Below are 61723 nucleotides of genomic sequence, written 5' to 3' on the forward strand. Positions count from 1 at the left end.
TGCCTGGGCTGGAGTGCTGTGGCACCATCGCTAGCTCACTGCAGCCTCAACCTTCCAGGCTCAATGATCTTGCCACCTCAGCCTGCTGAGTAGCTGGGACTACTGGCACGTGCTGACATACGCAGCTAAGTTTTAAATTTTTTCTAGAGAATCTGCTCTCACTATGTTGCCTAGGCAGGTCTCAAACTCCTGGTCCCAAGCAATCCTCCCGCCTCAGCTTCCCAAAGTGCTGGGATTATAGGCAAGAGCCACTACATCCAGTCCACTTCCGCTCTTAGGGAGAGGCGAGAGCATCCCGGAGAGCACTCGGTGCTCCCAAAAGAAGGAGGTGACAGAGCCCACGTCCCCTCAGCCCTTCACACAGCCTCCCCTTGCCTTCCTCTCCTACTCGGCACTGTGGCTGCACTAGGACCCCTCACGAAGACCAGGAGCCTCATTAAGAGGACGAGAAGTTCCTCCAGTACCAGTCAGGCCAACATGTCAAAACTCGCATAACTGGCAGAAACACAGAGGCATCGACCACTCCTCTTGACAACAGGGTTGGTAGAAGAATCAAGGGCCTGATTTTGATGCCCGGCACAAGTTATGGAAGCAGCAGGGTACATGCCGCACAGGGGCTTCCGGAAGCTCCTGGTCCACCCCATCAAGGAGCCGGAGGTGCTGCTGAGGTGCAACACATCTCAGTGGGCTGAGACTGCCCGCAATGTTGCCCCCAAGAACTGCAAAACCATCCTAGAAACAGCAGCCCAACTGCCCATTGGAGTCACCAATCCCAGTGCCAAGCTGTGCAGCAAATAAAACGATTAGACAGCTCGTGTGCACATTTTATTTGTTTTTAAATAAAACCACAAAAAAGAAAGAAGGAGGAGGTGGAGGAAGAGGAAGGAGGGAGGAGGAGGAATTTACATCAGCAGGCTGATTACATACTAGTCCTTGAATTCATGGTTGAGTGTACTGACCATTCTCCCGACGGACACTGGAAGGTTTCCGTCAAACCCTTCATAGCATAAATGTGGACTCTAGACTTGGGCCACAACTGAATGTTATTTTTTTCTCAAACCCAATTCCATAAAGTAAAAGCCTGATGAAATACAGTGAAGGCTGATGCCCTATTAACTGTGTTTCCCAAATCCAGAGCTCTAAAAAGTTTCTGCATACAGTCATTCATTCAATGCTTAATGACTGAGTATTAATTCCATTATCAGCACTGAACTCAGCACTAGGAGTAAGAAGCTGACCTAGAGGCATATCCTCTCTCTAAAGATGCATAGAGCCTCGTCGGAATGATCAGCCGTGTCTCCAGAGACCTACAAGGCAGTTCTAAATGCCCTGAGAGTGATGGGCTTGTGGCATGTGTAAGGGTTAGACAGACCTGAGACCTAGACATGACACCCCTCCTAACGAATTATGTGAGTGTGGGTGTTTCACGACCACAGTGAGACACGATGCCTGCACTTGTAACATGGAAATAGTGATGGCATGCCTACCCCGCCAGATTGCTGTAAGAAGTCAGCAGGAGAGACACGCAACATTCTCAGCACAGTGCTTGCCATGTAGTAAGTGCCTAATCCATGCTAGCGATTACTTTCAATATTCCTAAGATGCAGATAAGGGAACAGCCCGGAGGAGAGGGAGCACTTCCAGAGGGGGGGATGTGGTGAGACTTCCTTCAGTAGGTAGCAGTGGAGCTGGGTGTTAAGGAGTGAGTGAGCTTTGGGCTTATGGATTTAACAGAGGAAACCAAGAAAAGAGGAGGCGGCGTCGTGGGAACAGTGAGCAGTTGATGATTTTTGTTTTGTTCTCTGGTTCGCTTGGGGGTATTTTTGTGGCAAAGACCGCATGAAGGATAGCGAAGAATTAATATTGAAGAGATAGGCCAGGGCAGGTTATGAAGGATTTTGAATACCGGGCTAAGAAATTTGGGCTTAATTTCAAAGACGTTACGGACACTCCTAAAACGTTACGTTTTAGATAAGGGAAAAGAAAAGTGTTCTTCAAGAAGGTTAAATTGGGGCTGGGCACAGTGGCTCATGCATGTCATCCCAGCACTCTGGGAGGCTGAAGTGGGCAGATCACCTGAGGTCAGGAGTTTGAGATCAGCCTGGCCAACATGGTGAAGCCTTGTCTCTACTTAAAAAAAAAATTAAAAATCAGCCAGGCGTGGTGGTGGGTGCCTGTAATCTCAGCTACTTGGGAGACTGAGGCAGGAAAATTGCATGAATCAGGGAGGCAGAGGTTGCAGTGAGCCAAGATTGCACCACTGCACTCCAGCCTGGGTGACAGAGCAAGACTCAGTCAAAACAAACGGCAAAAAAAGATTAAACTGGAAGCAATGGGTAAGAACGGTGGAATGGAGAGACATGTTTGAGTGAGGGAAGCCAGCCGAAAAGCTGTACAGACGTCTAGACAAAATGTGACACAGCATGCCTTCACCTCCCTGCAAAGACCACAGCCCACTGAGCTCCAACGGGGCTTTGGAATCCGTGTCCTGGGCCGCCATCGGTAACTCATCAGTGCTGGCTTGAGAGATAAACTCTATTATCCATCCCTGAACTAAAATCATGACAGAAGTGGCCACGGAGCTTTGCTGCTATCCCCCCAGCAAACACGTCCTCCACTCAAATGGAAACGGGGCCTTCTGACAACAGCACTGGTCACCATAAGCCGCAAACGTTAACAAAGTCAGTTTTCAATGGTTAGGGACGGGGCATTCAGTTCATGATTCATACAAACCACCTGTTCTCTCCCAGTGTTTTATGGGTGGCACAACCCACAAGTCAATAGTGGCTTGGGAACTAGACACTTGAGTAGAGTTGGTTTATTTGATTCATAGTGGATTTTGGTTTTCCACGGGACCCCTGTGCCCTTGTCTAGTAAAATCTGGTGGAAATTACAAACTGCAGAAATTCAACTCAGTGCTACAATAACAGGATGCACCTGTAGATTTCGTAGAACTAGCAGCAGCGTTTTCTCTACACCACTTTGACAGAAATAACCCTGTTTGTGTAGTGCCAACCGGGGCAGAATCTGAAGTGTCTTGCCTGCCTGTCAGCCATGGGAGGCACCGATCTCAGTAACATCTACCCATCCGCCATCCGCTTAACAAGCAAAGATGGAAGACCCTCGTGCTCCAGGCTTATCCTGCAATGGGTCATTTGCTTTTGATGGGATTATCAATTTGACAGATGTGCTTGCAATCAATTGGGGGCTTTCTGCTTCCAATCCAAATTCCCACAGTTAGATCGCTAGCGCTTTGGGAGCAAAAACCCTTCTTTGTTTGTTTTTGCTTCTCCCAGACCCTGGGCAAGAGCTCCCTGTTCCTGGATCCTACATTGATACGCACTGAATTGAACTATACTAAAGGGCACACCCAGGAGTGCATGAGCTGAGTAAAACGTAATTCGTGGGACCTCATGTGGACATTTCAGGTCCATGTCTAACAAGATAAAGGAGAGAAAATCCTGGGGGACGCCACAGGCCTGGGAAAATGACCTCCTACGAAGCCTAACAAGAACATCCAACACATAAACAGCAGGCTCTCTGCAACGGCTTTGGTCCTTCCACTGCCATGCTCCCAGAAAGCAAAGGGTTCTCTCCTGTTCGGATTTTGGCTCTGAGACCACAGCTCAGCACATCACTCCTCTAGAGAAAAGAAAGTCTAAGATGAGAGAGTGAGGCTGCTTTCACGTGGCGCCAGTGAGTAGTGCAGGGCAGGCCTGATCGCTGAACGAATCCCTGCAGATGCGAGCGGTCACCTCCCCTTTTGAGTGCCCATTTCTTTTCTTCTTTGAGGAGACTGTAAGCATCTTCCGTGCAGGGCTATGTTTTCGCTTCTTGGCTCTCCCCACAGGTTCTAGCATAATGCTTTGATTAATGGCAGTCAACGTTTGTTGGTGGATTATGTGACAGAGGTGAAATTATTTGATCTGGGTTTCACCTTTTCCTTTCCCCGCCACCCCTCCCCTCCTTTTTTTTTTTTTTTTTTTTGACGAGCCTCGCTCTGTCACCCAGCCTGGAGTGCAGTGGTGCGATCTTGGCTCACTGCAAGCTCCACCTCCCGGGTTCACGCCATTCTCCTGCCTCAGCCTCCGGAGTAGCTGGGACTACAGGCTCCCACCACCACACCCAGCTAATTATTTTGTATTTTTAGTAGAGACGGGGTTTCACCGTGTTGGCCAGGATGGTCGCGATCTCCTGACCTCATGATCCGCCTGCCTCGGCCTCCCAAAGTGCTGGGATTACAGGCGTGAGCCACCGCGCCCGGCCTTTTTTATTTTTATTTTTTTTAAGAGGCGAGGTCTTGCTCTGTGGCCCTGACTGGAGTGCAGTGGCCCAATCACAGCTCATTGCAGCCTTGACCTCCTGGGCTCAAGCGAACCTCAACGCCTTGGCCTCCTGAGTAGCTGGGTCTATAGGTACGCGCCACCACGCTCAGCTTTGCTTTTTCCTTTCCTCGTGCTCCCCTGGCGGAGATGCTGGTAAACAATGAACCAGTCAAGAGGACAGCAGCCGACGGGAAATGGGAGAAACCCCGTGATTCCAGGACTAAACAGGCCTCCCGCTAGTCATGGCTCATAGAGGAAGTCATGCTCCACGTTTCAACATGTCCTCAAAGCTCCTTCAACTCCAAAATGCGTGAAGACAAAATGGGAATTTTACTCAAGATTTTTGTGGGCTGTTGGGGAGAAGAGTTAACATTGCAAAGCATATTGCAAACCTTTATCTTCAAATGATTTTTAAATTTTCTTCCTAGTTCTTAATTATTTCTCCAGAGCTCCCCTGCTCTTTCCACTCTGAGTCCTTTCTCTGCCAGTCTCCTCAACATGACTTCTCCGTAATCGACCAGTATTTCTTTTATTCTACAGAGCAAGTTTTCTCACCCTGGGAACCTCTAATTTGCATGTTATGCCACCACACCAAGTGAGCGTCGGAGCACCAGTGTTTTAATCCCTGAAAACTGTCCCCAGGGGATTCAGCACAGAGGTCCTCCTGGCAGCCTGTAGTCTCCAGAGTCACACGTCCTCAACAGTCAAAGTGAGCAAGCTATGGTGTCCATCGCCAAGCGGGGCTCACCATTCCCGTCTGTGTTCACTTCTCTCCTACCTACTTCCTTATCCCATCCTTCCTCCTTCCTTTTTATTTCTGCATTCAATTATTCATGGTTATTCATTTCATATGGGCATCTATGCCACTTGGTTCTACAGGCGTTTTTTTTGTTTTTGTTTTTTGTTTTTTGTTTTGAGACAGAATGGCCCTTGTCCCCCAGGCTGGAGTGCAGTGGCATGATCTTGGCTCACTGCAACCTCCACCTTCTAGGTTCAAGCAAGTTTCCTGCCTCGGCCTCCTGAGTAGCTGAGATTACAAGTGCGTGCCACCACACCTGGCTAATTTTTGTATTTTTAATAGAGGTGGGGTTTCGCCATGTTGGCCAGGCTGGTGTTGAACTCCTGACCTTAGGCGATCTGCCCACCTTGGCCTCCCAAAGTGCTGGGAAAACAGGCATGAGCCACCGCGCCCTGCTGGTTCTATGGGCATTGTGGAAGTGACCACTAACAAGCCCCAAGGGTATGTAAAGGAAAATGAAAGGTGATTGATTTCTCACCACCTCTCCCCTTTTTTCCTCTACACCTTTGCCCCTGCTCCCCAATCTAGACTCTAATAAACAGAAATGATTTCTGTTGCAAGCTGAAAACTCGTTAGAGTGGTTGGGGCTGGGAGGTGGCAAGTCAAACTTCACAGTTGTCTGGTTAATAAATGCTGTCTTCAAGGACTGTCCGACATTGTAGGAACAAGAGAAGAACCCAAGTGAACAATGAACTCCTGTCCGCAAACGCTGCTGCCTCTCTGCCATCTCCTAACCTCAGCCTCACACACTTGAATTTCGCCAATCCATTTGATGAGCTGGTATCAGTGAATTTTCTCCTGGCCAAAGCTCACAAATTCTGTTCCCCGCTTCTTGCCCCATATCCAGGCATTAAAAACCGCGTTGTCCCTTTGCCTGATATTCTGGCATCAAGCCTCCTTGCCATTCCAATTTATTTCACCTTCCTCCAGTCCTTATTATTTCCTTCCTGGAGAGTATTTCAGCATCTCTATGCCTCAGTCTCCCCTGCACACCACACCAGTTCAGCCTTATTATCACATCACTGGGCTGTGTTTCGCCCGGGTTAGACAGCTTCAGTGGTTGAAGTCTATAGATCTTATTCTGTTTTTCGAGGTCCACTTGACCCTGAATTCAGCTGACATTTCTGCCCTTAGCTTCTACCCCATTCTACTTCTGGTTAACTATGGACCACACTGCTTCTTCGGGAACCATCTACCAAGGCCGTATCCATCCTTCAAGGGCAACACGTGGGCCATTCCTGATCATGTCAGCTCAGCAACTTTTCCCTCCTAAATTTCAATTGCTTTTCTTGTCATAATCACTAGTATTCGCCCCACTGTGCGTCTAGAAAGAAAGTGGTCTTAAACCTAAGGGAAGGCAGTCTGGGTCAGAAATTTGTTGTCCGCTGTGATGAGCAGTTTCTTCTGGGAAGTACCAAGCATTTCTGATAATAGAATTGAGCAATTTCCTGATGAAGTGAGACTCAGCTTGCGCTGTTGACCGGCTGTCCCTGCATGAACTTAGTTACCTTTAACCAAATGTTCCTTTCTTGAACTTGAACTTAATCTACTAACGTTATCTACACACCTTTCCCCAAACAAAAAACAAACAAACAAAAAACAAAAAAGCCCTCTAGTAGGAAAGAAATCTTTGAACTGAACTTATTGGAAATTACCTCCTTGCAGCAGGTTTGAAACAAAACTTTGAATTTGCCTCACAAAGAATTTGTCTGAAACTGCTTTAGTATATGCTAATTATGCTCATATGCACATGTGGCTTCATACATAGTGGTTGGACACCCATAAGTGCTATGCACTGTGTTAGGTGACGTAAGTTCACAGATAAACTGGACATAGGGCTATCCTCTAGAGGCCCACAGTTTGACACCTTAACCTGAGATCCTTGGACCTTTGAAGTTCAGATTGCCCACTACCATTGGGTGCGGTGGCTCACACTTGTAATCCCAGGGACCTGCGGGGCTGAGGTGGGAGGATCGCTTGAGTCCAGGAGTCTGAGACCAGCCTGGGCAACATGGCAAAACCCCGTCTCTACAAAACTTACAAAACAATTAGCCAGGCCTGGTGGTGCGTGCCTGTGGTCCCAGTTACTTGAGAGGCTGAAGTGGGAGGACCACTTGAGTGAAGGAGGTAGAGGCTGCAGTGAGTCGAGAGGGCAACACTGCACCCCCGAAACCCTGTCTCGAACAAAACAGAGCAAAACAAAACAAAGTGCCCATCATGTTCCTGAAACTTCCTACGGATTTATCCAGAGTATGTGCGGATGTGCATTTTTTCCAAGGAGAGAAACCAAAGGTTCTATCAAATTAAGAGAAGAGTTTTTACCATTGTGGAAGACAGTACAGCAATTCCTCAAGCATCTAGAATCAGAAATACCATTTGACCCAGCGATCCCATCAGTGGGTATATATCCAAAGGAATAGAAATCATTCTACTATAAAGTCACACGCACCCTGTTTATTGCGGCACTATTTACAATAGCAAAATGGAACCAACTGAAATGCCCATCAATGAGACTAGATAAAGAAAATGTGGTACATATACACCATGGAATACTAGGCAGCCATAAAAAGGAATGAGATCATGTCCTTGGCAGGGACATCGATGAAGCTGGAAGCCATTATCCTCAGCAAACTAACGTAGGAACAGAAAACCAAACGCCGCATGTTCTCACTCATAAGTGGGAGTTGAACAATGAGAACACATGGACACAGGGAGGGGAACATCACACACCAGGGCCTGCTGCAGGGTGGGAGTGGAGTGTGAGGGGAGGGAACTTTAGAGGACAGGTGAGTAGCTGCACCAGACCACCATGGCACACGTGTACCTATATAACAAACCTGCACGTTCTGCACATGTATCCTGGAACTTACATTTTAAAAAAAGAGTTTTTAATCCCAAACAAGATTAACAGCAACTAGAAGAAAGAAAGAGATATAAATAGTGAATTGCAATGCGGCACGGCAGGTGTTATGATGGAGTAGAAAGGAGTGGAAAAGGCCTCCTGGAGGAAGAGACCCTCAAGTGTCTTTCCATTTCACCTGTAAACTCATTAAGGGCAGAAGCTTTGCCATAGCTTCAGTATGAGATCTTGGGCAATTCATGACAAAATGGGTCTGCTTTTGCACTCCCCCCCACTTCCTCTCACATCACTGCATTGTGCCATGCAGCATCAACTGGAAACCTCAGTGTCAGCAAACGACGACAGAGCGTTCATCTGCAAGGTGAGCCAGAAGAGCCAGTTCAATGACTTGTTTCACCATGGTCCATCTCAGAACCAAGACTTGGGCCTCTTATTTATCAGAAAAATTGTGGGGGCTTTGTGATGTGGCCTTTAAAAAATCTTGTCATTGCCAGGCATGGTGGCTCACGCCTGTAATCCCAGCACTTTGGGAGGCCGAGGTGGGTGAATCACCTAAGGTCAGGAGTTTGAGACCAGCCTGACCAACATGGTGAAACCCCATCTCTACGAAAAATACAAAAACTAGCCGGGTGTGGTGTCGAGTGCCTGTAATCCCAGCTACTCAGGAGGCTGAGGCAGGAGAATCGCTTGAACCCGGCAGGCAGAGGTAGCAGTGAGCCGAGATCACGCCATTGCTCTCCAACAACAGCAACAACGACAAAGACATTAGCATGAATTTAAATATTTTATAATGACAATCCATTAACTACTTAAAGCATAAGCTATTTTCCAGGAGAGGCAGGAAGTTCATTCTAGTTCCACGCCCAAGAAGAAAGGAGCTTGACTTTGGTGGGAATACTAGGAATTTCTACTGAAGCAGTCGCCCGCACAGTGAGAAGCGTTCCTAGAGAGGAAGTTATACCTGCTGTGGAATTTAAGAGAATCTTGTCACATTTGGATAAATTTTTTGAGACAGAAGTCTCACTCTGTCACCCAGGCTGGAGTGCAGTGGCGCGATCTCAGCTCATTGCAGCCTCCACCTCCTGGGTTCCAGCAATTCTTTTGTCTCAGCCTCCCAAGTAGCTGGGATTACAGGCGCCCGCCACCACGCCTGCCTAATTTTTGTATTTTTAATAGAAATGGGGCCTCGCCATGTTGGCCAGACTGGTCTCAAACTCCCTCGGCAGGCAGATCATTCTCAAAGTGCTAGAATTACAGGCATATGCCACTGCACCTGGCTAATTTTTGTGTGTGTTTTTTTTTTTTTTTTTAGTAGAGACAGTGGTTTCACCATGTCATCCAGGCTGGTCTCGAACTTCTGACCTCAGGTGATCCACCCACCTCAGTCTCCCAAAGTGCTGGGATTACAGGCATGAGCCACCGGGCCCAGCCGACATGATGCATTTTGGGACCATGAATTCCTTTGCTTGCCCGGATGGTTTTCTTTTTGTCACTATCTTTGCTTGCTTTCTAGTATTTAAAAAATTGTATTTTGCTCTAACTATGCAATGGCTTTAAGTCTTAGACAAATTTCCAGGGAGCAAAACACAGTCAACCATTTCACAATAATCAGAAGGGAGCTCTCATCAATAAATAAGCAAGACTGAATTTTACAAAAAATTCCAAAGTTTAAAACCAAAGCCCACTTTTTGCATGATCCTTTAAGAGAAAGACAAATCTGGAAGCAAAACACCTTATAAAATGACAATGCACTTTCCGAAGCCCAGGGAACCGTGGTGAAATCATGATGGCTAGTACAGGTTGTAAGTCTTGGGGAATTATTTATGAATTCTCTGGACCCATCAGTTCGCTGCATCCGTCTCCGTTATTTGAATATTGGAGGCTGCCTGATCAGAATCTTGGCAGGACTTCGCTCCTTCATCCCGGGTGGTCCCTGCTTACTCCTCAGGTCGTTACAGCCCTGGGGGAGGACTCAGCTTAGGAAGTGCTGGGTGAGACCACTGCCAAGAAGTGCTTGCTCACCCTACCTTCAACGGCAGGGGAATCTCCCTCTCCTTTTATGGGTGTAGCTGAAGAAAGGATTCATAAATGAAGTTCAATCCTTCTCATCAACCCCAGCCCACACCTCCAGCAATTGAACTTGAAAAAAAAAAACCTGGTTTGAAAAATTACCGCAAACTATATTGTCATCAAAAAAAAAAAAAAAAAAAACACTTCCTATATTTGAGATGAGAGAAGAGAGTGCTAGGCAGTTTCCTGGCTGAACACACCAGCCCAATACTTAAAGAGAGCAACTCCTGACTCCGATAGAGACTGGATGGGCCCACAAGGGTGACAGTCCAGGCGGACCGATCTTCCCATCCCACATCCTCCAGCGCGATGCCAAAAAGAGGCTGACGGCAACTGGGCCTTCTGCAGAGAAAGACCTCTCTTCACTGTCCCGGCAGGTCCCAAGGGCCAGGAAGATGGATCCATACCTGCTCATGTGGGGACTGCTCACGTTCATCATGGTGCCTGGCTGCCAGGCAGGTAAGGGCCTGTGGGTGCCTCCGGAATTCTAGGGAAGCTGATGGGCCTCCCTCTCCCCAGCCACAGAGCCAGAGGGAGTCCCCAGGTAGATGGTTCCAAGAAGGGAGTTGAATCTTGGGTTCCACCTCTTGCCCGTGACCCACGGGGACCCCAGTTTATGCCTCAGTATTCCTTCGTCCGTCAAGAGAGCCTGAAATAGCATTAGGTTCTCCTGTCCTTCTCAGTCCTTGATGATTAATTCTGGGAAGAATGGTGTGGCATGATATTTGGGATACTTGGATGTTAACAGGGCCCTGATGAGCAGGTTCCTCAAGAAATTATCTTTTATTCTTCAGTGAATTTCCTTTCTTCTCTGCACTCCCACCCCCCAGCTAAGAAGCTATCAGGAAGCTCTTTAAATTCAGGTTAATTTGCTGGAGACATCAGTACTCATATATCAAACACTGGGATAATTTAAGATCTCAAAAAAGTTTAGCTTCAAGGTTGTATTCATTGCTTTTACTGCCTCAGGAAATAATACCTAGGAATTTCCTTACAAGTGCAACTTTACAGAAATTTTTAAAAATATGCATACTCTCTTTTAGAACGTTACTACTTCTCATAACACTATATATATACATGATATGTATGTGTATATGTGTTTATATATGCAAATTTTAAATTTCATTCCTTCTTTCAAATGGATTTTCTCAAATTTTTTTTTTGACACTGTCTCTGTCAGCCAGACTGGAGTGCAGTGGCGCGATATTGGCTTACTGCAACCTTCGTCTCCCAGGCTTAGCGATCCTCCCACCTCAGCCTCCTGAGTAGCTGGGACTATAGGCACAAGCTACCACACCTGGTTAATGTATTTTTTTGTAGAGATGGGATTTTGCCATGTTGCCCAAGCTGGTCTTGAACTCCTGGGCTCAAGAGATCCACTCACCTTGGCCTCCCATAGTGCTGGTATTACAGGCATGAACCACCGTGCCTGGCCAAGACTTTTTTTTAAAAGAAATAAAAAAACCACCAACTTCTACCTCAAACCACTCTTCCTAATTGAGTGTGAATTTTCTAATAATGTCTTCCCTTTGCTTACTCAGGAAGACAGATAAGAAAGTTTATAGTTTTTTTTGAAAGTCTACAATGACAACAAGTAGAATGCCAACTGGCTGCAGAAATAATTTATTAAGAAATGAAGCATGATGATGCATTTAAGGAGTCCGCTTGCTTGTTTAGGGGAAGTGGCCAAGTCATGCTGGGCTGTGTGCTGGCCCAGATGTAGGAATGTCTTTAAAGAGGAAATTTTATTTACTTATTATATATTTTTCACTTTATTTTTATTTTTTGAGACGGAATCTCGCTCTGTCGCCCAGGCTGGAGTGCAGTGGCATGATCTCAGCTCACTGCAACCTCTGCCTCATGGGCTCAAGCAATTCTCCTGCCTCAGCCTCCTGAATAGCTGGGATTATAGGTGTGTGCAAACATGACCAGCTAACTTTTGTATTTTTAGTAGAGATGGGGTTTCACCATGTTGGTCAGGCTGGTCTCAAATTCCTGACCTTGTGGTCCACCGGCCACAGCCTCCCAAAGTGCTGGGATTACAGGTGTGAGCCACCATGCCTGGCCTATATTTTTTATTTTAATAGGTTTTTGGAGGACAGGTGGTGTTTGGTTACATGAATACTTTTTTTAGTGGTGATTTGTGAGATTTTGGTGCACTCACCACCGAAGCACGTATGCTGTACCCAATGCATAGTCTCTTATCCCTCACCCACCTCCCACCCTTTCCCCTGAGTCCTCAGAGTCCATTGTGTCGTTCTTATAACAAGGGTATTCTTTTAGGAAGGTTTTCAATGTGATTTCTATGTCCACAGGGTCTTTGCTAACTCAGTCCAAGCCAAGAACAGCAAAATCTTGACAATTAATCATGCTCTGCCTCTGGAAGACACATTTCAAGTAAACTCGTGTTATTTCTAGCCATTGGTGACTTATCCAAGGGTCTGAGTGGTCTTGGTGGGAGCAGAGGAAGTAGAGTCCCATAAGGACTCTTTCACACCATTCTCAACATCTATCCATACACCATCTGCCTCTCAACACTATAGGGAATACAAAAATGAGCAAGACATCGTCCTGACACTTAAGCAATTTATAACCAGGTGAGGAGGAGAAAAGCATAGATATAAATACAGTAATACCAGTCAGAGTGTGGTAAGATCTACGGAGCATGGGGCTGTCAGAGAAGGCTTCATGAGGGTGACATGCAAAGGGAGTCCCAAGGGACCAGTAAATTTCCATCAGTGAGATTCCAGGGAGAGAGGCCCCTATAAGCCAAAACACAGGAGCGCCTTAGGGAGCAGCAGGTGGTCCACTGTGCTCCTACCCTGGACAGGGAGGGTGGGGATATGGGAAATTCAAACTGGAAAGTTAGGACGAGGTAAAATGAATCATCTAAGGCATTAGGCATTTTTAGTCTCTATATTACTGGGCCCTGGGATGTGGTCAGAAAGAGAATTCTCCTAGTTATAACTTCTTAACTTCACTTAGCAGGCGATAAAGAACTACAAGAAAATTTAAAACTACCATTTAGAAAGTAAATTCTATGTGCCAGATGTGTGTCTTATTGTAATCTTCCTAGCCACTTTGCAGTATGGATGTCATGAACCCGTAGATGAAGAAGAACCCAAAACTCAGACTCGCACAGGCAGTGACAGTGCCAGGGTTTGAACCTGGTCTCCCTGGATTGTTCTGTTTCTGTTTATTGCAAACAGGGTCAGAGCTTTATGGAGATGAGGTTGGCATAGAGTGGAGGGAGATCAGGTGCACACAGACAGGTCATGAGGCTCTTAAAATTGTCCAATCACGAGGCAAACGAGGACCCAGTGGCCAAAGACAATGACATGGGTCGAGTTTCTGGAATCAACAGGAATTCTCTGGCATCACTCCAGGGTAAGAAACCATTTCATCCCAGACTTTTTTTCTCCAAGAGGAACCCAGTCTTGAAACAAATCAGACTTTTTATTCCTCAGGGTGAGAGTTCTCTAATGAAATCAGACTGTCAACAGATGCAATTTCTAGCTGATTCATAAGGGCAGATTTTCATTCTGAAAATTTCCAAAGCCACCATTTAACATGGCAAGGGTTTATGAGGACGTATTAGTCAACTTGAGTGTTTTTAGTCTCTATATTACTGGGCCCTGGGATGTGGTCAGAAAGAAAATTCTCCTGGTATTACCAATATGGCACGTTATTGAAGGCACCTTTCTCAGAACTGTGGAAATTCTGAGAGCTTATGTGTCCCTTGATCATCTTTCTTTCATTCTAGGAATTCTGTGATCAAATCTTTATCCTCTAGACTCAAAAATAATTCTTTAAAAAAACAGTGCGGAAACCCATTGAGATCATGTGTTTGTGTAATTATCCCTTCTTGTAAAGACAACTGCCCACAATGGAATTTCCCATCTTCGCCTTTGTCAGTCAAACACAAAATGTTTAACCCTTCACATTTAATCTTTCAACTTCTTGAGATCCCAAAGTATTATTGCTACTGTTACTTCTTCATTCCTCTTCAAGACATGCCTTGAGGCTGGAAGGGCTTTTCCTAAACATTGGGAGCGCTTCATGAGACAGTTGCTACTTTCCTTAAAACAGCATGCCTTAAACAGACAGTTTGATAAATCACCTGGGCGTATGCTTCATTTTAGATGGGAGAATTGAAAAAGAAAAAAATTGACTTCGCAATTCTGCACCAAAAGAATGAGTTTCACGAATGCGTCAGTTAGAGGTGCTAATATAGAATGGTTGGTGGGCTCTATAACTCCTCCATCCCACTCGCCTGATAGGGAAGTATTCCTAGACTGGTTTTTGCCTAAAGGCTTGGGTATTCTGAATACTTCTTTGTGATTTTTTTTTTTTTTTTCTTTTTGAGACGGGGTCTCACTCTGTCGCCCAGGCTGGAGTGCAGTGGCGAGATATTGGCTTGCTGCAACCTCTGCCTCCCGGGTTCAAGCGATCCTCCTGCCTCAGCCTCCCCAAGTAGCTGGGATTACAAGCACGTGCCACCACGCCTGGCTCATTTTTGTATTTTTAGTAGAGACGGGGTTTGACCAAGTTGGCCAGGCTGGTCTCGAACTCCTGACCTCAGATGATCTGCCCGCCTCGGCCTCCCAAAGTGCTGGGATTACAGGCATGAGCCACCACGCCCAGTACTCTTTGTGGTTTTTTTTTTTTTGTTGGAGTCATTCCTCTGCTAGCTATGGGCACCATCAAGGCAGGCAGTCCCTCAATGTGGTGGCTGTTCCGGCTCCTTCCCCGCCCCTCTTCTTGCCCAAGGATGAGCAGAAACTTTACAGATAAGGAGAGAATTCCCTCAGGAAATGAGGCATGTTGCCTGAGGTCACAGGGAATAGAATTAGCAGGAAGATAAACCTTGCAGGAATCAGAAAGTGGGCCAAAGCACTGAGGAGAGGACACCGGGAGGGCGTGAGTTTTTGACAGATTTCTCTCTGTAAAATGAGGAGGTCACCCAGGGATCTTGAAACTCCCTTCCAGTTCCTTCACTCTATGTCAAGAATTCCAGAAAGGAAATAAAAGAAGCTCTGCTTAAAAGGCATTTTCAAGCTGGGGAACTTTGGGATGAAAAAGTTTCCCAAATGAAGACATACTGGCAGGGTCAGGGTTGAGCGACTTTAGTGTGTCAATGCACCAAAGCCTGATGTCTCATTGTGGGTCATTTCCAGCTCTGAAGAAGTACTGCCCGGCAGCCAGCATGACCCATTGCTTTTGTAATTGCTGCAGCTGCAAGTGTCAAGGCAAAAACTCCACTCACTCAATTTTCAAAATCTATCCAATACCTTTTATGACCCCTTTCAATACTATAGGAAATGTAAAAATGAGCAAGACATAGTCCTGATCCTTAAGAGAGTCGTAAGCTGGTGAGGAGAAAGGCATGTATATAATCATAGTAACACGAGTCATATGTGGTAAGATCTACTGAGCGTGGGGCTATCAGAGAAGGCTTCATGAGGGTGACATGGGAAAGGAGTCCTGAGGGACTGGTACATTTCCATCAGTGAGATTCCAGGGACAGAGGCCACAAGACACAGGCAGCAGGTGATCCACTGTGCTCCTACCCTGGATGGGGCGGGGGGTGGGGGGCCGGTATCCTCTGCTGTTTGTTTGCTTGTGTAGGAATTTTCCCCTCAAACAATGTCCTTGTCTCCCATTGGAGAAGTTTTACATGAGTTGGAACCCGTCTCTCTTCTCTATTCCAGGCCGTTCCCTGAGAGAAGAGAAAAGGAAATCTTTTTTTATTTGGACAGTCTCACTCTGTCACCCAGGCTAGAGTGCAGTGGTGCAATCTCAGCTCACTGCAACCTTCACCTCCTGGGTTCAAGCGATTCTCCTGCCTCTGTCTCTTGAGTAGCTGGGATTACAGGTGTACACCACCATGCCTGGCTCATTTTTTTTAATTTTAGTAGAGATGGGGTTTTTGCTGTGTTACATAGGCTGGTCTTGAACTCTGAACCTCAAGTCATCCACCTGCATGGGCCTCCCAAAGTGCTGGGATTATAGGCATGAGCCAGTGTGCCCAGCGGAAAAGAGAATCTTAATTCAGTTGGTTACTTCTAAAAATGATAAGACCTTCTTCACTGAAAGAGTTCACATAGAAGCTGAACTTGAATCCAGCCCTCTTAAATTTCAGTTCAATATTCCCTGCACATCTGCAATCTATACATGAATTCTCAGTGGCATTCCTTCATCCATCCATTCATGCATAAGGATTACAGAGATGAAGAAAGTTCCAGCTCTTGTCCTCTTGTGCTCACAGTTTAACACGGGAGACAAAACTTCTGCTGAGTGGCTCCCATCCTGAAGTCAGCCAACAGTGTTTGCCGATAGCCCCCACTGAATCCCCCACCATATTCTCAAGTAACTCACTCATTTAGGGGAAGACAATAATATAATTGTCTCTAGAAATTTTAGGTATTTTCCACTCTAAGATTACTCCAGTTTTTGACTGATCTCAAGGCGACTCTGGGGTTTGCTTCTGTCAAAAAGAAACACAGTTCCCATTGGGAAATGTGTGGAAAGTAATTGTTCAAAACGCCAGCTGTACGTTAGTGTGCATCCAGGATGCTTTAAAAAGTGATGTCTGAGACTAATTAAGATGAATTAAGCGGACTCTCTGGGGAACAGAACTGAACATCACAATACCTTCTCTTCAGTTCCTTGTATACTTCCAAATTGCACTTAGGATTGAAACTCACCAAATTAGAGAGATGGAATAATGACTTTCATGGTTGGTCTGATTCACTAGGAACAGGTGTGCTCAAGCAGTACTTCTCAGCTTTTAATGTATTCAGAAATCATTCAGGGATCTTGTCATGGAGCAAATTCTGACTCGGGAGGTTAGGGGTTAGCGCCTAAGATTCTGGTGTAAACAAATTTCACAGGAGGCCTATGTTGTTGGTGCATTTTGAGTAACCCCATTTTGAGTAACAGGGCCATCATGTCAGAGAAGAAATAGGCATTGCTTCTACCCACACAGAACTTGCGAGTGAAACGAGAAAATAGGCTGAGCATGATAGCTCACGCCTGTAATCCCCGCACTTTGGGAGACCAAGGCAGGAGGATCACGTGAGCCCAGGAGTTCAAAACCGGCCTGGGCAACATAGTGAGACTCTGTCTCTTAAAAAAAAATTAGAAAAAGGGAAAACCAATCTGGGAAAGATCAAATATTGCAAAGAATGTCATAAATGATCAGAATAGGGAGAGTGACATGCTACCTGGAGAACTAGAAAAAAAGTTCTCAGAGAAGGTGGCCCTGGGACCTCCTGGCTCTAAATGGCGGTTCTGAATATCAGGAGAGGGCTGGAGGATGGTATTTTCTAGTGATGTTGCTGGAGTCATATACATGGACCATGTTCCATCAGTAGTGAGCTGACCAATTAGAGATGAGGCGTTTGCCAGGACAACTACATAATGAGCCGTATTTCAACATACATGCAGTTTTGGGTGTGTGTGCCGAGCAAAAGGAGTCTCAGATTCTGGGACAAAAATGAATACTTTTGGTCAGACAGACAGCATGTGAGTGCTTCTCACCCAACTTCAACCCTGCAGTGTCTACAGGTGTCATTGGTCCCCAGCAGATGTCCTTGGTGCAATGGGTCACTGATCACTTATTGCCAGCACCACATGACCCTGGACGGCAGCCAAAGAGTTCCTGAGCCTTGTTTCCCTACCTCCACATTTTTTCCCTGACCCAGCCTGAGCCACGTGCACACCACAAGGCTGGAGTCCCAGGGGTTTTGTCCTGAGAGCCCATTCTCCCACTCCCACACCTAACCAGTTCCCCAGGGGTTCTTGACCAGCAGCTCTGCCTGCAGCCCTCCACCCAGATCCTGCTTACAGGAGGGGTTCAGGTGGCTGGAAACTCCAAGGCAACAAAGTGTGGGTGGCATGGGTGGAGTTGACCGGAAGGTCACTGTGCTGGGAGGAAGAGGAACGGGAGAAAGGAAGGGGCAAGATACGGATCAGGAGTATTCACATCCTGTGCCAGCGAAGGGGCTTGCCCCATGGTAGAAGGTGTGGCCGGACGAGCTCGCTGGCCCATGTCCCCCCCTTTCCCAGGCTTTTCCCTCCCACGCTGTATGCAGTGCAAGAACAAGCTGATGCAATTGGACTAGCAGCAATTGAGTCCGTTTTTCCCAAAAGGAGAAGAAAGAGCAATGTTTTAAAAGAATAAAAAGGAAGCTGCAGCCGGGTGCAGGGGCTCATTCCTGTAATCCCAGCACTTTGAGGTGCCAAGAGGGGAGGATCCCTTGAGCCCAGGAGTTCGAGACCAGCCTGGGCAAGATAGTGAGACCCCACCTCTATTTTTCAAAATGATAATTAATTTTAAATAAGGAAGTTGTATTGAAGCCATTGGTTTCTTTATTCTAAAGAGTGTGGAAAATAGGACAGTCTCCAACAGGCCCTGATTTCCTTTGGTAACAAAGTGAGCAAAGCTGTAGACCGGGAAACAGATGGCTAGTTCAGGCCGGCCATGCACCAACTCTGAGACTGAGAGCTATGTTTCTTTTTGGGCTTATTTGCTTCAAGCTTTGTTCTAGAAAACATTTGAACACTAGCTAGAACCACGACAGTGAATACCCATTGCCTAAATGCTATCTTTCAGGTATTACGTTCAGACATAGTATTACTTCAGTTAATTCCCAAAATATAGTAGGTCATATGATCATCTCCGTTTTATTTTATGCCTGGCGAACTGAGGCTTACAGTGGTTAAATGGGTTGCCCGATGTAGCCCAACAAGGAAGGGGCTAGGATTGGAAACAGACGGTCTCATTCCAGAGCCTGCCTTTTTCCTCCTGTCTAAACTGCTGCTAAAGGTCAAAGACGAAGGCGCCATGTGAGCAGGGAAGTTATTTTTGGTTTTTACAAAGGTGAAGTAATACGCTATGAATAATGCCCACTGCTCCTTCAGCCCCAGGTACATTCAGTGAGGCGGTACCCACAGAGCTGTGTGGCACTCCTCAACCTGCTGGAGCGGCCGGCCTCCTGCAGGATGGCTTAAGGCCCATCTGGTCCTTGGGGTCTGGGTTCTCTGGGTTCTGATGTTCCCTGCAGCCCTCCTTCTACCCCCAGAGCAGCTTGGGGCATCTTTGGAGAAAGCGGCACTGTCGCACCTGCCCCAGCAGCCACAAAACAGAGGAAATTCTGAGCACCTCCGGGCGTGAGTCACCACACCACATTCAGGAATTGCCACCTCTGCCCACAGAATCACCCACTCTTTTCTGTTTGGGACCAAAATAGATACCTCCTTCAGAAGCTTCTGCTTTCTGTACTCTCAGCAATAAAAAAGCAAAGGCAAGGCTAGGTGTGTGCCTCTGAGGCGTGAGAGGGGCGCGTTCTCTCCCTTCAGAAGGTTTTCAGAGAGAAGTTGTTGCTACAGCAGTAGGGGCAGCAGATGGGTTGCGGGTACAGGAGGAAGAGGGAGAATCAGGGCGATCGGAAACAACCTCTTGTGTGGCAGGACTGCTGGCTACTGGTTTGCTCATTCCTTTGTTCATTCATTAATTCAGCAAATGTTCACTGAGGAACTGCTGTGTGTCAGGCACAGGTTTGAGACACAGAGATGAATAAGAGCCCGTCCTTGACCTCTGCACAGACAATTATGACCCAGGCTAAGTGCTGAGATCAAGTTCAAAGGAGTCGATGGGACACGCAGATCGATGTTCATTACTCCTGCAACACCCAGCACAGCTCACATCAGGGACTGCCTCATTCACGTCCTGTTAGATATGACAGAGAGGACAGCAGAAAGCACTGTTTTGTCATCAACTACTAAGATTATCAAAACCAAACGCCACTAATTTTGAACTTCAGGTAGACAGAGGATGTGGAGTTTTCCTTCGCTCAAGAAATGCCTTTACAGAGAAAATGGGAACATTTCAAGTGAGAGCATTTCAATTCCTTTAATAACAACCTGTTTGCCACCTCACATTGCCCAAGTATTCTAGAAGCACCTTTCTCATAGACAGCTCTGACCAACTGCCCCACGCACATGCATGTGAACCGTTCCCCAATCTTAAAAGTCTGTGACCCCTCCAAGGAAGGGAGGAAGGAAGGAATCGTATTAGTCCCGTTTACATTATTATATACTTTGTAGCAAAGCAGCAATGTTTCTTTAAAAAATTATATATATATATATAGCTGGGCATGATGGCTCACGTCTGTAATCCCAGCACTTTGGGAGGCTGAGGCTGGTGGATCACCTGAGGTCAGGAGTTCAAGACCAGCCTGGCCAACATGGTGAAACCCTGTCTCTACTAAAAATACAAAAGTTAGCCAGCTGTAGTGCTGCATGCCTGTAATCCCAGCTACTTTGGAGGCTGAGGCAGGAGCATCCTTTGAACCTGGAGGCAGAGGTTGCAGTGAGCCAAGATGGAGCCACTGCACTCCAGCCTGGGTGACAGAGCGAAACTCCGTCTCAAAAGAAAAAGAAAAAGAAAAGAAATATATATGTGTGTGTATTTTCTCCTCATGAAATGAGCCCCTTGAAGCAAATTGGCCCATCTTTTCAGAGAAAGATCAGTTTATTATGTTACCAAGTAAAGGGCATAGGAATCATTTCTAAAAGTTTCGTTTGAAGTCCCCGGCATTTAAGTTGACGTCAGCCTCTTCCTGCCCCGGCGCCCTGAGAGTTTCCCGGGAGTTTTGGGGATGACACCCAGCTGCATGCGTGACATCTCGCTGGCTGGGGGCAGGCCTGGTGGCTTCCCCGACGATGAAACCAGGCAAAGCCTGCAACACAGCTGAGTACCGGTGTGGTCTCTGCTTCCTGTCCTTGTGGTGGCACCTCTGCTTAAAGCCTGATTTAGAACAAAAAGAACTTCTGTAAAGGAGAAAACTCCTTATTTTAAATGGAAAGCAAAACAAACAATTACAAAAACAAAAAAAAAAAGTTGGAGGGGGGTTTCAGAATAAACGGGCCGTTTCTCCAGACATCTCGCTGACGCCCAGGTGGCGCTGAGACCACATGGTGAGCTTTTCGGCTGGAGATGTTGATCCCTGGTTTACTGCACTTCGGGCTTTCACTACCTTTCACCCACTGGACCTTCAGTTTCACTTTCCCTCTCCCAGCGTCTCTCAAGCTCTGCTTCTCTGGCCTCGTTTTCAATCCAGTGCAAGAGGACCTGTAACCAGGGCACGCGTCCTCCTCCTCTTCGTCCTGCACTGGGATCCCAGCTCTGAGCACTCCCAGGCCAGACAGGCCTTGCTGCATGCTCTGCTTCCGTGATCTCAGAGATTCCTCACAACCACCCTAGGAGATGGGGACTGGTAGCCCCACTCCCCCGTACTCCCATTTTTTGAGACAGAGTCTCACTCTGTTGCCCGGGCTGGAGTGCAGTGGCGTGATCTCGGCTCACTGCAACTTCTGCCTCCCAGGTTCAAGAGATTCTTATGCCTCAGCCTCCCAAGTAGCTGGGATTACACTCGCCCACCACCATGGCCGGCTAATTTTTGTATTTTTAGTAGAGACAGCATTTCACCATGTTGGCCAGGCTGGTCTCAAACTCCTGACCTCAATTGATCCATCAGTCTCAGCCTCCCAAAGTGCAGGGATTACAGGCTTGAGCCACCATGCCCTGCTACCATTTCCATTTTACAGATGAGAAAACTGAGACCATGAGGCAGTAATTCACTCGCCCAAGAAAGCAAAGAGCCAGTAGATCTGAGCAGAACCCATGCGTTCAGGCCTGACATAGGAAGCAAGCTGTCAACAGGCACCGTTAATCTCCTGGGCTTCCTAGGCAGGCCCTGAAGCTCTGGCTTTCAGTCACCCTGCTATTCATCCCCAAGTTGATCTCCCCTGAAAGCACCTGTCATGATGCCCTTTCCGCTGCAAGAGCTCCAGTCATTTCCATTGCATCAGGGGCACTTTGCCACCTTCTCTGCCTGGCACACAACACGCTCTCCCGCCAAGACTGTTCCCTCAGCACATAGCACATCTTGGCCAGTAGGTCTCCTCCTGTCCTTCAAAGGGAACACCTCATTTGTGATTTCAAAGCTGGACTCCCGGGAACACCCTCTTCCCTTTCTGGAATAATCTTCCCTGTCTTGTCTGCCTACTGGAATTTTTCCCAACCAGAAAAGCATCTTGAGAGAATGGAAAAGTCTTATGAATTTGGAAAGTTGACAGACTTGAATTCAAATCCTAGCTTGAACTTGCGAATTTCCACTTTCCTTTACGAAAACCTTTGCGTGCCATTCTGTGCAGGCACTAGCAAGATGGTAGGAGTGAGATGGATACAGTAGGGTGAGTGCCGCGTAAAGAAAAGGGAGCTAAGTCTGGGACTGCAGAGAAATGCCACGAAGCACAGACAGGGGAAGGGTCCCGGAGGCTTTCTAGAGAAAGATGACAGCCAATGGGAGCTCTTCAGAGAAAGCAGGAGTCGAGAAGGTGGAAATGCATTAGGAAGTGTGGCATGAGCATGATGGTTAATTTTAATGTGTCAACTTGCATGGGCTAAGGATGCCCAGAGAGCTGGCTAAACATTCTCTCTGGGTGTGTCTGTGAGGGTATTTCCAGGAGACACTAGCGTTTGAATTGAATAGACTGGGTAAATTTCTTGTTGGTAGATTAAGTAAAGAAAAATCACCCTCACCAGTGTGGTGGGGATCATCCAACCATGGAGGACCAGAATAGAACAAGAAAGCAGAGGGAGGTTGCGTTCTCTCCGTTCAAGTTGGGACATGTGTCTTCTGCTCTTGGACATTGGCACTCCTGGTTCTCCAGCTTTTGGACTCTGGGACTTACAGCAGGGCCCCTCTGGTTCTCAGACATTCAGTCTTAGACTGAGCCACGCCACCAGCTTTCCCAGTTGTCCAGCTGCAGCTGGCATCTCGCGGGACTTCACAGCCTCCATAACTGAGTGAGCCAATTCCCGTATAAATATTCTCTGATTTTTCTGCATACATCCTATTGGTTCTGTCTCTCTGGAGAACCCTGAGTAATACAATGACCAAAGCCCAAGACAAAACATGTGGTGAGCTCCAAGAGCCACACAGAGTCCCGTATGGCAGGAGAGCTCAGACACATGGTGGAAGCAGAGATTTTGAAACTGGGCATGAGCTGCGTCTTGCAGCCTCGCCATGTCACTGGGCTTAAACTGTGTCCCGGAAGGAACAGAACATCCCAGAGGGGTCTCAGTCAGGGCGTGGCTTGTACTTTGGAGAGACAGCACTGGGTTTATGTGAAGAATGAAGGGAGAAGAGAAAGCACTGGTCTATGTAAAGAATGAAGGGAAGCAGAAAGGCAAACCTGTAGGGCATTGAGTAACCTCCATGGAAGTCCATGAGGGCAGGTTTTTAACCTCGGTGGGCCTCAGCTTCTGTTCGTATGAAATGGTAATAACACAGACCCTGCTGGGTGCTGGAAGGCTACATAAGCTAGCCTACCTAGAGTGACCAGAGCACAGTAGGTGCTCACTAAATGTGACTTGCTGGACTTGTAGTCTGCATGGCCAAAGGCCCTTCCCTTGGACCTTTCCATGTGGATGCCTCACAAGCTGCTCAGTCTACACATCCAGAACTGTCCTCCCTCCCCGGAACCTACTCTTTCTCCTCTCCTTGCTATTTCAATGAATGGCACCCCATCTTCCCCATTGCCCAGGAAATCTGGGCAAAATTCTTGTTTCTTCCTTTCTGTCCTCCATGCACCTAATCCAGCCTCAGTTTTTGGCAATTCCAACTTCTAAAATCTCTTAACGCCAGCAACCCCTCTTCTTGCTTACTCATCACCACCCATCCCAGGATTCCCATGACAGCCTTCCTGTGATGCGAGACAGACACATGACAAGGGCAGTTGAGGGTCAGGGCCACAGGAGCAGGATGCAGCCAGCACATGAGGGAGGGCAGGCGGGAGGACAGGCGGACACTCGTGCGTAAGAGCACACGCTTGTCAGGCTGCCTGGGTCCAAGTCCTAGCTCCACCACCGAGGGGCTGTGTGGCTCTGGGCAAGTCCCTGGGCCTCTCTGTGCCTTAGTTCCTGCCTCTATAGAATGGAGATGAGAAGAACACATCATCTCATAATTAATTATTGCATAAGTATTAATTTTAATTATATTGACTATTATACTCTATTAGTGTATGATGTCTTTTATTATATATATTTTATCATATAATATACTAATTATATTAATGAGTACACTATAGTATTTTATATAACATATCTTAATTGTTTATTATATATCTGTATAGTTATTATTTTATTATAAGATAATTTCATAAGATAAGATGGTATTTTATATATTTCATTTATGATATATTTATGTTATAGTTATATACTTTATTATATTTGAATTGTGATGTCTAATAAAATAATAGGTAAGTTAATTATCCTTCATATTCATAATAAGCTCCTTCATTGGTGTCAGGGAAGCCTAGAACGTTTCTGCGTGTGAGCTCTGCTGTGTGCTCGGCATGCAGTGTGTTGCATCTCAGCTGATGTGATTGCCGTTCTTGGTGGCCCGGAGGCACAGGGTGCAGGATGCAGGGTGCATGCTACAGGCAGTAAGAGCTTTGGAGTGGGCTGACTCCTGAGCCTTCCTCTGGTGCTGTGGCTTCTGAGGCCCCCAGGTGACAACCAGCCTTTGCCATCCTAGTATTTCCTCTATGTTCATCCTGCCTTCTGAGTGTGGGACAGGCCACACTCCTGACACCACCAGCATCAGGTGCTGTGCACATGGTATGAGGTCAGAATGGAATGCTGTTGGCATGGGGATTGTTCCTTGGGCTAGCTGTGTCCACATGGTCTGATTAACCCCTTCTGCACATCGGCAAGGGTTCAGTCCCTCCTCAGGGCTAGGGCATGCGCAGGACATGCAGTGATTTGAGAGTCCTTGGATAATGTATACATGTTCTCCATGCAAGCATGCAGAGAGATGGAGAGGATCTTTGTCCCTTTCAGTCCTAACATTCTGTGGCTTAATAACTACTTGTCCTACACCCAAGTAAAATGCCGGATCTCAGCACTGTGCTGAGGAAGCCTTTGAACCTTCCAAAAGGACATGGGATCCCCGCCTGCATCTTAAGTTCCTATGTCCTTAGGAAACATGGCCACCTTGGAATTCAGCTCTCTAAGAAGCCCAGTGTGAATGCTCACCCTCACTAACCCTAGGTATCTGTTGAAAAGAATAGAACCCACCTACTGAAACTATCAGAGATCAAATGTTGTATGTTGACTAAGAATTTGTGTTAAGGCAGGAATAGTTGAGAACTAATACTTTAAAGGAACTCTGAAGAAATGCAGCCTGTGCTTCCTCTCAGCATGGCTGCAGGAGAGGGCTGGGTCAGCAGACAGGCCTTTTGACCCACCCACAGCTGAATACAAAGACTGAACTCAGCAAAAGCCTTGAGGTTGCATTTATGTGTCTGAGGCCAGTCCCTGGAGCACAGGCATGGGCTTTTGGTACCATGTAACCTACAACTTTAACCTCTCTGTTCTATGCTGTCCACTCCACCAGTCCCACAGTGCCTGAAATGTCATTGTCTTCCCTGATGTCTGGGGTAGCATCTGTGAACATGTGGATTTGATACTTTCATGATGCCGTCTGTCTCTACTGAATCCTTCTTAAGCAAAATCACAGTAGACTAGCAGATCATGGTAGTATCTGAAGGCCCCAAGACCCCAGAACCTCAATCAGTGCTCCCCACTTCCCATGGTTTTCTCCCAAATGTGTTTCCACATTTGGATTGTCATTCTCTGTGAAAGGGCATGATCCCTGTCAACAACACACAGTATATGCAATGTGTGTCTTGTGTAAAACTGAGTGTGAATTCTTGAGAGCAGGAAGGAGAAGGGGTACAACAGTGCCCCCTGGGAGATGGCTGAGGAGCCGGGCAGAGTGAGCCTGGCTGCTGGGAACCCCTGACCAGAACTCTGGGTTCTGGACATGTGGGCTTGGCCTGCCTGACACAATTAGGATTTGTGTCAATAGGACCGGCCTTCACCTGACACCAACTGGGCTGTGGTTCCCAGGAGAAACACTTAGCATCACGACTTCAGAGGTTGCCATCGTTTTTGATGACTTTTTCTTTTTCCTTCTTTTCTGTTTCCTCCTTAAGTTTCTACCTGTAAGTAAGTTATACTTACTTATTCTGTCTTTCTTTACACTCTCAGGGGAAATTCCGTTGAGTTGAAAATTTCCTCAGCTCCTCGCTCCAGTTTCTCAGAAGAGTCTCTCTCCTTGCAGAAAAGACTGTGGGCGGGAGTCACCGATTTAGCATATTTCTACTAAAAATATGACTCCATCCCAAGAAATTGGTTTTAAAGATTTGAGGAAAAACTGCTTTTAGATTTCAGAGAAAGAAAAAGAGTCTGTTTCTACTTCCCCCTTTTAAATCTGATAACTTTTATTTTAATCAGGTTGACATTCTGTGGTGAGCTTGTGGTTAACTCTTTCATGCCCGGAAACCTGTTGTCGACCGAGAAGACTCCCAGGATTAGAAAATAACCAGCGCCCAATGTTTCATTTGCGGAAGCATTTGAGGTCCCAAAATGTGATGGTTTAGCGGCAGCTGCTTGTAGGGGTATTTTTGGTTTCCTGCTTCTTTTTTCCCTTCTAAGTAAAGAGAAAATAACTAGATCCCTCCACCCCACCACCCCATCGTTGTGGTGTTGTTGTTTAACAAGTGTTGAGTAAGGCACAGTCGTTCTCCAAAAGGGTCTTACCCTGTGAGTTACTCATTTTAGGGTTGCGGAAACTCTGACTATTTGACCCAGTCAACCAGGCCTCAGAAACTGTGGGTCAGATAACAAATAACTACAGTGCTTCTGTGCTAATTACTACAGAGATGTGCTCAAGTGCCTGGAGATCTCCTTGAAGCAAAGGTCTCTTCCTTGAAGCACACGGCCTTCTTCTCCTTTCCCCAGGGAATCAGGCAACTTTTCTTTGATGACAGCAACTTCCTTAAATCCCCCAAGCCCTGAAACAGACACTTTACTTCTCCCACATTTCCTTCAACATTTGTGCTTGCTGAATGAAACAAGGAAGGGGAATGTTTGTTTGAATGAACCAATCAATGGGTAACAGCACCAATGCTAATGCGAACACACTCAAGTACTCATTCAGAACCTACCATGGCCCAAGGTTTGTGCTCTGCTCTTGGGTGCTGATCCAGCCAAAAGAATGGGTGGAGAGGGAGTGGTAGGTGAAGTCCCAATACTACCACTTACATTTTGGATTCTCTTATTTTTTCCTCTGGTCACATGCATACATAAATTTTATATCTCTGTAATTATGCCATTTAAAAATCCTCCTACTGAGGTAGAAGGTGGGACTCAACTCCGGAGGCAGAGCTCTGACACCGGACCAAATTGAGGACTAGCAAAAACAGGATTGGGGCAGAAGCAGCTTTCCAGAAGAACACCCATGAGTGTGCCATGTCAGTTTACCATTGCCATGGCAACACCCAGGCATTCCTGCTCCTTTCCATAGCACTGACCAGATGACCCAAAAGTTACTACCCCTTCCCTAGAAATTTCTGCACAAACTGCCCCTTAAACTGCATGTAATTAAAAGCAGATATAAATATGAATGCAGAACTGCCCTGACCTCCCACTCTCTGCCTATGTGGTTGCCCTGCTCTGCAGAAGCAGTCACGGAGCTGTAGCACAGCAGGAACTATAACATCGCCACTTCAATAAAGCTATTTTCTTTCATTCTACCACTGGCTTGCCCCTGAATTCCTTCTTGCGCAAAGCCAAGGACCCTTGCGGGCTAAGCCCCACCCTGGGTCTCGCTTGTCCTGCATCACTACCACCTTCTCTAGGAAGACGCTCGAGGCTTAATCATTGTATTGAATTCAGCTGCTGAGGACTGAGAGGTGATTTGGATGATTGACTTAATAAATAAAATTGGGAGTTAGACTTTCCGGCTGTGGACTTGCCACTGAGTTGGGGGAGAGGGGGATTTCTTTCTCTGATAAATTTCCACATCCACAGACAGAAGGAAAAGACCCTGAACGAATCACTTCCTTTGGAAGAAGCTTTGGTAAAGAATCAACATTTGGGAGGTTGGCAAGAAGAACCTATTTGTTCTATAAATATTTAAAAATTATTAAAATTTCAAACAATACAGAAAAACATGAAGATTAATATAACCATCATGTGCCCACCATCAGGATTCAGTAAATGTTTACAGTTTACCTTGGTTGTTTGATGTCCTTTTTGTTTATTTTAAATACATGCTCTTGTCGTGCATGATGGCTCATGCCTGTAATCCCAACACTTTGGGAGGCTGAGGCAGGTAGATCACCTGAGGTCAGGAGTTCAAGACTAGCCTGGTCAACATAGTGAAACCCCATCTCTATCAAAAATACAAAAAATTAGCCTGACGTGGTGTAGACACCTGTAATCCCAGTTTCTCAGGGGGCTGAGGCAGGAAAATCACTTGAACCTGGGAGGCAGAGGTTGCAGTGAGCCCAGATCTCACCATTGCACTCTAGCCTGGGTGACAGAGAAAGGTTCCATCTCGAAAAACAAAACAAACACAAACAAAAACAAACAAATACATGCTATGGATATAGTGGAGCTCCCTCTCTGTCCAACCCAATCCCATTCTTCCCCTCCAGTAACTGCTCTCTTGAACCTGGGTTGTATCTCCTGATGCAATATACACTACTGGTTTCTTTTTTATTTTATACGTAAATGCATAATATACTGTTTCTTTTTGCAACTTTGCTTTTTTCACTGAACACGGTTTTTGAGATTCGTTCTTGATGTTTATTCTTTTTAACAACTGTACATTATTACATTGTATAATAATACAGTTATTGCTAATGCTGAGTTTATTAATCTAACCGTCTTTTGATGGACAATTAGATTGTGTCTGCTTTTTCCCTGTTACAAGCAATGTTCTGATAAACAGCCTTGAATGTGTGCACATACGCAAGAATTTCTCTAGGAATATACCTAGAAGTGAAATCACTGATCCAGCTTCAATTTTACTGCTATCCTTAAAATTTTCTCATTGAAATTGCTATGCTAATTTACAATCCTCATCAGCAATTTATAAAATTTCCTGAATTCCTCACATATTCCTCATCATCACTTACCACTGGGAAATTTTAACATTTTTTTGCCAATCTGATAATATAAAATAAAGTCTCATTATTATCTTAAGTTTCAGTGATACCTGGTGATATTGAACATGATTTCATATGTTTTTTTGGTCATCTCTGTGGCCTCCTTGTTCATATCCTTTGTCCCTATTTTTATTGGGTTGTTGGCTTTTTACTTATCGATTTGTAAGTCTTCCTTATGTATTATGGATACTAAGTCTTCGGATAATTATAGATTCTTGGATTTTCTAGGTAGATATTATTATTTATAAATGACAATTTTATTTTTTCTTATCCACTTCTTATTCCTCTGACTTCTTTTGCTTGTTCCATTGCATTAGCTGGGGTGTTCAATACAGTATAGAATAAAAGCAGGAATTATATATGTTTCCACCATTAAATAGAAAGCTTTTAAGGTATCAGGTACATGTCATTTTCTGTAAGATTTCAGTGTCTACCATTTATTGGTTAAAGAAGTTTCCTTCTATTTCTACTATCAAAATTTTTTTTTTCTTTTAATCGATAATGGATATTCTTTTCATCATCATTAGATGCTCTTCTTCTTCTATTAAAATGATCATGTAGGTTTTCTCCCTTTATACCATAAAAGTACTTGAGTACATCGAGAGATTTTCCAATGTTAAACCATTCACTATTGCTGGAATAAATTCTGACTGATCAGAATTTTTTTTTTCTTAATACATTGCTAGAATCAGGTGCAAATGTGTTAACATTCTCCAGTTTGACTGTAGAATTAATTTCTTTTTGTAATTCTTCACCTTAACCATATGTATTGTTGAGTGTATGCATGTTCAAGATTACCATAACTTCCAGAATAATTTTTATTTGTGAAAATGCTTTTTTGGTCTAGTTTCTCTTATGTTATCGTAGCTATGGAGCTTTCTTATATCTGGCTACCTTATCAACAATATGTATTGTTGAGTGTATACAGGGTCAAAATTATTATAACTTCCACATGATTTTTATCTGTGAAAATACATTTTTGGTTTAGTTTCTTCTATGTTATTGTAGCTATTGAGCTTTCTTTTGGTTGCTAAATATCTGCATATAATGTATTTTCCAGCCCTTTAGTTCAATTTTCACATGTCACTATATTTTAAAGATGTCTTTTGAAATAACAAAAATAGACCTTGTGCAGGACTTGGGGGAAAATTCTTCCCCCTAAGTCGGAATATCTCTGTCTTTTACAAGCAAACTTAATCCATTTATATTTATTGTACTACATTTGGACTTATTTATGCTATTTTACTTTGAACTTTTATTAACCATTATTTCTCTTTTACTGTTATATTTATCCTTTCTTGTCTTCTATTAAGTTGATTGAGTTTCCTTTATTTTCTCTTTTCCTTCTACTAGTTTGCATATTATATGTTTTAATTCTACTTTTAGAATTAACTCACCCTTTAAGTTCTCAAAGTACTCTTGATGTTAAAAGTCCACAGTTAATTAACATCTCTCCCAGTTCTAGGATCTTCTGTTCAGAACTTAGCACATTTCTGGCAACTAAGGATTGGCAACTGTTAAAAAATGTCATTTTCCATTATATTTTTGGATTGGTTATTGCTGATATATAAAAAATGTTGAATTTTATAAATGAATTTTCTATCTGGCCATCTTATCAAACTCTTAATAGTTCTAATACTTTAACTGTCTTGGGTTTTCTAAGTACTTAATTAAATTCCTCACATAGAATGATTATTTTTGTCTTCTTTTTTCTAACAATTGTATGCCTTATCTATGTTACCAGTTTTATCAGATTACTAATAATGAGGGTTCTTTTAAAGTCAATTGGAGTGAGAAAAACCCAAAGATGCCACTAAGTCTTTGAGTGTCTTTGGGGAAGAAAAGGTAGATTTAGGAAAAGAGAGACAAAAGGCAAAGCGAACAACTAAGACAATACCATATATCACAAATTTAGGTTTGATTTAATGATGGCTAAGAAAAAATTTGTAATTGTATATAAAAGTGTATTTGTATATAGGATAGTTTAAATAAATAATAGGTGATGTGGGCAGCCAACAACAACCAAAAATCACTGGAAGTATTCAAATTCAACCATGGTGATTTGGTTGATAGCAACTGGAGAACCGACCATGCTTCAGTAGATTGAAATCCGTTATAATCTATTATTGTGAATATAGGTGACAGGAAACAACCGAATACAGTGCTCTCATAAATAGTTCTTAGAATATGAATTCAAAAGAAACTCTATTTCCTCATTCTGACACAATCAAGCTTAATCAATTAACATTTTAAGTATTGTTTTTCAGCTTAGAAAGTTGGCTGGGTTTGGTGGCTCACGCCTGTAATCCCAGCACTTTGGGAGGCCAAGGCGGGTGGATCATGAGGTCAAGAGATCGAGACCATCCTGGCCAACACGGTGAAACTCCACCTCTACTAAAAACGCAAAAATTACCCGGGCTTGGTGGTGGGCGTCTGTAATGTTGTTGCCCAGGCTGGAGTGCAGTGGTGTGATCTCGGCTCACTGCAACCTCTGCCTCCAGGGTTCAAGCCATTCTCCTGCCTCAGCCTCCCAAGTAGCTGGGATAACAGGCACCCACCACCACGCCCGACTAATGTTTTGTATTTTTAGTAGAGATGGGGTTTCACCATGTTGACCAAGCTGGTCTTGAACTCCTGACCTCAGGTGATCCACCCGCCTCGGCCTCCTGAAGTGCTGGGATTCAGGCATTTTTAAGACGTAGGTTAAATGAGCAAAGATGCAAATTAAAAGAGCATTCAGAGAAAGAAAGCCAAAGAGATGAGGAACCAGGAGATTGTGATTCTTATGATACCAAAAATGAAATTTTAGGCAGGAAAAGTCAAAGGAACCAAGTGCAAAGCAAATTTTGAGGAGAATGAACACTACTGGGCTTGGCCACTAGGAGCTTCTTGGTGCACTTTGTAAAAATAGTTCCAGTGGAAGCAGAAGACGCACCAGAAGGTCATGGGATGAGTGGTTCGAGAGGAAGTAGAAACAGTGAGGCACACGACTCTCAGGAGGTATTGACTTGTGAGGAAAAGAGGACTGATTGCTGGGAGGACCTTTAAGTACCTGGGATGCTCATCAGTTGCGGAGGGGACCCGGTGAGACCCTCAGAGAGAGGGTAACTGGCGGGGGGCACAGTGCATAGTGGGGGAATTCACCTTAGAGAGATAACCACAGAAAAAAGAGCAAATGGGCCGGGTGCGGTGGCTCACACCTGTAATCCCAGCACTTTGGGAGGCCGAGACGGGCAGATCATCTGAGGTCAGGAGTTTAAGACCAGCCTGGCTAATAAGGTGAAACCCCATCTCTGCTAAAAATACAAAAATTAGCTGGGTGTGGTGGTGGGTGCCTGTAATCTCAGCTACTCAGGAGCCTGAGGCAGGAGAATCGCTTGAACCTGGGAGGCGGAGGTTGCAGTGAGCCGACATCGTGCCACTGCATTCCAGTCTGGGTAACAGAGCTAACCTCTGTCTCAAAAAACAAAAAACAAAAAAAAAAGAAAGAAAGAAAGAATAAAGAGCAAATGATGAGTGCAAATGGGGAAATTTTGACATGTGAAAAAGGAAAGTTGAGGGAATGCAAAAGCCAAGGAGAAAGTTGAGAGTAAGTGAGAAAGAGCCATCAAGTGAATAAGCCACCTGACCTAATTCTCAGTATCTCCAGGGGTTAGGTGGCAGCAGAGGTAGAGGACTGTAGATTTTGTCTGCAGTCTGTAGAGGTAGCACCTCATCTTTCCATCTCTGATACTGGTCTGCACTACAAATTATGTAACTTCTTTCTTTCCTTTTTTTTTTTTTTTTTTTTTTGTTGAGACAGGGTCTCACTCTGTCTCCCAGGCTGGGGTGCAGTGAAGCAATCTCGTTGCAGCCTCTCCCTCCTGGGCTCAAGCGATCCTCCCAACTCACACTCCCGAGTAGCTGGGACCACAGGCGCACACCACTATGCCCAGCTAAATTTTGTACTTTTTGTAGAGACAGGGTCTCTCTATGTTGCCCAGGCTGGTCTCAAACTCCTAGGCTCAAGTGATTTGCCCACCTCATCCTCCCAAAGTGCTGGGATTATAGGCGTGCACCACCATGCCCAGCCTAGCTGTGTAACTTTCAACAAGTGACTAAGATTCTCAGCCTACATGTCTTGATCACTGAATGAGATTATAATACCATGCAAAGGAATGTTATAAAAAATCTTTGGTAAAATAAAAATAAAAAACTTGGCTGGGGGTGGTGGCTCATGCGTGTAATCCCAACACTCTGGGAGGCCGAGGCAGGTGGATCAGTTGAGCCCAAGAGTTTGAGACCAGTCTGGGCAACACTGCAAGACCCCATCTCTATAAAAAATACAAAAATTAGCTGGGCACAGTGATGCACGCTTATAGTTTCAGCTACTCAGGAGGCTGAGGCAGTGAGGCAGGAGGATAGCTTGAGACCAGGAAGTCAATGCTGCAGTTAGCTGTGACTGGGCCTCTGTACTCCATCCTGGGTGACAAAGCAAGACCCTGTCTCAAAAAACAACAAAACAAAACAAAACAAAACAACTCTGTACCAAAAGATGGTATTACACTTTTCAGGCTGGTAAATCCAAATCTAAAGAAGCGCAGATTCTCACAAGGTCAACTTCACCTAACCTCTGGTTCCAACAAACTCTTTCCAGTCTCCCACAGGGATTTCCTCTGGGAGTCAATGAGCTTAAGGTATTGTGAAATTTGGCTAGGGGTCTGGGAGGAATTCTTTTCATTTCATGTTACAGACAGAGCATCTGAAATGAGAAGGGACCACAGTGAGCCAGTGACTGAAACAGGAGGAAGATTCTGACATCCAGAGCTTTCCCTTCAACATTTCCTTCTGTTTATTCCTTATCTAGACTTCCATTTTCCTACCCCATAGATACGCACTCTTATGCCCCTAACTTGCCTTCAACTCCTCTACTGTCTTGTAAATGTCCCATGTGTGCTTGAAAAAAGAGTGGGCTCTGCTATTGTTGGAATCAAATTTGTTAATTGTGGTTATGACATTTGATTATTCTTACTGATTTTCTGTCTGTTTGACCTATCCATCATAAAGGAAGACACTGTTAAAATTTCTCGTCATGATAGTAGATTTCTAAATTTATCCTTGTTTTGTCAATACTTGCTTTGTGTATTTTGAAGTTATGTTGTTGGGTGCATAGAAGTATGTAACTGTTATGTTTTCCTGGTTCTTGTTTTGTATATTTTGAAGTAATGTTTTTGAGTGCATACACATATAGCATTTTTATGTTTTCCTGGTGAATTGAACCTTTAGCAATACATACTGACTTCTGTATTTCTATTAATGCTTTTGCCTTGAAGTCTGATGTTAACATAACTCCTTGGAATCAATTGTCCATTCTTTTAGTTTCAAACTGTTGGAGCCTTTATGCTTTAAGCATGTCTCTTATGAACAGCATATAACTGCATATTTTAAAAAATATATGCAGTCCAACATTCTTTAACTACAGTTAGTCTATTTACATTGGTAATTATTACTGATATAGTTTGATGAATTTCCACTGTCTTATTTTGTTCTTTACTTTTTACCTTCTCTTTCTATGCATTTTCCCCTTCTTTTGATTTAAGTAAGTTTTTATCCTATTTTATTCTTTTTTTCCAATAGCTTGTAAGTTATTCACTTTACTCTGTCATTTTAGATGTAATTTTTAACATTTTAACGTGAATCCAGACTTTATAAAGCCCAGATTTAACCAATACAATAGCCTTCCTCTCAAATAATAAATAACCTTAGAACAAATTGCCTCCACAAACCTTTTCTACACAGTTCCGTCTTCTTCCTCCTTGCTTCTTTGTGTGCATTTATGTTTGCTATTTGAAAGAATTTCCTGAAAGTAAAAGTGAGATTTTTTAGAAGGCTGACATGAGGGCAGCAATGGTAGACTTTCACGTGACTCCTGTCCCACCACCTTGAGCTGTGTGGTTTAGGCAACTTACTTAATCTCTCTGAACCTCAATCTCTTGCTTTGTAAAGCGGGGATGACAATATCCACCTTTCAGAGCCATAATGAGCACTGAAGGTAATATATGCAAAGAAGCAGCACATATGCAGGGATCAGATATCATAGTTATTATTACATAGATAACCCCAAATGGAGGGCCTGGGCCCTCTGACTTCTTCAAAGATAATAATCTGAACTAAACCACAACATCACACAAACACCTCCCAGCACCCAGATAGTTTAGATATAGCTCCACCTCTTTGTGAGAGATAACCTTCAACAGATAGGTGAAAAGCATGCTCCTTCCTGAAGATTATGATTCTGGGTGTTGGACAAGCACTGAACTAGGAGTCAGGGAACCTGGTGATCTGTTGTAATCCAAGGCTTGCCACAAACTTGTGGAATGACCACAGGCTCAGTGCTCTTATCTAGAAGATGTAGAGGTTGGCCTAAATGATCTTTAAGGTCTCTTCTAGTTCCCATATTCTATGATACCATTAAAAGGGATGTTCGACAAGTTCCATGGTATTTTATTTTGCACCCAAACCACTTACTTTCTAAAGGCCTAAACTGCTGGTTTGAGTTTCCCAAGGAAGCGAGAGACAACCTTTGATATTATGCATATCTTTGGAGTTCTTATTAAACAGTAAACCTCACCTGACAATCAAAGATAGCCTCTGGCTCCAACATCTTCTTTCCAGTCTCCTATAGGGATTTCCTCTGGGAGTCAACGAGCTTAAGGTGAAACTTGGCTAGGGGTCTGGGAGGAATTCTTTTCATTTCATGTTACAGACAGAGCATCTGAAATGAGAAGGGACCACAGGGAGCCAGTGACTGGAACAAGAGGAAGATTTGGATCTCTGACACCCACAATCTGTCTGATTCTGACGCAGAAGATGAACCACGTTAGAGCAAGAACCAGACTCTCTTTACCCAGTGGCCCAAGCTCTTGATTCATACCTGTGTCCCTTGTAAAGCTCAGTGAATCATCATCTAGACATTTCCTGTGCTCCGTGCGTTATTCTAATCTTCACTGGGTAAAAGTAGAGCTTAAAGCTCTGATATATGGATAGGAAAGAGAAGAGCGATGAAGCCTTTACCCAGGGCTGGCTGGGCTAAGAGTAAAACAACTTGACCTTGATTCATCCAAGGGGCAAAGAATCTTATCTCAGACTCGGTCCACATCCTTTATAAGCCTCTTTTTCCTTTATCTTTCATGTTGCTCATATGGGCTGCAGGGGCCAAATGAGTTTTCTTTCACTTTGAACATCAGAGAAAAAAACGACGACAAAAAGTTACTCAACCCACAAACGTTTCTCACTCACCCACCTTTCCTCCAGTCAGTGACGTTTTCACGGCACCCTGTTAGATGCTGAGTGAGAAAGCATCGGGGCACAAACCGCTGTGGATGCAGATTGAGCAGTGCTCACTGTGCACTGGAGGCATGGGGGTCCTGTCGTCATGAAGCGGGCAGATGGAGGGAGGACTGAGCGAGCAGCCGGGACTTCGCGCACTGGAAACTCTCACTACTCCAAGAGTGGCCTGGGGATCTGCAGCCCTAGCATCATGTGGGAACTTGTTAGAAATAGCCTCAGCCTCCACGCCTGCCCTGTCAAATCCCAAACTGCAAGATCCTGGGGGATCTGCACACACGCTGCTGTCAACAACCTCAGCACCGTCCTGCTGGCTCTAGAGCAGCCAACCGGGATGTCCTTCTTCTTCAACAGTGGCATCCACTCTCTAAAATGACTGTCCCTCACGTCTCCTTCCAGGGTTGGTATTTCTGGTTAACTCAAGGGACACAACAATTCTACTAATGAAGTGGTAAAAAGTAAAGGGACACCTTTCAGATTATGGGAGTGGAGCGGCGGGTATGTGGCAAAGTCAAATAAAGAGGGCTCATGACTCCACGTCAGGGAAGAGCCGCTGGCCTGCTGTTTATCTTTACTGTGAATAGGGTCTCTTTTTGTTTGTTTGTTTTGTTTTGTTTTCACTTAACCTCAGTGGCAAGAAAAATGTGGCCTCTTGCCCGGAGGAGCAGCGGAAGGCAAAGACCACCTCATTTCACCAAGTTCCTCGGCTTTTATTTAAAATCCAAGACATAGAAGCTGCACATTTGTCCTTCTGGGAAAAGCGACGAGTGACTGAGAGCAGAGTCCAACAGTCAAAAGGAGAGAGCAGGTGCCTGGGAGTCAGAAAAGCTGGCTTGAATCCCTAAACCTGTCGCTGTTTGTCATGGGTTAGGTCGTTCTGGTCATCTATGGCAGGAGGACTACAAACGCCTGGCTTTTCCCTTTCCAGCGGGCACACAAGGAGACAGAGAAGTTGAATCTCTAGCAGTCCATTGAAAGGGAACCCCACAGTGCAAAGAGAAGCATTGTCGAGGGCCCTTCATCTGCACCCTCCGTTCTCCCAGACCTGTTCCATGATGCATTCCAGAAGAGGTAGCTCTCCGTCACAGTCACTTGCGATTGCCAAGGTGTCAGCCAGACAAGGCAAAAGCTCCCAAGGGGTGTTACCCTTCAGCTGCATACAGAACTCTTAGAGGCAACAAATTCACAAGGAAAGATACACCCATGATCCTGTATTTCAGCCACAATGATGCAGGTGAGGTGGAAAAGGACGAGGAACAAGTGGGATTCTGTCCATGTCTGAGCATTCACGGCAAAATCCAACGTAAGATGTGGAACACGCTCAACACCAGAAGATCTCGGTTTGACTCTGTGCCTGTGCCCTTGGTGTGGGTCCCAGGCCAAAGCCCTCAGCATTTTCAGGATTAATGAAAACTGCTGGCTGTCTCTTTTTCCCTCTGCCCACATAAAAGGCACAAAAACTAAAGGCAAAGGCCACCTCACTGCAGAGCCTGTGGTTCAGGATTTTCCTCCTGGGAGCCCCGACTTCTTTTCTTTTCTCACCTTAACAGTGTCCAGAGTACTTTTATTGCCAGAATGGAGATACAGCCTGCTCAGGGCCACATGTGGGGCCCACCACTCAGGAACAAAGAGAGAGACAGATACTAAGCATGCGTGCAACAGAGAAAATCCAGCCCACAGAAACCGTGTGCAAGAGCGGCTCCATCCAGCCTGAATGTGGCTTTGGGAAGCCCACTTAGAACTTGGCCTGCCGCCAGTCACCAACTCAGAGCCTACTGCCGTGAAGGCAGGCCCTGACTCTCCATCCCTGCCCACACAGGGAGACCCAGGGCAAACAGAAAGCCCCTGGGGGGGCCCAAGGGACCCTTGGCTCTCTCAGGGTCCCATTCAAGTTTCTGGGCTAGTCCTGGCCGACTAAATACCACTGAGTTGCCTGGTGGGAGTAGGTGCTGGGCAGGGTGGACAGGAGCCCCACTGCTTCTCAGCCCTGTGCCAACCCCTTTGGGTAAGACCCTAAAGCAGGGTGGGGAGCCCCAATTTCTAAGCCTTGAGTGTTTACCACCCTACACCCCCACCTCCAACTCCCGAATTGATCATCTCAAATTTTCCCACAGTCCGTAGACACCAGACACTTCAAATACTCTCAGAGAAGAAGGTGATGTCCACATCCAGAATTGTGCCAATACTTTAAAATTACGGGGAGAAAAATATTCCCCTTTCCCTCTTCTAAGGAAAATTCTGTCTGCCTCCCAAGCTCCCAGGTCCCTTGTGGTGTGAGCTGGGGGAGTGCCTAGAGCTGGGAATTGGAAAATATTCCGGGAGAGAATTGTTTATGTTGAGAAGACCCATTGGGAGAAGCAGGAAGTGGGTCTGGAAAGACAGGAGGAAGTGTAAAGGCAGAGAAAAGCCCTTGTTAGCTGAATTTTGAGAAGTAATTTTTAGCATTCTTAGTGAGTAAAACCAGAGAATGAGGGCAGTTGTATGCTGTCTTAAAAAATAAAAGAATGATAATATAGGGAAAGATGATTTCAACATTTTGGAGTCATATAAATGGAATCCTCCTTTGTTATTACTGTGCAAGACTTTTAGACAAATTATTTTTTATTCTTTTTTTGGATGTTGTTCTGTTGCTGCTTTTATAACACTATGCTGAGAAGGGCTAAAAAAAAAATCCCAAATTTATTCCCATTAGATTGAAAAAGAGCAACCCTCCAGCGTACCTTTCCACACACTCTTCTACCTCCTGCTGCCTTCAGGTGATCTTTGGCACTTCCTGGCAAGGCCTTTCAGGGAAAAGGATTACAGTCAAGCTCTTTAGTGGTTACTGAGCTACAGACCTGGAGGTGTCATGTTTCTAAATTCCAGGAAAGATTCTTTATGAAAGGAAAGTCTGTGAGAATAAGAAGTTCTGGAACCTCCCCTTGTCCCCGCATGACCTCTTCAGACACTCAGATTAGTTTATGATGACTCTGAAAATGCCCATTACCTCATCTAGCAAAACACACCCTCATGGAATTAAAGAGTTTCTAAGGTCACAAAACAGCTTCCAAGACAATTTGTCGCCTTCTTTTCAAATTGATGTGTTTAGAAATGTTCTTGGCTTGTGATTGGCATTTCAGATTCCAAAAGCATCTGTGGTCAATCCTGGCTGTTTGTGCGAATGAATAATTACAAAAGAGTTGCTAAGTATGCTTCTCATTGATTTTGTTGAGCTAAAACTACTTATAAAGAAAGGCACAGATCTGAGGCATACAATTTGATGAGTTTTGACAAATGTGTATAGCTGCATAAACGTTTTCATCACTTCTGCCTTCTGGTCAATACCCACCTACCACAAGAAACCACTGTCTGCTTTCTGTCTCTGGATATAACTTTTGTCTTTTTTTGGACTTCATATAAATGAAAGCAAAGTGTGTGCACTATTTTGTGTTTAGCTTATTTTGTTCAACATAACATTTTTGAGATTTATCATTATTTCCCATATCAATAGTTCATTATTTTTTATTTTTGAGTGGTTTCTATAGTATGACTATATCATAAGCTACTTATCTGTTCTCCCAATGATGGATATTTGAATTATTGAGTTGATTATTATTAATAAAGCTACTATGTCCTAGAATGGAAGGGGCTTAATAAAAGAAAGAAGTAAATAAATATTTTATAAAAGTCTTTCTGTAGACATATCCCTTCATTCCTCTTAGATAAATACCTAGGAGTAGAATTGCTGAATTGTAGGGTAGATATATATTTAACTTCAATAAAAATACTTTCTTTTTGTTTGTTTGTTTGTTTTTGTTTGTTTGTTTTTGAGACAGAGTCTCACTCTGTTGCCCAGGCTGGAGTGCAGTGGCATGATCTCAGCTCACTGCAACCTCTGCCTCCTGGGCTTAAGTGATTCTCCTGCCTCAGCCTCCAGAGTAGCAGGGATTGCAGCCATGCACCACCATGCCTGGTTAATTTTTGTATTTTTAGTAGAGACAGGGTTTCACCATGTTGACCAGGGTGGTCTCGAACTCCTGACTTCAAATGATCCAGCTGCTTCAGCCTCCTAAAGTGCTGAGATTACAGGCATGAGCCACCATGCCCAGCCAAAATACTTTCAAATAGTGTTCCAAAGTAATTGCATTACTTACACTGCCACCAGTAAAGTAAGAGAGTTCCGGTAGCTCTACTTCCTCTCCAGTGTTTGGTTTATCAGTCTTTTATCAATTTCCTCCATTTCCCTAATGGGCTATCTCATCATGGTTTTCGATTTGCATTTTATTGATACCCGATATTAAGCACACTTTCAAGTGTTTATTGATAATCATATATCTTCTTTGGGGAGGTGGCTGTTCAAGTCTTTGCCCATTTATTGGGCTGTTTGCCTTTTACTATTGCTTTGTTGTTCTTTATATATTCTGGACACAAGTGTTTGTGACAAATAAATATATTGCAAATATTTTCTCTCAGTCTTTTTCATTTTCTTAATGTCTCTGAATGAGTAGACATTTTCAATTTTTTTCTTTTATAGTTAGTGCTTTTGCATCCTCTATAAGCAATCTTTGCCTATCTCCAACCTGCAAAGTCATTTGCCTTTATTTTCTTCTAAAATCTTTGTAGTTTTGCCTTTTATGGTTACATCTATAAGGTATAGACCTAGTATGTAGATCTTTATCTTCATACAAATAATAAAATTAATTCTTGCATAAGAGGTGAGGTTTTTTCTCATACATTTATCCATTTGTTCCAGAAGCATTTGTTGAAAAGATTTTTCCTTTCTCATTGAACTTCCTTGGCACATTTAAAAAAAAAATCAGTTGAACAAACATGAGTGAGTCCATTTCAGGACTTTCTGCTCTGTTTCATTACTGTTTGTCTTTATGCCAATACTATGCTGCCTTGATTTCCATAGTTTTATAGAAAGCCTGAATATCAGATGTCATGAATCCTCTAAATGTGTACATCTTTATAATTGTCTTAGATATTCTAGGTCTTTTGCGTTTCTAAGGAGGTTTAGAAATAACTTCCGAATTTCTACTAAATATTGTGTTGGATTTTTAAACTGCAGTTGCCTTGAATTAATTGATCAATTTAAGGTGAATAGATTTTTTAAATGAATGTTCCAATCTATAAAGATTGTATATTTTTCCATTTGCTTAATTCTTTTAAAATATGTCTCAGCAATATTTCAGAGTTTTCAGTTTAGTGGTATTACAAGTTTTTGGTAGACTTATTTATAAACATTTTATGTTTTTTGATGTAATTGTAAATACAATTGTTTTTAATTTTTAATTTTCTAATTGGTTGTGTCAGTATATAGAACTACAAGTGATTATATATATATATATATATATACTGAAATTGCTAACTTGCTAAATTCTAGTAGTCATTTTGCAGATTCCTCAGTAATTTTATGTAAACAATCATGTTATCTGAGAATAATGTTCCTTATCTTGGAATCTACTTCCTGATATTAATATAACCACACCAGCTTCCTTATGCTTACCTTTGTAGATTATGTCTCTTTCTATCCTTTTTTCTCAACCCATCATTTTTATTGTATTTAAAGTGTGTTCTCTTGAAGACAGCATATAATTGGGCCCTGCTGTTTAATCCAGTCTGAAAGTTTCTGTCTTTTAATGTATGGATTTTTGTCCGTTTATATTTAATGTAATTACTGATAGGACTGGCTTTAAGTTCACCTTCTTGCTATCTGTTTCTTAGTTGTTCCCTTTCTGTTTTTATTACTCTATTCTTCGTTTTCTCTCTTCAGTTTGGCTCACCAAATTTAATATTCTTTTTAGCTATACTCTTTGTGGTATTATTTGGTGGTTTCTCTAGGCTATTCAGTATGCATCCTTAGCTTATCACAATCTACTTACTTAATATTGTACCATTTTCTATATGATATAAAAACCTAAAACAGTACAATTCCATTCTTCCTAACTTTTATACTAGAACTGCATGTTCAACAGAACCCACCAAACCATATTATTATTTTTGTTTTAAACAGTTGTCTTTCAAAGATGTTAAAAACAAAAAGTGGTCTTTTCACTTATCTAAATATTTATCAGTGTTCTTTATTACTTCATGTAGATTTATGTTGCTAGCTAGTGTAATTTCTCTGTTGCTTGAAAATTTTTCTTCAGCATAATGCAAATGTGCCATAATAAATTCTCTAAGCTTTCTTTTATCTAAAAATATACTAAATTCACCCTCGTTTTTGGAGGATATTGTCTCTAGGTAGATTTCAAGGCTGATGGGGTTTTTTCTTTTAAAACTTTGCATATGTTGTGCCATTGTTTTCTGGCTTCCATTGTTTCTATTGAGAAGTCAGCTGTTATTCATCATTGTTCCCCTGTAGGTATGTGTCCTTTCCCTCTCACCGCTTTTAAGATGTTCTCATTATCTTTGGTTTTCAGCAGTTTACCTGTGATGTATCTAGATGTGCTCTTTGGTTTTCAGCAGTGTAGCTGTGATGTACCTAGATGTGCTCTTCTTTATCCGTATCCTGCTTGGTGCAGTGAACATCTGGATCTGTAAATCCATATCTGTCATCAAATTTCAAACATTTTTGGCCATTATTTCTTCATATATTTTTTCTGCTCCATTCTTTCTCTCCTCTCTCCTTGGGATTCAATGAAATGTAGGTTAGGCTATTTGATATTGTCTCACAGGATGCCAAAGGTCTATTCTTTTTCAAATTTCTTCTGTTCATCAGTTTGGATAATTTCTATTGATTTGCCTTCAAGCCCTGGCTAGGCTCATTTCAGATACTGTAACTTTTAGTTTTATTTTCTTATTTTTAAAAATATTGGTTGGCCATGGTGGCTCACACCTGTAATCCCAGCACTTTGGGAGGCCAAGGCAGGTTGATCACCTGAGCTCAGGAATTCGAGACCAGCCTGGCCAACATGGTGAAACCCTGTCTCTACTAAAAATACAAAAATTAGCCAGGCATGGTGCCACACACCTGTAATCTTAGCTACTTGGGAGGCTGAGGCAGGAGAATCACTTGAACCTGGGAGGCAGAGGTTTCAGTGAGCCAAGATTACACCACTGCACTCCAGCCTGGGCAACAGAGGAAGACTCCATTTCAAAAGAAAAACTTACTAGTTTTCATTTATCTACTGAGATATCCTATTGTTACACTCATTACAACCATTTTTTCTTTAAATTAGCAGTTGGCAATTTTTTTCTGAAAGGGTCAGAGAGTAAATATTTTAGGCTACCTGGCCATGTTACTCCACTGCAACTACTCAACTCTGCCATTATAGCAGAAAAGCAGCCATAGACAAAATGTAAATAAATGGGTGTGTCTTTCTTCCAATAAAACTTTATTTATAAAAATAAACCACTGACCATGGTGGCTCACTCCTGTAATCCTAGCACTTTGGGAGGCCGAGGCAGGTGAATCACCTGAGGTCAGGAGTTCAAGACCAGCCTGGCCAACGTGGCGAAACCTCATGTCTACTAAAAACACAAAAATTAGCCGGACATGTTGGCGCATGCCTGTAATCCCAGCTACTTGGGAGGCTGAGGTAGGAGAATCGCTTGAACCCAGAGGGCAGAGGTTGCAGTGAGCCAAGATTGCACCATTGCACTCCAGCCTGGGCAACAAGAGCAAAACTCTGTCTCAAAAATAAATAAATAAATAAATAAATGGCAGCAAATCTGCAGGTTGTAGTTTACTGACCTCTGCTTTAAGACATTGAGCATACTTATTACGACTGTTTTAAACTCCTTTTGTGCTAATTCCAAAATCTGGGTCAATTTAGGGGTCTGATTTTTTTTTTTTTTTTTGACAGACTCTCACTCGCTCTATAACCCAGGCTGGGGTGCTTGGCTCACTGCAACCTCCACCTCCCAGGCTCCAGCAATTCTCCTGCCTCAGCCTCCTGAGGACCTGGGACTACAGGCATGCGCCGGCCACACTCGGCTGATTTTTTGTATTTTTAGTAGAGATGGGGTTTCACCATGTTGGCCAGACTGGTCTCTAACTCCTGACCTCAGGTGATCTGCCTGCCTTGTCCCCACAAAGTGCTGGGATTACAGGCATGAGCCACCGCACCCAGTCAATCTTACGGGTCTGTTTCTATTGAGCACTTTTTTGAGTAGGTCAAGTAGGTCACATTTTCCTGTTTCTTCACATGTCTAGATTTTCTTTTAACTTGCTGGATATTATGAACTATACATTATAAAGGGTCTGGATTATCTTGTGGTCCTTTAAAAGGTAATGCATTTTGCTCTGACAGGCAGGTAAATGACTAGCACATCCTCTTGTCTATTAGGCTTGGTTTTAATCTTTGTAAGGGCGGGTCTATTTCGGTTTTGAAATTCATCCTAGGGATGTCTCTTTCTCTAGAGCAGGACTGGAAAACTACAACCCACAGCTCAGACACCTGTTTTTATAAATAAAACTTAGTATAACTATTCTTCTCTTAGCCCTCACAATGGGCGATCAGGGCTAAGTCTCTCTAAGTTCTGCCCTGTTCAGGTTCAGACCAGCTCTTGGCTAAGAACCTGGGGTGGACCCCTATACATACTTTTTGAGCACCCTTCATGTAGTGCCCTCTCCAGAGCCCCACCCCACAAATCCCAGTCATGTCATGTCAGTGAGCCCACCACTCTGCTTGGGCTCCACTTGGGTGCTGCCTGGGAGGAAAGCACCCCAGGAAGGAAGCCAGGGCAACCGTGGGCGCCTCTCGTGTGTTTCCCTCCTCCCAAATCATGTAGCCCTGAGCTGCCTGTTGTTCAGCATCTGAAAGCACTTGCTGCATACATTTGGGCTGGTTTCACAGCTGTTTCAGCAGAAACGTAAGTTTTGGTCCCAGTTACTCTGTGATGGCTGGAAGCAGAAGTCTTCACTGGTTTTTCTGATTATTATCCATGTCTGGCTTTAGCAACAGATTTATCTTCTGATACATAAAATATTGGTTGGTGTTGATCTATAATAAGTGCCAACAAATGGTACCAGTGATATGAGAAGTACAGAGAGACAATCTTTTGCGGGAGTTAAAGGTTAAAGTAAACGTCAGTCCAGTCTCTATCTGAATTACCATTCTCTTTTTCTGGACAGTGAAAAAAAGGAAAGGAACAGAACTACCATCTATTCCACATCTGTTATTTTCTGGGCTTTCATCAAGTTACCTTAGTATATTATTTGCTGTAATCATTAAATCAATAAAATAATTATTATTACACACAAAACTGAGCCTTAGAGAAGTAAAACAATAAAACTATGTAGCTTGTAAACTGCTGGAGCTAGAAGTTAGAAATCCATCTTTCTCCCTTCCCACCATGCTGCTGCTCTTGCCTTATCATGAGATTACCAGAATTTAGTGAGCACTTACGCTGCCTGTTCCACCGTAATTTCTAGCCCATGGAGCCCATTTAAATTGCTTTTGCTTAGTCCTTTGTTGGTTAGAGATGGGCCAAGCTGTCTGATTTCTCCCTACCTTCAGTTCCTTTTGTTTTGTTTCGTTTTGTTTTCTTTTTGGAGACAGAGTCTCGCTGTGTCACCTAGGCTGGAGTGCAGTGGCGTGATCTCGACTCACTGCAACCTCCGCCTCCTGGGTTCAAGCGATTCTCCTGCCTCAGCCTCTCAGCCTCCCGAGTAAGTGGGACCACAGGCACATGCCACCACACCTGGCTAATTGTTTTGTATTTTTAGTAGAGACTGTGGTTTTCACCAGGCTGGCCAGGCTGGTTTCAAACTGCCGATCTCATGTGATCTACCCTTGGCCTCCTAAAGTGCTGGGATTACAGGCATGAGCCACTGCGCCCAGCCTCACTACCTTCAGTTCTTAGGGGTGTCAGGAGAGTCCTGAGTCATTGGATGGGGATGGTCTTCTAGATGACAAGATGCTGGGCAGAAACTAAGTGCATAGAGAAGCTTCACTCAACCTGAACGACTAATACACAACCGGCCAACCCACAGCCATGAGTACAGCCAGCAGCCCTGATCAGCCTCCGTGTGGGCTTCCATCCATGGAGAGGCCACAGACTCCTGCTTTCCTGCCTCTTCCTGTCCCTGTCATTTCCCCGCCCACTTCCTTTATCCAGCATGTGATATTTCCCTCCAAAATCTAATCTCTTAAAGCAGAGAAACTGTTGCAAATGGAATGGAATTATTTTTCTGATTAGACCTGTGCCACTTTTCCTTGTAACAGTTTAATGTTTGGCCACTGCTTCTGGTGTCTTCAGTGAGATTCCAGGGTCCATTTTTCAGACTGAGGGAGGGTAGGGTCTTCATAACATAAGAAGGTATTTGGTGAACTCAGAGGTGAGTAGGTGGGTGAGAAACACACATTTCCTATTTGCCAGACATTGAGTGAAGTTCTTTCTGTATATTTCTCAAAAAATGGCACAGAGTCATTAATTATAGAAAGTCTAACAATTTGTATATCCTGAAAAGTATTTTGCACAGACACATTTTGCCCCTCAATTAAATGTACGTAACTTTGCTCCTTCCTTTCTTCGCTTTTCTTGGCCCTCCTCTCTCCGTACTTGCTTGACATGAGGCATATTCAGAATAAAACCTCATTAATTTCTACTCATCTAGTTTGAAATACATTGTGCTTTGGAGAGGAGCTTGGTTGTAGCTAACTTTTGAGCCAGCTCTGATACAAAGGTTTCTGAAGAACAATGGTAGCAGCCTTAGTTCCTTTCTCACAAAAAGTGGGGCATACCATCTTTTAAATAAAGTGAAGAAATATGTGATTAAGTTATTATAGGATTAAATATGTGAGTACTTGCCCGGGGCCTCTTCAGCTCCTAATAGTCTTCTTTGGCTTTGCAGAGCTCTGTGATGATGACCCGCCAAAAATCACACACGCCACATTCAAAGCCGTGGCCTACAAGGAAGGAACCATGTTGAACTGTGAATGCAAGAGAGGTTTCCGCAGAATAAAAAGCGGGTCACCCTATATGCTCTGTACAGGAAACTCTAGCCACTCGTCCTGGGACAACCAATGTCAATGCACAAGCTCTGGTAAGTGTCCCTTCTGTAACTACCAAGAAAAAGAGAACTGCAGCAAAGAGTGAGACAGAGCCCAGCTTTGGTTCACTCAGCCCTGTAGACACAAATGGGCCAGTTCAGTCTACAGGATAACTAATTTTAGTGGTTCCTGAAATAGTCATTCACTAAACACAATTTTGTTTTTGAGACAGAGTCTCACTCTGTTGCCCAGGCTGGAGTACAATGGCTTGTAATCTCAGCTCACTGCAACTTCCGCCTCCCAGGTTCAAGTGATTCTCCTGCCTCAGCCTCCTGAGTAGCTGGGGTTATAGGCTCCTGCCAGCACGCCTGGCTAATTTTCGCATTGTAACAGAGATGGGGTTTCACCACGTTGTCCAGGCTGGTCCTGAACTCCTAACCTCAAGTAATTCGCTCGCCTCAGCCTCCCAAAGTGCTGGGATTACAGGCATAAGTCACCCTGCCGGCCACACAATTCTATTTTTATTTTTGAGACAGTCTCGCTCTGTCACCCAGGCTGGAGTGCAGTGGTGCAATCTCAGCTCACTGCAACCTCCACCTCCTGAGTTCAAGTGATTCCTGTGCCTCAGCTGCCCGAGTACCTGGGAGTACAGGTGTGCACCACCATGCCTGGCTAATTTTTTTATTTTTAGCAAAGATAGGGTTTTACCATATTTGCCAGGCTGGTCTCAAACTCCTGGCCTCAAGTGATTCTCCTGCCTAGGCCTTATAGGCTCACATCACCATGCATGGCTAATATTTTGTATTTCTTGTTAGCGATGGGGTTTCCCCATGTTGTCCAGGCTGGCCTTAAACTCCTGGGCTCAAGCAATCCTCCTGCCTCAGCCTCCCAAAGTGCTGGGATTATAGGTGTGAGCCACCACGCCTGACCTAGACGCCCTCTTTTATCCTGAGCCAGAATTCTGATCACCCCCCTCAATGGGGCACTCAGACTCAACTCCTTTGCCAAACTCTTCACAATAGACAGGACTGTTCTAGAAGTTTCTTTGTCATTGTGTTAAGGTGGTGTCTCTAACTTTAAGCATTCTGAGCAGTCTTAGGGAGCAAAGGATCAGTGCGTTGTGGAGTGAGACCACTCCTGCTGCCGTCAAACAACTCAAAAACAATTGATAGCAAGCAAGGAGTCCCTTTTGGTGAGAAACACACACATACACACATAACATACATGACATACACAGACACACATACACACGTTCAAATACATGTCGTGGGCATTGCCATATGCACATGAATACCCAGAGGCCGGTGCTGGGACGGGTGCGAGCAGGCCCCACCCAAGGGAGGGCGTGCTCTGGTTTCATCTTTGTAAGCTCAGCAGCTGGACACCGCCAGACACATCGTGGGCACTGGACAGGTGTGCTTCTCAAGTGAATGAATACATGAACGGTGTTTTCTATTAAGCATTTGTGGAATTATCTGCATCATTCCATCTATATTTTTTAGCTGCTCGGAACACAACAAAACAAGTGACACCTCAACCTGAAGAACAGAAAGAAAGAAAAACCACAGAAATGCAAAGTCAAATGCAGCTGGCAGACCAAGTGAGCCTTCCAGGTGAGAGATGAATCTGCCCTCCAGCTAACTCCTGAGAGCCCACCCTTCTCTTGCAGGCGGATGATGTGTACCCAAAGGAAGAAAGTCTGCCCTGCCTTCTGTAAACACAGGCATGTTGCTCCCTCCTCCCAGGACATCACTGCAGACAAGAGCTAGTGCAGAGCTGCCCAAAGGCTGTTTGCTCAGCAACTCGAGCCAATCTGACGGCAGCCAATCCAGGTCTGGGCTCACTCCCTGGTTTGGTAACTGGCCAAATAGAATTCAACCCAAATTCAACTCAACTTACAATCATCTGTTGGGTCTGTGTGCCAGGCCCTGCTGACAGGAGACACAAACAAGAGTGTGACAACGATCCCCGCCCTCCAGGAAACGCTCTGCGTCTTCCCCAAAAGCACAAAACAACGCACCCCCAAAAAATTATTCACTTCCCCATATTTCTTCCAGGGCAAGGTTGTAAAATGGACATGCCACACTTGTGAGTCTCAAAAGTTCCAGACGCATGTGTCCTGGCCAGCAGTCTGTGCATGAGTGAGCACTGCAGCTGTTCCTTGCCTGCCCTCAGCTTTCCCATGACTGAATGGTGGTTCACTCATGGTGTCAAGAAAATGGGCCAGGTGCAGTGGCTTATGCCCGTAATGCCAGCACTGTGGGAGTCTGAGGCGGGCAGATCACTTGAGGTCACAAGTTCAAGACCAGCCTGGCCAACATGGTAAAACCCTGTCTCTACAATCATACAAAAATTGGCCGGGCATGGTGGAGGGCACCTGTAGTCCCAGTTACTCAGGAGGCCAAGGCACGAGAATTGCTTGAAATCAGGAGGCGGAGGTTGCAGTGAGCGGAGATTGCACCACTGCACTCCAGCCTGGGTGACAGAGGAAGACTCTGTCCCCCCTCAAAAAACAAAACAAAAAAGAAAAAAGAAAAACAGAACCTGCTAGGAAGAATTGAGCTTTCTAAGGTCAGGGGCTGACCTTAGGAGACTTCAGAGCCCTTTGCTAATTTTACAGCCTTACAAAGAACTGTATCAGGCACCATCCCATTTGAGCCTGGCAATACAATGAGTCAGGACCAGGAAGGGTTACTTCAATTTACTGAAGAAACTGAGATGCAGAAAAGATCAAAAGATTTGGCTAAGCTCACATAGTAGGGCTGGAATCAGACCTCAGGTCTCCCACATTAGATGAGAAAACTTTCTCCTGATTACTTATTTTAAAAGAGTTTGAATTTATAGCTTCCATTATTTTATTTTTTTAAACAGACTAATCTAGGGGCACAGTTGCAATACGACGTTCTTACTCCTTCCCCCTCCGACTTTGTCCTGGACTGGTGTTTCCAAGCACATTTGTTTGTTTTGTTCTTCTTCCCCCATATCACCCTGCACAGTTATTGGAAAGCTTCAAAGAGGCCAATGCTTAGTGTCCTTTCTCCAAGGCTGGCTCTGCCTGAGGGATGTTTCAAAGATTGTCTCAGTTTGGGTGTTTTCATTGGAAAGAAGCAAATCCAATTCCAACATGTTCAGACAGTTATGAACTGTATTGGTTGTCAAACAACCTTTTATCCTGAGACCAAAACACAAGTTCAGTCGTGATGTTCAACGTGCCACACGGCAGGAGCCAGCCTGGGACAGGACCACCCAGCTTCCTGCTGGGCCAGAGGCTCTGTTGGGTATGCAGGGTTGGGGACAGTCTGGAAGTTCAGAGCACATGTGCAGTTTCACAGGCTAAGGTTAGAGGGCACATACAATTCCATATGTCCAGGTTGGGGGCTGTGGGTGGGGAATCCAGAGATTTAATCAGAGTAAGACATGGTCTCAGGCCGCAGGTCAGTCAGACCTGGGATGTAGTTGGGTGAGTGGAAAGTTCTGGGAATGGGAAATTTTGGGAAGCCTTGAAAGGGCACATGTGTGTCAAGCTTCAGTGTGGCTTGATCAGAGATGGTGCTCCATTTCTCTGAGGTTCCCTCAACCCGTCCCTCCTCCTCCTGGCTTTGGGGTTGCCCCCAGTCCTTCCGCCATCATCCCAAGATGTCCACCCGCCGCCCCCAAGAATGTGCTTCCTCACTTGTCCAGCAGAAATCCAAGGTGGTCTTCATGCTCCATTGGCCCAAATAGGCTTGAGCCTGCCCTTGTGTCTCAGCAGAGACTGCCCCGCCCACTCCTGTCCACTGTCAGCCCCTGCACTGTCTTCCAAGAGCTGGCTGTGGTGTTCCTCTCTCGGGGCAGCACCAACCGGAATGAATCGCTCATTCCTCTGTGTCCCCATCGCCAGTGTCTGCTATCCTTCACATGCCTTTCTTACACAATCCACTGTCCGCCCCTTGCAGGAGTGACAGGGTCTTCATGCCTTCCTACGGGGCCTAGCGAACTTGCCCACGCTCAGATGTTCTCAACATATATTGGTTGAATGAAAGGATGAGCAAGCAGTCAAAAGAGTAAGAATCAAGGTCCAGTCCCTAGCAAGAGGCAACCTGGACTCACTCACAGTGCTGTCCCCAACTGCCTTCAGAGCATTCCTTCCACCTTCCAGGTCACTGCAGGGAACCTCCACCGTGGGAAAATGAAGCCACAGAAAGAATTTATCATTTCGTGGTGGGGCAGACGGTTTACTACCAGTGCGTCCAGGGCTACAGGGCTCTACACAGAGGTCCTGCTGAGAGCGTCTGCAAAATGACCCACGGGAAGACAAGGTGGACCCAGCCCCAGCTCATATGCACAGGTGAAACGGAGCCCAGTCAGTTTCCAGGTATGGTGGCTCCCTTCTGGGATCCACAGTGTTGCTTTTCTCCATCAGGCTGACCAGGGTGGAATCCCTGACCTCTCCTGCTGTGTGTCCTTAGACAAGCCCCTTGATGTCCCTGGGCTTCCCTTTTTTCTCATTCTGAAAAAAATTTTTTTTTTAAATAGACCAGATGGACTCCAAGGGCTCCTTCAATGAAGGTTCCCCTGTGCCCTGAGTGGGTAGAAAGGTTGGAGACAGAAGAGAAGGAAAGCTCTCTCCTAAGCACCCTAGATGCTGCCTCATAGTTGGTCCCGAGTCCACTACTTCTCTAAGCCACTGAGGCCTCCTCTGGCTCCAAGGGCAAGTCCAGTTTCCCACTCACGCATTTTTCCTCTTACTGGTGATCGTGTAAATGCATGATTTGAACAGTACTCTGCAGTCAGCATGCTCCTTGCCCATGTGCCATTCCCCAGCGGAGCTTGGATAAATCAACACAAAATGTGCAGTGTCGGGACTTACTCAGTGCACATGCACACACACACATGCATGCAAACGCTCAGCCCACCAATGTTGAGGTCTCCTGCTATCTTCCTTCTGAAATCTTATTAGTATCGCGACAATCAAAAGTGACTTACATGCAGGCTGGGTGCGGTGGCTCATGCTTGTAATCCCAGCACTTTGGGAGGCCAAGGCGGGCAGATCATTTTAGGTCGGGAGTTCGAGACCAGCCTGGCCAACATGGTGAAACCCCATCTCTACTAAAAATATAAAAATTATCTGGGTGTGGTGTTGGGCACCTGTAATCCCAGCTACTCAGGAGGCTGAGGCAGGAGAATCACTTGAACCCAGGGGGTGGAGGTTGCAGTGAGCTGAGATCACACCACTCCACTCCAGCCTGGGGCAACAGCAAAACTCTGTCTCAAAAAAAAAAACACAAAAAACAAAAAACAAAAAACGACTTACATTTAACCACAAGTATTCCTGGTTTTCTTGCTCACTGCACTTCTCATACTCCATGTCCTTCTCTTGGGTTCCCTGGGGAGGCTGTTTTGTTCCTGTAGCAACCTCCCTGGGCCACCCTGACATCCAGGGAATGCCTGCCGCTTCCTTGGAAGAGGGTGAGAGGCAGGGCAGAGCCAGGGCTGCTACCCCTCAGGAGGGCTGGAGAACCTGGCACAGAAGCAGCTGTCCCTTAGTGCATCTCTGCTCCATCCAATGGTTCAGTGACATTTGTATTATTATGACCTGTTTCCAAGTCACAGATGGAAACCCAGACTGAGTAGGGAGGCTGGGGAGAAAGCATTGCTCAGAGATGTGGGGACAGCCAGGGTCAGAGTTAGAATTCAGCCTCGTCTGCTCTGCTGAGGCCACTTCACAGCTTCCCAGTGCCCCTGGTGTGGAACCATGTGGGGTGGCATCCCCGGCGAAGTGCCCACACCAGGATTCATGCCTCCTCAGGCATATCTGGGGCCGGCTGCCCAGGGCAGGCGGGGTGGGAGTGAGGCCCTGACGCCTGTCTTTAGCTCCACCAGCATCACTCACTCTCTCCCCCAGGTGAAGAAGAGCCCCAGGCAAGCCCCGACGGCCTTCCTGAGAGTGAGACTTCCCGCCTCGTCACAACAACAGGTGCGGGAGAAGACAGACGCTGGACCCCAGAGGCCTAGTCCAAAAGCGCAGGGGTGGCCAGGAGCCAGGCTCAGAGAGATGGGCGGAGGTGACCTGTAGGGGAGAAGCCCACAGCAGCCTCCTCTCCCTCTCAGCAGGGAAAGGGCCTCAGCGACCTGCAGGCCCCAAAGCCAGTGTCAGAAAGAGAGAACCCAGGACCAGGACCAGGCACGGTCCCCAGGCAGAGATGGAACTCTGTCCTCACCACCACCACGTGTCTCCTACCAGCCTCTGAGCTTCTCATCCACAGAGACGCCCTGACTGCCTTTAGCCTCGTGCCATCCTAAAGTCACAATAGCAGGAGTGTCTCTATCTCTTTTTCACAGATTTTGAAATACAGACAGAAGTGGCTGCAACCATGGAAACGTTCATATTTACAACAGAGTACCAGGTAGCAGGTGAGTGGGGCACTGGCTTTGTGGACAAAATGTACACCAGGCTGAGATATGGACAGGTTGACTGGTTGGTAGGTTAGTTGGTTGGTTGGTAGGTTGATAGGTAGGTTGGTTAGTTGATTGGCAAGTTGGTTTGTAGGTTGGGAGGTTAATTGGTTAGTTGGTTGGTTGGTTGGCAGGTTGGTTTGTATGTTGGTGGATTAGTTGGTTGGTTGGTTGGTAGGTTGGTAGATTGGCAGATTGGTTGGTTAGTTGGTTGGTAGTTTGGTGGGTTAGTTGGTTGGTAGTTTGGTTGGTAAGTTGATAGGTTGGTTGGTAGGGTGGTAGGTTGGTAGTTTGTTGGTTAACTGGTTGGTTGATTGGTTAGTGAGTTGGTTGGTAGATAGTTTGGTAGATTGGTTGGTTGGTTAGTTGGTTGGTAGGTTAGTTGGTTGGTTGGTAGGTTGGTTAGTTGGTTGGTAGGTTGGTTAGTTGGTTAGTTGATTGGTAGGTTGGTTGGTTGACTGAAAAGACCCCTTCCTTACACTGCAGAATGTGTGAGTGAAAAGCTAATCCAGATGCTGACAGCTCAGAATCCCATGAACCAGTTACAGGATGCTGTGAGCGAAATCTCAAGTCAGTCACATCAGCCCCTCTCAAGCTGATCTGGAAGGGCTGTACCCTGAGCCTCTGTCAGGGGTCAACAGTGGGAGGAAGGAGCCATGTAGCCAGGCAGAGAGGACAGGCTTCCAGAAACATGGCCGTCGTTTCCTGGTAGGAGGGAAAAACACACTCTGAGGTTGCATCTGCCTAGAAAGTAAATAAATGTCAGGCTCCAGAACCTCAGCAGAGCAGTGTCCGGAAAACCTGAACCCTTTCAGGAGACATTAATGTGCTTCTCATCATCTGCATATTTTAACATTTCTTTTACCAGGCGCTCTCGGTGTCCTTAAACGAGGCCTGGCCTCTGAGCCTTTCTGAGGGGCTTGTGTGAGAGAAGGGTGCATACTGAGGGGAAGCTCCCTCCACCCTCACCCTGTTCTCCCCACCCTGTTCCTCAGGACTCCTAGGAAATCCCACGGGGAGGGACCTGCGTCCTGAGACAGGGAAGAGAGGCTGCAGCCTCCACCTTGCTCTTTGGGGATGTCCTCAGCCTGCCCTGTGGGCCTGGCTCCTGCTGCCCCCATGCCAAGCCCAGGGCCCTTTGCTGAACTCCCTCTCTCTATTGACAGTGGCCGGCTGTGTTTTCCTGCTGATCAGCGTCCTCCTGCTGAGTGGGCTCACCTGGCAGCGGAGACAGTAAGTGCGGTATCACCAAGGCAGCACGCGGTCAGATCAACGTCCTGCACCCAGCCCTGCCCACCCTGCCCCATGCTCGCTCTAATCACCTGCAGTTCAGGGACTGGCAAAAGGAGAGGCCAATCCATGCCTCCAAAAGAGTCAGTAAAAAAGAATTAAAGCACCGCCAGGTGCGGCGGCTCACGCTGGTAATCACAACACTTTGGGAGGCCAAGGCTGAGTGGATCACCTGAGGTCAGGAGTTTGAGACAAGCCTGGCCAACGTCTCTACTAAAAATACAAAAAATTAGTTGGGCATGGTGGCAGGTATCTGTAATCCCAGCTACTCAGGAGGCTGAGGCAGGAAGATCGCTTGAACCTAGGAGGCAGAGGTTGCAGTGAACAGAGATCGCACCACTGCACTCCAGCCTGGGTGACAGAGCAAGACTCTGTCTCAAAAAACAAACAAACAAACAAAAAAAATTAAAGCACCAGGGAAACGGGAAGGCAAAGGAGCCTCACATTCATTGAGCACCTACTATACACCAGGCTTGATGCTTGTTTTATAAATATTATTGAAATCTACCTTCTCAGAAACCTTTGGAATAGCTGTGGCCTAGAGAGATGCAACAGCTTGAAGAAGGTGGCACAGCAGAGGCCAGCACTGCAACTTGAATCTAGAGCCCATGGTTTTCCCACCCAGCCCCTACCTATAGAGGACCCAGAGCAGCATCTGTGCTGAGCTTTGCCTGTCCTGTGCTCCCCACCCTCCCTTCTGCAGAGGCTCACACCAGTATCCCCTTGACCAGGAATGTAACCCATGTGTGGTCTTTTTGCATTAACTCAGATTTCCAACCCTGGATGCCTCTTAGAACATCCAGGAGAGAGTCTTCTAAAATACCAGTGAGTGGCAAGGTCCGAGTAAATGCCACAGGAAAAGGAAGGCGGTCCAAAGGGCTGTGCTTCTCCTGTGGCTCAGTGTTATTCATAGCTGTGACATCTTTTAAGAGAGGTTTACAAGAGGGAAATCATGTCACCAAAACCATTGTGACCCACTTTGAATTTGGGGGGAATCTTCATTTGCAACAATAGAAGAACAAATTTGTTGCAATAAGAAATATTTTTGTAGCTTATGTAGGTTGTTCAGCCAAAACAGCATAATAATTTAAAAAGTTAAAAGATAGGCCAGGTGCGGTGGCTCACGCCTGTAATCCCAGCACTTTGGGAGGCTGAGGCAGGTGGTTATCTGAGGTCAGGAGTTCGGGACCAGCCTGGACAACATGGTGAAACCCTGTCTCTACTAAAAAATACAAAATTAGCCGGCATGGTGTTGAGCACATGTAATCCCAGCTACTTGTGAGGCTGAGACTGGAGAATTGCTTGAACCCAGGAGGCAGAGGTTGCAGTGAGCCAAGATCATGCCACTGCACTCCAGCCTGGGCAAAAAGAGCGAAACTCTGTCTCAAAAGGAAAAAAAAAAGGTAAAAGGTATCAATGACTGGGCTCCAATCAGAATCTCTGGGGGTGAACCCAAGACATCAGTACCTATTTTTAATTGAGATCAAATTCATCATTTAACTGTCATAAAGTATACAGTTTATTGGTGTCTTAGCCCATTTTGTGCTGCTGTAACAGAATGCCTGATACTGGGTAGCTTATAAAGAACAGAGATTTATTTCTTACCATTTTGGAGGCTGGGAAGTCTGAGGTCCAGGGGCCCCCATGTGTCAAAGGCCTTTGTGCTATGTCATCCTGTGGCAGAAGGCAGAAGGGCAAGAGAGTGAGAGAGAGCAGGAGAGGCTGAACTCAGCTTTTATCACAAACCCACTCCTGCAATAACAACATTAATCCATTCATGAGGCAGAGCCCTCGTGACCTGATCACCTCTTCAAGATCTCATCTGTCAGCATTGCTGGATTAGGGATTAAGTTTCCAACACATGAGCTCTGGAGGGTGTATTCAAACCCCAGTAAGTGGTATTTAGTATATTTGCAATGTTGTGCAGCCATCCCCACTGATTCCAGAATACTTCCGTCATTCCCAAGAGAAGCCCCGCACTGCCAAGTTCCGCATTCTCCCCAGCCCCGGGAAACCACTACTCTGTGTTCCGTCTCTATGTATTTGCCTATTCTGGACATTTGGTGTGAATGGAATCATGTGGCCTTTTATGTCTGGGATAGTTGTACGTTTTAAAGCCCCTCGGATGTATCTAATACATATGCATCCAGGTTTGACAACCCTAGACTAGGCCATTGGTTTTCAAACTTGAATTTGCACCAGAATCATCTGTAGGAACATAAAGAAATGATAAATGTTTGAGATGATGGATATGCTAAATACCATGATCTGATTGCTGCACATTGCAGGTATCAAAGCATCCCTACATACCCCATAAATATGTGTAACTATTGTGTGTCAACTTAAAAACGTTTGTTTAAAGAATCATCTGGAGGGCTCGTTAAAGCACAGATTGCTGGGTTTCACCCGTGGAGTCTCTGTTGCAGTCGTCTTCTCTTGCTTAGGTCTGGGAATCTGCATTTCTATCAGGTTCCCACGTGATACTGATGCTGCGGTTCCAGGGAGCAGACTCTGAGGACCACCGCACTAGGATAACAGCATTAAGAATCAGGGAAGCTGGCCAGACTCACGCTTGTAATCCCAGCACTTTGGGAGGCCGAGGCAGGTGGATTACTTGAGGTCAGGAGTTCGAGACCAGCCTGGCCAACATGGAGAAACCCCGTCTCTACTAAAAGTACAAAAATTAGCTGGGCGTGGTGGTGTCGGCCTATAATCGCAGCTACTCGGGAGGCTGAGGCAGGAGAATCACTTGAACCCGGGAGGCAGAGGTTGCAGTGAGCCGAGTTCGTGCCACTGTACTCCACCCTGGGTGACAGAGCAAGACTCTGTTTTTTTTAAAAAAGAAAAAAAAAAGATAAAGAAAAAGTAAACTCTAGAAACTCACTCTGTATCTCTCTTGATTATCCAGGGCCTCCCTGACCCCTGCCAGCATACATTCTGGCCAACCCTAATACAAACTCCACAGTAAGACCCTGAGAAAATGCAGATCCACACCCCCAAAACCGAAGCGCTTAGCCCAGCCAGAGAGAAAAATAAAATATCTCTTCCTTTCTTATATGGGTCATCAGGCCCATAATATACCCTAACTTTCCTCCTGGGATATAACAGTATAAATTACTGCAATGCAAACGATAAGCCTCCAGGGTTATTGTAGCAGGAATGATCCATGTAACTGACAGTCTACCAGTTTCTCTAAGGGGTCAGCGGATTCCCAAGGTGTCATTTTAGGATTCCAGGAGGGGAAGGATGTGACATGGCTGACGTGTTGTAGGTGTACTCAGTACTTGCATCCTCTCCTTCCTCAGGCTGAACACTTGACAAGCCTTAACACCTTGCAAGGATTTTTTTTCATTTGTTAGTTTGAAGACCAAAAGCCTTCGGGCCCAGAGGACAAAGCTATTTGGAAGTAGGAATGGTTCAGTGTTGATGTGGTGAAACAAAGAACTGTGTGAACCTATGTGAGTTCCCACAAAGTCTCCCAGAATTACAGTCTTTAGGGAGACTCAAACATACATCTAGAAATGACTCCTCTAGTCAGTTTGTCCAAAATCCTTCCTAGAATCTGCTATCAACTCGTGGTGCCCTCTTGTGGCAACAGAAAAGCTGCATTTGAATTACCGAAAGATCACTGTAGTCTAGCCAAAGAGAGTTTTGTTTGGGGAAATATTTTTTGTTTGTTCTGGGCAATGACCAGGAGTCCGTGACGTGCTAGAGAAGGCTCACGGTGGCTTGTGAGAGGCAGCGGTTAAATTTTCAGGACTTCTGCAAACTGGTTTTTAAGCATAGCCATTATGTAAAACCAAAGCATTTAGGCTGGGAGCAGTAGCTCCTGCCTGTAATCCCTGCACTTTGGGAGACTAAAGTGAGAGGCTCGCTTGAGACCAGCCTGGGCAACAAAGCGAGACCTTCTGTCTACAAAAACATTTTAAAATTAGCTGGGCGCGGTGGCACATACCTGTAGTCCCAGCTACTGGTAAGGGTGAGGTGAGAGAATCCCTTGAATCCAGGAGTGCGAGGTTGCAGTGAGCTGTGATCACGCCACTGCACTTCAGCTTCACTGACAGATTGAGACGCTGTCTCAAAACAATAAAAAATAAAATAAAATAAAGTATTTAAATTTACAATTCAATAAACTACATGAAAATCAAAGACAAGAATTACTTACAACTAATCACTTCCTAATTATTTGCCACATTTTACTGTTATCTTTGTTCCCTGGGTGGTTTACATCGATTGTGTCTGCATGGTGGAAATACCGTTTGACGGTGGCTACTACGCAGCTCTTTCCAATCACGTGGTCAGTGATGTCACATTGCCAGCTGGAAGCTGGGTGTGGAGGGAGGATTTACACCAGGGAAGATAGGCAACGTCGTCAGAGAGCTGCTTGTTAAACATCACCAGCACACCTCTGCTTGGAGCCTTTTGCTGTGGGAACTCTGTGTGAAGTAGGGAGTAATTAGAAATTCCCATGAGCCAAATAAGGCCTGGGAAAAGACTAAGACCGTATTGTCCAATACAGTAGCCACTAGCCACCTGCGGATACTTAAGTGTATTTAAACTCAAATAAATTAAATACCATTAAAACTTCAGTTCCTCGGTTGCACTAGCCACATTTCAAGTATTCCCTAGCCACGGGTGTCTGTTATTGGACAGCACAACTAGAAAAGATTTCCATCATCTCATAAAGTTCTATAGCAGAGTGCTGGCTAGAAACTAACTGCTTTACTGCACGCAAATCATTTAGCACAGTTAGTTGCTGTTTATTATTCTTGTTCCACAGCTATTGTCCGCTGTATAGTTTTTAAAAACTTAGGCCAGGCGCAGTGGCTCATGCCTGTAATCCCAGCACTTTGGGAGGCCAAGGCGGGCAGATCACAAGATCAGGAATTCGAGACCAACCTCGCCAACATAGTGAAACCCCGTCTCCACTAAAAATACAAAAATTCGCCAGGCATGGTGGCGCACACACTGGTTTAGAGTGGGGACCACATTTTTTTGGTGCCATATTACACATATGACCATGACTTTGTTACACCACTACAGGAGGAAGAATAGAAGAACAATCTAGAAAACCAAAAGAACAAGAACTTCTTGGTAAGAAGCCGAGAACAGACAACAGAAGTCATGAAGCCCAAGCGAAATCAAAGGTGCTAAATGCTCGCCCAGGAGACATCCCTTGTGCTCGCCTGGGTTTTGGAAGCTCTGAAGTCACATCACAGTACACGGGGCAGAGGCAACTTTGTCTCTACGCCAACTCAGTCCCATCAGAAAGCGAGTGCTACCCACTTCTAAATAGCAATTTCGTCATTGAAGAGAAAGGGCAAGACCACTAGAACTGTCCATCTTATTTTCATGTATATGTGTTCATTAAAGCATGAATGGTGTGGAACGCTCGCCACGCTATATGTAGTATAAAGAACAGTAGGTTTACATTCATGTCATTCCAACTTCCCAGTTCAGGAATCCCAAGGAAAGCCCTAGCACTAATGTAAATACACAACACACACACACCCTGTACCCGATGCAACTGGACATTGTCCGCGTGGTTCCTTTCCCAGCCACTTCTGACTGCTGATTCTCCCCTTCACGTTACCCAATGAACATCCTTCAAGAACTCTGGGCTGCTACCCAGAAATCGTTTTACCCTTGGCTCAATCCTCTAAGCTAACCCCCTTCTACTGAGCCTTCAGTCTTGAATTTCTAAAAAAACAGAGGCCATGGCAGAATAATCTTTGGGTAACTTCAAAACGGGGCAGCCAAACCCATGAGGCAATGTCAGGAACAGAAGGATAAATGAGGTCCCAGGCAGAGAATCATACTTATCAAGGTTTTACCTGTGCATTACTAATAGGCCTCTTTAAGAGTTAGTTTCTTTGGGATTGCTATGAATGATACCCTGAATTTGGCCTGCACTAATCTGATGTTTACACGTGGACACACAACGTGCAAATCAATGAGTACGTTTCCTGAGAAGTGTCTAAGAACACCAAAAAGGGATCCGTATATTCAGTGTTTATGGAAGGAAGGAAAGAAAGAAGGAAGTGAAGAGGGAGAAGGGATGGAGGTCACACTAGTAGAATGTAACTGTGGAAAGGAGCACATCAGGCCGGGCACGGTGGCTCAGGCCTGTAACCCCAGCTACCTAGGAGACCAAGGTGGGAAGATCTCTTGAGGCCAGGAGTTTGAGACCAGCCTGGGCAGCATAGCAAGACCCATCCCTACAAAAAATTAAAAATTGGCTGGATGTAGTGGCATATGCCTGTAGTCCCAGACACTCAGGAGGCTGAGGCAGGAGGATTGCTTGAGCCCAGGAGTTCAAGGCTGCAGTCAGCCATGATGGCACCACTGCACTCCAGCCTGGGCAACACAGCAAGACCCTGTCTTTAAGGAAAAAAAGAAAAGAAAAGCATACCAGCAGTCCTCAAACATTAACCAAAATCTTCAGCATATCAGAACCACCTGGAGGCCTTGTTAAAGCAGTTCGCTGGGCCCGTCTCCAGAGTTTCTGAGTTGTCAGTCTGGAATAGAGCCAAAGGTTTTGCATTTGTAACAATTCCCAGGTGCTGTTGCTGCTACTACTATTCCAAGGAACACACTTTGAGAA

The 61723-nt window shown here is 45.1% G+C and overlaps 1 protein-coding gene across 3 annotated transcripts; it reads left to right on the forward strand.

The window, feature by feature from the left end:
* The first annotated feature begins 10234 nt into the window (after positions 1–10234).
* Positions 10235–60733, forward strand: IL2RA (interleukin 2 receptor, alpha). Of its 3 annotated transcripts, none has more exons than XM_011974917.1 (8): positions 10235–10513; positions 47256–47447; positions 48897–49007; positions 51533–51748; positions 53279–53350; positions 53716–53787; positions 54996–55062; positions 60163–60733. In XM_011974917.1, exons 1-8 carry the CDS (start codon positions 10450–10452, stop codon positions 60185–60187), a joined length of 819 nt encoding a protein of 272 aa, XP_011830307.1. In that variant the 5' UTR covers positions 10235–10449; the 3' UTR covers positions 60188–60733. The 3 variants fall into 3 exon arrangements, with proteins under 3 accessions (XP_011830307.1, XP_011830308.1, XP_011830309.1); XM_011974918.1 differs by having other exon boundaries at positions 51533–51721; positions 60163–60508; XM_011974919.1 differs by lacking the exon at positions 51533–51748 and having other exon boundaries at positions 60163–60508.
* The last annotated feature ends 990 nt before the right edge of the window (positions 60734–61723 follow it).

The sequence above is a fragment of the Mandrillus leucophaeus genome, unplaced genomic scaffold (genome assembly GCF_000951045.1).
Source record: "Mandrillus leucophaeus isolate KB7577 unplaced genomic scaffold, Mleu.le_1.0 Scaffold15, whole genome shotgun sequence".
NCBI classification, from domain to species: domain Eukaryota; kingdom Metazoa; phylum Chordata; class Mammalia; order Primates; family Cercopithecidae; genus Mandrillus; species Mandrillus leucophaeus.

Excerpts from the sequence above, each read along its gene's own strand:
- IL2RA (XM_011974917.1), top strand. The coding sequence starts at position 10,450 with ATGGATCCATACCTGCTCATGTGGGGACTGCTCACGTTCATCATGGTG. Across the intron at positions 49,008-51,532 it reads AGACCAAGTGAGCCTTCCAG|GTCACTGCAGGGAACCTCCA; the intron begins GTGAGAGATGAA and ends TCCACCTTCCAG. Across the intron at positions 53,351-53,715 it reads CCGCCTCGTCACAACAACAG|ATTTTGAAATACAGACAGAA; the intron begins GTGCGGGAGAAG and ends TCTTTTTCACAG.